This window comes from Vulpes lagopus, chromosome 13 (genome assembly GCF_018345385.1).
Source record: "Vulpes lagopus strain Blue_001 chromosome 13, ASM1834538v1, whole genome shotgun sequence".
NCBI classification, from domain to species: Eukaryota; Metazoa; Chordata; class Mammalia; order Carnivora; family Canidae; genus Vulpes; species Vulpes lagopus.
In genome coordinates this window covers 1,170,983-1,243,071 of record NC_054836.1, presented here as the reverse complement: position 1 = coordinate 1,243,071, position 72,089 = coordinate 1,170,983, and positions in this window count along the sequence as shown.

The window sequence follows — 72,089 nt, the reverse complement described above, 5'->3', positions numbered from 1 at the left end:
AAAAAAGAGACTAGAGAAGTGTTGAACAGAAGCTTTAATAGCATCCCTGGCAGTAACCACTCCTGTTCTCTGTGTATTTTGAATCAGATTTAATTTGAATTAAATAGAAATAAAAACTCTTTACTATTGCACCCTAATGACTGTAATTTTCTCTCAAGCTGTTACTTACAGACACAGTATGCTGCACCTTGGAAAGAACATTCTTATCTCTTTTTAGTAAGTCTGAGATTAATATCTTTAAACACTAACTTATTTTTGAAGGATGAACTTAAATATTGCAAATTATTATGACATATAGACCCTTCTAGATTTTTCACAAAAGCCAACTTAGATGGCTTCAGGTTTTTTTTTTTTACAATAATTCTAGCCAGCCCAATGATACCACTCGGTTTGTCTTTTTTAGGGCTGTAATACTCCTGTCAGGAGCTCTGTGGGGAGCATTTAACTCCCCACATAGCTGTAACCCTGATTGCCAGAGCCAAAATGTCTCCAATATGACTTCAAGTAGCTCAAGTCTCTGGTGCCAGATGGCATGCAGATTTGTCCCTTTCACAGATACAGATGTCACTGTGCCCAGAGTTTGTTAGAGTGTCTACATCTACTCCTGCTGGAATATAATTTGGTAGAAAAACTCTTTGGCCTACTTGCCAATGATATATAGAATATAGATAGACTCATTTCCAGATGACAGCCCTAAAATATGCACCCTTCTATTAATTAGAATAACAAAGAACCAAAATCCAAAACTGGGGATAAACGTATTTTGAAGCTAGATGGAAGGGAAACTTGCAAAAAAAGTAGAATTATTACTAAACAGAAATTTCATTGAATGTGGGATCTAATTTGCCTTCCCCTCATTGTAAAAGCTGCAAAGGAGAAAAACAAACAGTTCATAACAAATGGGCTAGAGGAACCTGTTTGCATCCATGTATCATTTCTTTGATATCCAAAAGTCTGAAATGAATGGAAGGAATATCAATATTAATAAAAGTTAACTGAACTACATAATAGTTATTAGAATGAATAGCTGAATCTAAACCCTATATTCTACAAGTTTTTTATATTCTATCCTATAAGTTTTATATATACATATATATACACACACATATGTATATATGTGTATATATGTATATATGTGTATATATATGACAATTATATCCATTTATATATATATATGACATTTGCATATATCCATTAAGTGTCCATATATGACATTTTATATATATCCATTTTTTATATATATGACATTATATCCATTTTTAAGGACTTCTGCTCCAAATCTACCTCATAGAATAGTGAAGTAGGATTATTTTTCTGTTTCTATGTACTCTTAAATCTTTTCATGAACTGGTTATTCAATTGATTATATTTTCGAAGATTTGAAGACAATTTTAGCCTGAGATGAGTGTACTTAGGAAGAGAAGTCTGCTTTAAAATTAAATTATTTATTCTACAGCTCAAATAAAAGATTTAAATTGTGATTTAAAATTGCTATATGAGTATACACTTTGTTGGAAAGTGTGTAAAATTGGAGAGTATTTTATATACTCAATTTTAGGAGTGAGATGTAAGTTTATGTAGATGCCTAATGAATATTTTCTATGTTTCTTTAATTGCTGTAGATGTGCTGGACTTCAATATGGACAAATAAGACCATATAGTGCTTTGATTTTGCCAGAGTTTTATAATTTGATAGCTTATCAAATTAGTGATATACCACCAAAATATTTTTTTAGAAATCATCCTATAAGGCACCCAACAACCATATCCTATACCTAAGCCAATAGATTGGTTTGTAGGCATCTCTTTGTAGAACTGATGTGCTCGTTTGAATTTGAAGTTAAATATTTAGTGTCTAGGAAAGAGGAAAAAATGACCGTTGCATCCAAACCCTAAATAAAATATCAAAGCAGAATTAATTGAATAAAAGGGAGTAATTCAGTAAAATTTAAAAATTTGTAAGCAAACTGTTCCTATATTTAAGAGTAAAGTACTATACTGCATCAATGATGCAAGTGATCTACAATGAATAAAGTACATTTTTTTAAAACAACAATACTGACATAATACGTCTCAATTAAGCAAGGACTAAAAAGGTTAAAATATTTACCTAAGGTCATTCTGCTGATGAATGAAATGGAAAAACTAAGATTTGAGACTAGTTCCGTGTGACTTAAGGAAAATTATTTGATCTCATAGTAAAGTTGTGGGAACTCTTATAGCCCTAATTTACTATTCTGTAAATTATAGAGAATAACTACCTGGAGGAGTTGATAGACATGAGTATAGTGTCTTTCATATCAAGTACTCAATGATTTTTAGCTATGATGATGTTGTTGATGATGGTCATTAGCATCATAGGTATCTTTTTTTAAAATTATTATTTATTTAGAGAGAACACAGAGAGAGGGGAAGAACCAGACTCCTCGCTGAACAGAGAACCCGATTCTGGGCTCAATCTCAGGATCCTGAGATCATGACCTGAATAGAAGGCAGATGCTTAACACCAGTGCCCCAGTGTCATAGGTATTTAATAACAAATTATCTTGTCTATTTGATTTCAATATACCCTTTTTCCCATTTTGAAATGTCATATTTTAATGGGCTTGTAAAGTATTCACTGACTTTTTTTTCTTCTTCAGCTGTTACATTGTTTTTTTGCTTTCTCTGTTTCATTACTACATGTATTTTGCTGACTTGTGGACAGCTTATGATACTAGATAAATGTCCAGCTACTGCCTCTCTCATTAGGACTTGGACAACTCTGGCTGCAAATACTTATAAATTTATATTGTACCTTTACTCTCTAAGCTTTCTTACTTTTATTTCTTATTTTAGTGTCCTATATTTCAGTACAGTACAGCTTTAATGCATGGTCTCTTTATTGCTCCTTGGTGAAAATTGACTTTTGCTAAGTCCATCCTTCAGTTCTCATCAAGTAATCTTATAACTGTGAGTTATACTCATGAGTTTATGCATATAAAAGAGAAGGTTGTATTAATCTAAAGCAAACAAATTGATCTTGTTATCAACAATTGCATAATAGAGACTTATTATTCTCCAGTTTGCCGGCTGTCTTGCAAGGAGCCATCATTAATATAAAACAAGTTCAGGGCATGATGCCTGCTATCAAGAAGTTGGATTAACTAGTTCAGTTATTCTACCTCACCAGAGTTACAGTGTTCCTTCACTACTGCCATCACCATTAACAAAAACACTAGAATATTTTCTTAAAAAAAAAAAAAAAACAATGTGGAAAAAGTTTTAAAACCATGGGATACCTGGCTCAGCAGCTGGGTGACTGCCTTTGGCCCAGGGCATGATCCTAGAGTCGTGGAATCAAGTCTCGCTTAGGGCTCTTCCTGTGTCTCTGCCTTTCTCTGTATTTCTCATGAATAAATAAATAAAATAGTTTTTAAAAAAGTTTTAAAAGCAAAAACAGGATTCAATTTTTATAAATCCAACTAGTCAATATGCTGTGTTTATTACATAGAGATAACTGATCCCATGTGTCAGTAATCCCATTTGTCATTTGATTATAAGGTCATGATTTGTAGTGAATGCTCTTGTATGTAGGAGCCCCAGCCCCCGTATCCCACCCATCTTCTGCTATCTCAAGAAAAACCACACTTTCACATTCTGACAAAAAATGGAAAAGAGGGCCTCCGTTATTTTTGAACCATCAATTTATAATCAATATAGAAGAGTATCTTTATTTCTCACTCTGTGTCCTCTGTGTCCCTCTTCATCTTCTGTGTAATCTCTACTGTATTCAGATTCAAGGTTTATGGAGATAGTTGTAGTAAATCACTAATGGTCATGTTTTCCTGTGCCTCTTAAAATCTTGTAGTTCTGACTCAGATCTCCATAGCTCATAATAAAGTTCCACACATCTATATTGTCATTTAAACAAATAAGAGTTTATAGACTGTAATGCAGACTGGGAAGAAATGACAACCAGTAATGCCAACCTTGTGGGAAAAATTCTTTTTGAATAGTTATTTCTGGAAAACAGAATTTACACGTTAGCTTTTTCTTTTGCCTTAAAGTAGTAAATGCAAAACATTTGAAAGTAGCGATATTTGTAATTTGACTGTTGCATTGTTGGTTTTAGTTTTGAGGAAAACACTGTATATAAGGGGGCCTTTGTGAGGTTCAGTGACAGTGAAAATCCTTCCCTGCATGTCAGTTTTGTCTTGGCATTTTGTTGTAGATTTTCTCTCAGTGAGATGATACTACATAATCTCAAAAATTTTACAAAATCTGAAGATTATGTGCTTATGGAAGGAAAGGAATGGCAGTAATAGGGAAAGATTAAGGAGAAACATAACCAAATAAATTGATAAAATAAGAGTGACATGTCATAAACTAAGAAATAAAATTTACTTCAGTAAAATTTATTTTAACTTTTACTTTACTGCACCTGAAATTCATGCATAAATTCATATATATATTCAATATGTACCTTGAGGCAGGCAAAGTTGACAAAAACAGGCAGGACTAACAATACTAATGTATAAAACATCATGGCATCATCATGGCATAGGTATCTGATATTCCAAGCCTCCCCCTAAAAAGATATCTAATTGAAATGTAGGCATTTTTGCTTACTCAGTGTGTTTATTAGTAGCTTATATAATTTTTAAAAAATATGTTGCTCAGGGGCACCTGGGTGGCTCAGTGGTTGAGTGTCTGCCTTTGGTTCAGGTCATGATCCTGAGGTCCTGGGATCCTGTCCTGCATCGGGCTCCTCACTGGTAGCCTTCTTCTCCCTCTGCCTGTGTCTCTGCCTCTCTCTCCCTGTGTCTCTCATGAATAAGTAAATAAAATCTTAAAAAAAGGAAAAGAACTCCTGTAGCTCCCTAGCAAAACAAAACAAGCCAAAAAAACTCAATTTAAAAATGGATAAAGAAACTGAATAGACATTTTCCCAAAGAGCTGCATGAGAAAATGCTTGACATCACTTATCATCAGGGAAGTGCAAATCAGAAGCACAGTGAGGTGTCACTTTACACATGTTAGAGTGGCTATCATCAAAAAGACAAGAAATAACCAGTGTTGTGGAGGGTGTGGAGAAAAGGGAATGCCTTACACTGTTGGCGGGAATGTAAATCGGTGTACCTACTATGGAAAACAGTATGGAGGTTCCAAAAAAATTAAAACTAGGACTACCATAAGATTCAGTAATCCCACTTCTGGGTATGTATCCAAAGGAAATGTAAACAGAATCTTGAAGAGATATCTGTGCCACTGTGTTCATTGCAGCTTCGTTCACAATAGCCAAGATATAGAAACAACCGAGGTGTCCATCAGTGACAAATGAATCAAGAACATGTACATATATAATACAGAATATTATGTAGTTATGAGAAAACATGTGTTTTTCAGCAACTTGGATGAACCTTGAGGCATTATGATAAGTGAGCTAAATCAGACAGATAAGTGCTGTATGATTTTATCTCTATGTGGAGTCTAAAAAGCTGAACACAAAGAGACAAAGTAGCAAAGTGGTTATTAGGGGCTGAGTGATGGAGGGAATGGGGAGATATTGGTCAAAGAGTGCTAACTTTCAGTTATAAGATTAACAAGTTCTGGGATTCTAATGTGCAGCATGGTGATTATAGCTAATAACACTGTACTATATATCTGAAAATTGCTAAGAGTGTAGATCTTAATTGTTCTCACCACACACACCCACCCACCCACCCACACACACACACACACACACACAGAAGGTAAATATGTAAGGAGATAGAAATGTTATTTAATGCTATGGTGGCAGTCATTTTATAATATATAAATGTATCAAATTAACACATTGTACATCTTAACCACACAATGTTGTATATCAGTTATATTGCAATGAAGCTGTAAAAGTAATGAGAAATAGATATAAATAAATATTAATGGAAGACTTTAGGAAGTACTTTGCAATCATCAATTTGTTATGCCATCATATTATTTTCTTGAAGATAGGAAAATGACTCAGCAATGTATTGCCTTTTTAAGGGTATAGCTAAAAATATAGTACTACCTTGTTGCTTTATCTCATGGTCCAGTTTGTTATTAGAGAAATGATAACTACAACGCATAATCGAATCTGTGCTTAAACATGAAAAGTCCTATCACATGATGCTGTCAATTGGATATAGACTTTCCTGATGTGTGAGAGGACGCTGTTGGAACATATTCTGTCTGCTTTTGTTACAGTGTTTAGGTTAGATGACTCAATGATGTAGGCAGTTTCATCGAAACCTCATCAAGATGGCTGCTAAAAATCTTGTATTTCCTTTTATATGCTAAATTCAACTCTAGAGAAAATTAGTTTCCTGACTACTGATAGGTGGTAAGACTTAGAAACTAATTTGGGTCAATAAGCATCCAAAATAGAACTACAATTTAAGGGAACATTTTAAGGGAATGACATTTCAGTTTCTAAGGAAAAAAAGTATGAGTGAAAACATGCATGTAGAAATACTTGAAAGTTGTTTTTAGTCTGGAATGGAAGGTCCTGTGTCAGAGCTACCTTTACCTTCTACCCATAACTTGCTGCCAGAACTGGGCACTAATTTTCCCAGATTCATTTTCAGTGTATGGTGTTGGGCTAGAGTTTGTCAATAAGAAGAGTGTAGGTGAAATTTAGAAGCCATTACTCGTGGGAGCCAAGACATGACAGCCAACGCATGCTCCAGAAATCACCCTCTGTGACAGTGGCACAAATGTAGCAGCTTCTGAGCCTTCTCACAAGTTCTACCTTTACCTGCTCCAGTCTGAAGACCAGTCCAGACCTTTTATCCAACATGTCCTTCTACATTTGTTTAAGTTGGCATTCCTCCATGAAACTCTTCCCCGAAAAATTGTAGTGGCTCTATTTCCTTAAGTATATCAAAATTAATAAAATTTTTGGCACCAGAATTCTGTGAAGAAAGACTTAAGGTTGGGAATCTGGAATTGATTCTCTGATCAATTAGATTTAAAGGTATTAATGAACCCATTGCCAGTGGTAATTAGGACACAATGAAAGTCAATATTTTAAAAAATGCTTGAGATAGAAGAAGGTCTTTAGGGTCCAAGGCTTAAGGAGATAGGAATGTGGAGTGGATTTTGTATGCCACCCGTTTTCTTGCCCCCTAACTAGACCACTTGAGAGGATCCAGAGAAGGATCCCTTCAGCACAGCTTTGAAAGTTATATTATGGGCACTATCCCACCCAAGGCTGCCATAGCAAATTACCACAAATATAATGGTTTAAAACAACATAAATTCATTCTTTCACAGTTATGGGATTAAAAATCTAAAATCAAACTATTGACAGGGCCATATTCTCTCTCTGAAAGCACTAGGAAGAACCCTTTCTTACCTCTTCTGGTTTCTGATAATTACCTAGTAGCCACTCAAGGTACCTGTAGCCCATGCGACTTCCTCCAGGACTTGTGAGTAGTAAACTTCTCCATTTCAATTTCTTTTGTGGTACATTATTGACCAATGACTTAACCATCCAGCAACTTGTGCTCCTCTTAACCAATGTTAATTTAAGAATCATAACAAATTGTTAGGAAGATTTTTCAAACCAGTATGTGTTTGTCCCTTCCTTTTTCCCTTGTATCATGCAGCACAGAGTATGTTATAAAAATTTGGCAACATGAATTCCAAAACTTTTATACTGTGAAAATAGTTTGCTATATTCTATACAAAGTTTATCATATCTTCAGTACATATTGTTAAAAAGATTTTTTAAAAAGAAAATCTTTTCATATTTTACTGCACCAATACATAATATATCATAATATATCATAATATATCATAATATATCATGTCCACTAAAGCAATACATAATATATCATGGACAAATCATGTCCACTAAAACAGGTACTAGTAAGGTTTAATGTAAGCTGTCAAATTCAGTCATCTGCCTATTTTTTGTAAATGAAATTTGTAGGAGCACAACCACACCCATTCTTTTATATTTTGCTATGGCTGCTTTTGCATAATTGCAAATTTGAATAGCTGCAACAAAGAATAAGGCCCACAAATCTGAAAAAGTTTATTATTTGGCTCTTTACAGAAAAAATGTCCTACTTTACAGAAAAAAAATATAATTGCATATAATAAAATATCTCATTATACGTGGTCTACATATAACGTATGTGCTAGTATTTCACAACTATTAAAATCAAAACATGGCTGCATTATAGCTTTCTTTTCTCATTTTCAAGAGATTGTAAATTTGCCTTTGAAATTGATTTGTCATTGTCCCACAATCTTCATCTAATTACTATAGTTCAGACAGCAGTTGTAGATAAATGTTTGTTGAATACTTAGTTCATTCATTCAATCAGAAATTTGTCAGCTGTAATGTTGTAGGTAAATGTTTGCTGAATATTTATTCAGTTTGTTCATTTAATCAGAAATTTGTCAACTCTAATATATGGTTGAAATGTTAGTATTAATTATATACTGAAGTGTTAATTATAGTTTTGAAACTGTACCATTAACACTAGCATAAGCGTATTAATTGCGAATATTCTTGATGAATCTGTTGACAAAAATTTGAGGATAGAAGCTATTGAGTCAAGAAGAGTCTTGATGCTAGCAAAATAAAATCAAAGATACTATCTTGCTTACAAACAGGGGTTTGAGGCTGAGATCTATTCAGAAAGTGGAAGAAAGCACATCTTCAGACACTTGGGCTCTTTCCTTGAAACAAATAAAACAAACCATTACATAGAGCAAGATATCCAAGGAACATAAGTAGCAAGAATTCAGGTGACATACTACAAATGAGAAAGGTTTTCAATAGAAATACTGGTGAAATTTAAAACTCTAGATAAATAGGAAAATAGAGGCAAGCATCAGTTCACCCTGACTGAGTCATGTTTCCAGCCTAGACCAAACGGGCTGAAAACATTAGAGTGACATTCCTTATCTGTTTTTTAATGTGTTTGTTTTTAATGCAGATTTACTAATTCTAGATATTTGGAAGTAGAATTTGGGATTTGTAGTTTAAGAGAAAATAGTCATTTTGATAATCATGTGGGTTTAAGAATCACTGAACTAAGGTAGAATGAGTTTAAAAATTCTGTCACAAATATTTGGAGTTTGGTATCAAGCCTCTCTTGTCCTAAGTCTAATATTCTCATAGTGATTTTAATTCTGACAATTCTTCTCTCATGTTTTCCTTGGTTTGAATTCTTGTCTTAGTAATGTGTTTGATGCTTGGTCCATTTGTAAATCCTTGTTTGCTTTTGTCTTTTATCTTTTCTCCTCATAAACTTTCCAATTTCTAGATGCCAGTGTGGCAGTGGGACCATGTTTGGCTGGAGATAAACTCTGACAGAGGCTGCTGGCATGACTTCTGAGTCACTTCTGTCTTTGAGTTTCCCTGTCATTCACCCACTCCTTCTTTCGGCTATTTATTCTTGTTTGCCATGCCCTTTTGGTTGTTTTGTAGAACTAGTTCATTCAACCAAGAATCTCCACAAAGAAAGTCTGAGTTCCTCACAAACTAAATTTATGTAATTTCTTCTGACAACTGCCAAGCCCACCCTTTCCTCCCTTTTTCCTATAACAATTGAACCAAAAGTTCTTAATATTCCACCTGGAATTCTAATTTCAATTGGAAAAATATTGATTATTCAAATGCCACTGATTAATGTCATTTCTAAATGTGTCATATATTTTGATAGAAGCATAAACAAAGTAATGAGAGATTAATTATTTTTGTCTTCCAAGGGAAAAGTTCACAGAGAAGGTGACATTTGACTTGGTTCTTTTTTTTTTTTTTTAAGATTTTATTTATTTATTCATGAGAGACATAGAGAGAGGCAGAGATGTAGGCAGAGAGAGAAGCAGGCTCCATGCAGGGAGCCTGATGAGGAACTCGATCTTGGGACTCCAGGATCATGCCCTGGACCAAAGGCAGGCGCTAAACTGCTGAGCCACGCAGGCGTCCCTGACCTGGTTCTTAAAGGAGATCAACAATAACAATATCACAAGTTTGAGGAAGGATTTTTTAAATAGAGTGATAGAAAGACCAAGATGAAGTAAATGTAGAAGTCACAGAAGTTCATGGCACATTTAAGAATGTCAACAAATGGGGATCCCTGGGTGGCGCAGCGGTTTGGCGCCTGCCTTTGGCCCAGGGCGCGATCCTGGAGACCCGGGATCGAGTCCCACGTCAGGCTCCCGGTGCATGGAGCCTGCTTCTGCCTCTCTCTCTCTCTCTCTGTGACTATCATAAATAAATAAATAAAAATTTAAAAAAATGTCAACAAATAATATATAATGGTAGAAGTAAAAGAGGAAAAGAGTAGATTGCAACCAGGAAAAAAAAATCCATACAAATAAATTTTAAATGTTCAGAGCCAGTAGATAGCTAGCAGCATATATTGATTTGAGAAATGACATTACCATATTTTCATTTTGGAAGGTGACTAGAAAATAAAAGTTAATTTTTAAATTATTGTACTTCCAGTAGTCCTCACCTTTTCATGGCAGCTTATTCTGGTTTTGTTTAGTTAGTATTCATTCCTTCCCCTTCACTCAACCTCGGTAATGACTTAAAGCTCTTTAATTTACTGATCTTACACTGGCATTCCAAAATTTTCTTGTTGATTTCTCATTATGAGAGCATTATGCTCTCATAGTTTTGAGAGCTATATATCTAAAATTTTGTTTCATAGTTATTCTAATATGCACTCTTCATCTGTCTATTGATTGTTCTTTTGCTATCATTACAAGTCTTGACTTGAGGTCACTCAATGAGGGGCAGGCAGATATTTGCTCAAGAATAATCTTGGAAACTGATAAAAGAGTGTGGTAAATGTGAAGAATTTGGCCATTACACAAAATGGTATTCTCTAATGTATTCACCTGCAATTTATTGCTTTATTTCCTCAATTCAGGAAATGTATTTCCCTTCTTTTATTTATTTACTTTAAAAAAAATATTTGTTTATTTCAGAGAGCAAGAGAGAATACAAGTGGGGGCTGCAGACGGAGAGAGAATCCTACGCAAACTCCACGCTGAGTTTGATTGAGCCACTGATACTGACCCAGGGCTCAATCTCATGACCATGAGATCCTGGCCTGACCTGAAACTAAGAGTCAGATGCTCAACTGAACACAACATCCAGGTGCCCCACCCTTCTTTTAGAGTGAACAGGATGTCATAACTCATATTACTGTCCCTTGTCACAAATGTCTGATTTAATGTTACCTCTTTTCAGCTGATTTTGATCAGTGGCAGAGCTTCCTACTCTTCCATACTTCTAAAATTTGTTCTTCCCTAAAGAACAAAAAGAAGAGGAAGGCAGAGACTGGAGTTATGCCATCACAAACTAGGGGATGTCTGGGGACTAGCAGAACCTGGAAGACACCAGGAAGGATCATTCACTAGAGGATTTGCAGGGAGCATGGCCCTACCAACACCTTGCTTTAGGACTTCTAGGTTTAAGAACTATGAAAATGTGTTCCTGATGTTTTAAACCACAAAATCTGTGGTAACTTGTTATGATGGTCTTAGAAAACTAACAGACTCTCTCTTGTTTTTCTCCTGAAAAATTTTATTTATCCTGGATCCAGATGAAATTTCATTTCTTCATTGGAGACTTTTCTGAGTCTACCAATGCATGGATAATGAACTTCTCTAGCCCCTGTACTTTCATTGTCTTTTTGAACACTCTTTGGCCAAACTAATTACTTTGTAATATTTTTAGATATTTGTATGTTGGCCTCTATTCTGAACTTCAATTCTTTTGTGGGTTAGATAATATTAAAAGACCCAGATATTTTTCATCCAACTTTGATTAATATTAGCGTTGATACCTGAGGCCACAAATGTCAAGCTAATATTTGGTGATAAAATTTTAATAATACTATTTAAGAAGCTGTTCACACAAGTGCTTTTGATCATGCAAAGCAGTGGATTGTCCATTATCTTCATTTACAAAGAAAGATAATGAAGTCTATCAAATATTTACATGGCAGTTATCATGAAAATTAAGTGAAATCTATACCTATTCTGTATCTTTCTTCTTCTTAATTTTTTTTCTAAAAAGAGAGAAAGATCTCTTCCATAGTATTAAAAAGATTGAATACTTCTAAGGTAAATTGTAACCTTGAGATTTTGAATGTTTGTTTTAGGAAAGAACAACTTTTAGAATTAGAAAAAGCTGTTAACTCAAAATGACGAGCTTTGTTTGGCAAGAGGTTGATTTTCTCACTACTCCTGTGAAAATAACCTGCTGATTCTGACCTCATTCATCTGGTTCTGATTAACTTAACTATTCCAAAGAAGTATTAGAGTTCTCCTGAAAAACAGAACTAATGGGTTATAGAAAGATATATAGAAAAAGAATTATTATAAGATGTTGAAATACCTAGAAATAATATTTTGTCAGTGATCTGGGCATCCCTTAGCCCAGTCAAGTGAACACATAAAATTGAATTTTACATAAGGACTATTTGTGTTTCATAATGCTTTGTTTTCCAAGCAAAGTAAATATGACTAACAAATTCAGCTTTAAAGTAAAATAGTTAACAGTGATTTTTATTCACCATACTGTAAAGTTTTGTAGAATAGTACACGCTTGAGGCATACTGGATTGTTAGCAAATAAATTCTGAATGAATGTACAAATGGCCATATGGATATAAGAAACATAAAAGACTAGTGAAAAAGAAAGACCATTTTTTGGGGGCAAGCAAAAATAGATTTAAACTGCTAATAATGATTTAACTTTTATTTAGGATTTATAATTCATATTTATATAATTCAGTGATTTTTTTGCTACCAAAATGTTGCCCCAACATTGGAGGCTGAAAATATATTCAAGTCTTTCAGTAATCTAAAAGAAGCTGTTAATATCCAGAATATGAAGGAAAATAAATTCCTCTACTTTGAAGCCTAATTTTCTATGATAAATATTAATCCAGTGTCAGACTATGCAACTGACTTTAGTAGATGCATGAAAGAAAATTCAGTCTAAAAAAAATAAAGTATTCATCAAAATATCCACTCAAGACTAATGTTGAATGTAAATCGCAGAAATCCAACTGGAACACACTTAGAGACTGGAATTTATGGTTTACCTAAGCAGACTTTAGGACTCACAACACATTAGCTATTCTCAGAAATGACTGAGAACAGGGATTTGAAAGGTATGGCTTATTCTCTGCATCTTCATCATGGATTTTTTTTTCTCAACATTGAGACTTATAATAGCTAACTAGCTAATTCTCCTTGGCACTGGTAGCTTGCAGGCTAGTATACTTTTATTTTTGCTATGCCAGGGTCATTACACATCATACTTCAGTCCTCAGATTTAAAATGTCATAGAAGAATATACCAATTAGTCTGATTTTGCTCAAGTGTTCAAAAATACCATTAGAGTTCTTGGATACAATGATATGTAATTCCCTCTACAACAGCATGGTTGGTGTCAAGAGTGGAACAATCTCCCCAAATTAGAGGGTGCTATGCTATTCCAGGGTCAGGAATTGAGCAAATTCATCCATCTGGGAATTTTAACTAGAAACTTGTTATCATTTAACAAAAAGAAAGCTAGTATGTTAGACTTTATAAAATTCCTAATAACATAGAGTGACCAAAAATTTTTTAAAAGTTCTCTGTGTATGTGTGTGTGTGGGTGTGTGTGTGTGAGAGAGAGAGAGAGAAAGAGAGAAAATTTCATGTCTTACTGGTTCTGAAAAGAAGTATTTTTGCTTCTTTTGTGTTTGTTAGTTTTTAGAAAATAGATATTAAAGATCTCCTGTAATAAAAGATTACATAAATATTTTAGAATGCTTAATTCCTTCAAATAGACTTCCAGAAATGTGGGGAAAATCCTAGCATGGGAATGTAAGTATTCATGTTTGCTTCAATGTGGATTGACTCCTAGGAGATCATGTATTTCATGGTGTGTACCAATTTGGGAAATATACAGATTTGTTGAATGGGGAAGAGTTCACCTGCCTAGTTATCTAAGGCAACAGAATTAATGCTGATAATTAATTGTGTGACAGTTCTTGCAGCCAGATGTTCTCACATTTCAATTTTTATATAAGTAAATAGGCCATTGTGAATTATAACACAATATAATTCTTGTGGACAGACCACTAGCCACTGAAATAAAAAGTTTATTCCAGGATGAATGCAATATGCATATAAAATAGAATAGAAATGAAAAATCAGTTAGATTTATAAGGAAATTCTACAAGCAGAGGCACTGAAATATTTCCTTAAAACTCTATCCATTCTACTATATTTACCTTCTTTATTTTAGTAAAAAAAATAAGATTAAATTTACCACTTTAATCATTTTTGAGTGTACAATTCAGTAATGATAAGTATATTTACATTGCTGTGTAACAGATCTCTAGACTATTTAGCTTTTGTGTCTAGTAAGTGTTATAACTCTGGAAAATTAGAATTGTGTTTTTGAAATTTAGAATGAACATAAGAAAATTCAACAGACTTTTGTCCTAGGATATGATCTCAAATGTGAGACTACTCTTGTGAATTTTTGGAGCTCAACTCATTCCTCCTTGCTATGGATATTAGGTGCCCAGAACTGTAAAGGGACACACTCGAAGGAGGTTTAACCCTTAGTTTATAAGGGTAAGTGATAAGTAAAGGGGTAGAAAAGAGGGAGTGTTTCAGTTGATTAGAGAAGTTAATGAAGCAGAGTTCTTGATTTTTTACACTTTGTTATATTCTGTCCCAAAGTAATAGACAATATGTAATGCTAATTCAGATCCTCTATTTTGAAAAGCACACCAGGGTTAATAGTGTAATGGAAAAACTGACATAAATGATTTTTTTATTTTCTTAAATAGCCTTTTCGGTTTGAGGTATCCTCATTGCCAACAGATTTAATTCATATCAGAAGGCCAGCCTTAAATGGCTCCTCTCCAAAAACATAGAAGATGCAGTTGTGTATTATTCCAGTCAAGACATAAGATGTATCTCTCGCTGCAAAAGCAAGCTTGTCACTAGAAGCTACAGACAGATCATGAGTCAACAAATTTCATACCATTTGTATTTCATGGGATCTTCCTTTTATATGGATTTGAAGGAGTCAGGGAGTTTATGTTTTCTTTACCTATATCCATTAACTCAGAAAGAAAAGACAAAAATATACATTTTCTTAAGAAAAAGCAGAGAAGTCAGAAGTTAGACAATTTTTAAAATATAATTTTTATTGAAATAAATTTATACACAATAAAACTTACCAACTTTAATGTACAGTTTTCTGAGTGTTGACAAACATATTTAGACATGTAACCATCACCGCAATCATGACTATTTCCATCACCCCCCAAAAATCTGCCCCTTGTGCCCTTTGGCAGTCCTGCTAGCTACTGTCTTTGGGCAACTACTCACTTGCTTTCTGTCAGTAGTTTTGCCTCTTCTAGAATTTTAAATGAATGGAGTCACTTTACTACATAATCTTTTGCATCAGCTTTTCATTATGCCTTTGAGATTCATCCATATCATGTGTGTATTGGTAGGTTGTCCCATTTTATTTCTGACTATCATTATTTTGTATAGAAACAATCCAATTTGTTGATTCATTTAGCATTCACTGGTCGATGGACATTTGGGTTGTCTCCAGTTTTTTTTTTTTTCCCCAATGAAGAAAGCTTTCATGGAAATCTCAATACAAGCTCTTTATATGAACATACCTTTTTGTTTTTCAACTAATCTGAGAGTCAACTGATGAGTCATATAGTATATGCACATATACCTTTACATGAAAATGCCAAACTGTTTTCAAAAGTGACTGTAACATTTTGCATTCTTAGAAGCAGTGCATGAGAGCTTCAATCGCTGCATAGTCAACAATATTTAGTATAATCAGCAACATTCATTTTAGCTATGGTTATATGTGTGCACTGTAATCCTCATTGTGGTTTTAATTTGCATTTTCCTAATGACTATTTTTATGTGCTTTGTTTCCATCTATATAACTTCTTTGGTAGTGTTCGTTCAAATGTTTTGCCCAATTTTTACTGGAATGTATATCTTATTAAACTTACTGAGTTGTAAAATTTTTTACATATCCTAAATTTTAGTATGCAGGTATTTTGTTTTTTTTTTTAAGATTTTAAAAATTTATTTATTCATAAGAGACACAGAGAGAGGCAGAGACATAGGCAGAGGGAGAAACAGGCTTCCCATGGGGAGCCTAATGCAGGACTTGATCCCAGGCCCCAGGATCATGACCTGAGCCAAAGGCAGACACTCAAGCACTGAGCCACCCAGGTGCCCTGCGTGCATATATTTTGCAAATACTCTGTCCTAGTCAATGACTTGTCTTTTAATTTTTTTAGGAGTCTTTTTTGGCAATTTTTGACACTTTAAAATTTTATTCCTCAGTACTCTATGTTCAGCTTCCTCTAGTTTTAACATTTTACATAACCATGGTACATTTATTAAAACAAGGAAAATAGCAGGGGCTCTTAACTGAGGATTGTTGAACAATCATCTTAAAGTAGTCAAGAAAATATTGAATATTATGTTCCCACTGACCCCAATCCAGAAAAGAGGCAGAAAAATAAATGTCAATCACTTAAGTAGTTTTCTAGAAACATAATATGCTGGTAAGAGTATTAGGTTTCTTTTGTTACAGTGAACAAAAAAAGATAAAAGAAGGTTCTTAGGAAATGTAAGGGATCCAATAAGTATTAGTAACAATAGGATGAGTATTATAGTGGGGACAGGATTTGATAAGAACAGATGAACCAAAGGTGGGTAAAAGTGGATATTGCTCAAGAGAGAATGGAAAAAGTTATATTGCTTAGACAGTTTCTAAGACAGATGATTACATGAAGACTAAATGTACCAAATGTCTTTAATACAGAGACAATAACAACTTTATAAAATCTTTAAGACTATGAAATTATCTTTTTAGCTTCAGGACAGAGACTTCGATATCCTGTGGTGTCAATAACCAACCCAAAGCTGGGGAGCCTGAGGCTTAATGTGGAGTAACAACTGACAGCAATAGAGAGTTCAGTGATAGAAACTATAACCATTCTGGCCTTTTAAGATGATATTAGTGTAATATTACTTAAAAGGAAAGAGAACAACTTCTAGAGTTAACTATTCTCATTTATACACTTCCTTCAGTCCAAACATCCAACTTCTTCCTAAAAGCACACTTACTAGTCAACTCTATTTAGCAGTATAGGGAACTAGGATGTGGAGATATGACCCTGCCCAGAAAGAACTCAGATTGAGGAGGGTGTGTGTCTGCGGGCACATGCACCAGCATACTTTCTGGCAACTGAGCTCTATTATAGGTGAACATCAAAAAGCTAGAGAACAAAATGTTTCAAAACTATGTTTCTCCTTTTATCTAATTCAAAAATAAAGCACAGTTTGCAAAACAAACTAGGAGTTTAACATCGCTGTAACACTATGAACTAAACTACACACTTTAGTCTGATTTCACAGCTTTCCTGCTGTCCTTTTTCTGCTCTAAGACCTAATTCAGAATACCATGTGGCATTTAGTCATCACCCTGGTCTCTTTCAGTTGTGACAATTATCCAGTGTTTCCTTTTTTTTTTTCTTTTTATGACTTTAGCTCTTTCGCAGAGTATTGATCAGGTGTTTTGTGCAGTGTCCCTCACTTGGAGTTTATTTGATGTTTTCTCCTGAATAGATTGAAGTTATGTGTTATTGTAAATATCACTGAGGTGATGTGCTCTTCTCATACCAGGAGTGCATGGTATCAACATGATTTATTACTGGTGATGTTAGCCTTGATCAGTTGATTAAGGTAATGTGTACTAGGACTCTCCACCATTAGGTTAATATTTTTTCTTTTCTGTTCTCTGTTAATCAGAAGTGATTCACTAGACAAACCCAATTCAGGAGGTGAAGTGTTGAATTCCACCTCCTGGTGGGAGGATAATGAAAGAATGTGTGGACATATGCTAAAACCTCCAAAGTAATTAATGACTATTTGGGGGAAGATACATTGAGGTTATGCAAAGTTCATGTTTCTCCTTAGAGTTTTGGTCGCTAATCACGGAACTTATCTATGAATTTTGCCTGCAGCAATTATTACTGAGGTGTCCCAGTGATGAATATCTGTCACCATTTATTCTATTGTTATGACTTGGAATTATTCTGTAAAGAATATTTGTCCCTTCTCCCCTCCTTATTTATTTAGTCAATTGTTCATTTATATCAGTATGAGCTCATAGACATTTATTGCATTTTTATTTATAATCCAATTCTATTATTATTATTATTGTTATAATTATTATTTAAATTGTACCAGACTTGGTCATTGGAAACTCTTTCAGGTAGATACAACATCTTTTTGACCCGATCCTTTTTTTTTTTTTTTTTTTACTTTTTAAAAGCAACAATAATAAAGTATGGTGTACATTACAACAATAGTATAGTATTGGCTCAGCATTTTCTTCCTTTTTATATTTTTCCTTTTTATATTTCTGGACAGAATGCTCCAGTCCAGTCTCATGTTGTATTTTCCCTCCTTTAATGGTAGACTCAGCCATTTCTTCAGGGGTTCCTGAGTTCTCTTACTGAAGAATGAAGGTTAGAATCTAAGATATGGAAGCTGGGTGTACTCATTGCTACTGGAGTGTCACTGTTTCTGGCCTTCTCAGTAAACAGATCTAGGAAACTGCACATACATACATATATGTCTTCCTTCATCTATTCATCATATACCTGTCTTTATCTCTGTTTCTGTGTATCATCTCTATTTCTATCACTATCTCTATATAATAAAGATGGGGCCATACTGCTATATCTGATTTTAATATACTGCCACTGAGTTTAACTGAACTTTCACCCTTGCTAATCTGTAATTTTTTTCTGCCAGGAAGGAATCTGTTTGTCATGATTTATGATTCATTTTTTATGTGTTCAAGCCTAGAATAAATGTAAATTATTTGCTGAATTGCTAACCTGCAACCTATGAAAAAATACAACAAGAGTGTAACTTTTGGATTTTTATGTACAATTTCTTGGGTTTTTAGTCTTATGATATTCAATTAAAACAATGTTTTCCAAAGTCATTAGGCTAGTCACATTCTTCTCCACTCCTTTTAGTGAATTGACTTCTTTCTCATAATTAAATGTTTGTGTTTATATTCTTTGTCACTTGTATATTCTTTGTTCTGAGTTTTGCTTCATCTGATATAGGTACATTATGCATATCTTTTAACAGAGTAATTATATAGAGATACTATATAACAAGAAGTAAATCTGAATAAAATACTAAGAATATACACAATAAGAAAATATGATGGAAAGTATGAAAATACTGAGATTCATGGAGGATGCGATATGGTCCATAAAGTTCTAATTATAGTTATAGAGGGAGACAATAATTTTAATGGGAGAAAAGCAAATAACATGTGAAAGTATTCCAGAGTGGAAAGAATATAAATCCTCAGTATAGAAAACATAATGAAACTAAAATAGGTTAAATGAATATAAGCCCACAATCAGAACAACTGTAATGAAAAAGCAGAACTCAGAAGACAAAGAAAAAAATATTAAAACCAACCAGAGGCAGGAAAATACAGGCTATGTACAAAAGAATATCAGTTAGGCTACAGATGTTTTAGTAAACAGCCAGAACACGGTGGAAAAATATCTCTACAATTTTGAAAACAAATGTGTGTCAGGATAGAATCTTAAACCCAAATGAGCTACAGTGTATGTGTAGTATGTGAAATAGTTTATGTGAGATAATAACAGAAATCACAAAATCTAAAAATAATACAAAAACAAACATGTTACACCTCAAAGTATGTGGATGCAGATCACATGGATTCCTGTGATTAATACCTAAAGGGAATTTTATAAACTAAAATGACCAATTAGCTAATAATGATTAAATGTTAAAATCCTAAGCATTCAAAATTTTAAAATATTATATAAGCAGTATTGAATGTATAGTATAACAACAAACTATTTGAAGATTCTACTTTTTAAATTTTCAAACTACCTTTAGAGGAAGATATTATTAATAATCTCATTTTGCAAATGAGGAATCTGAGGCTCAGAGAGATTACATAACATGAACAAGGACACAGAACTTGGTAAATGCAGAGTGAAGGTTCAAATAAGTAGACTAGCTGCAAAGATCATAATCTTAGTCAATAATGTGTTTTCTATGTTGGTGAAAGAACAGTAAAGTAAGCCTCTGAATGGTAAAACAAAACAGGAAAAATATAGGTAAGGGCAGAAATTAATAAAATATGGAATACAGACTCAGATATAATATAACAATAGTCAAATATTATAATACTCAATTACCATATGCCTTAAATTTTAAATTCTTGATGAAATAAACACCTCTTGGGAAAACATGACTCATTTAAATTGAGTCAAAAAGAAATAGAAAGCCTGAATAGACCTACACAATTTAGTAAGCAAGTAAAATGTAACATGAAACACACACATATGCACATAGACAAAGCACACTATAAGAAATGTATACAATGGAATATTACTCAGCCATTAGAAAGGATGAATACCCAGCATTTGCTTCAATGTGGATGGAACCGGAGGGTATTATGCTAAGTGACGTAAGTCAATTGGAGAAGAGCAATCATTATATGGTTTAACTCATATGAGGAATATAAGAAATAGTGAAAAGGATTATAAGGGAAAGGAGGGAAAATGAGTGGGAAAATTAGAGAGGATGACAAAACATGAGAGACTCCTAACTCTGGGAAATGAACAAAGGGTAGTGGAAGGGGGAGGCAGGCAGGGGTAACTGGGTGACAGGCAATGAGGAGGGCACTTGATGGGATGAGCACTGGGTGTTATATGTTGGCAAATCGAATTTCAATTAAAAAAATAATAAAAATAATAAAAGAAGTACCTGAAATAAAAAAAAAAGAAATTTTAGAAACAATTTTATCAAAAAATTATAGGAATAATATATTACAAAAACCTCCAGGGGAAAAAGCAATGCACTTTATGAGGCTTATAACCTGGATAATGATTGAGAAACATACAAATGAGAAAAGAACATTACAGAGAGTTCTTACAAATGAATAAATGCAAAATTTTTTAAATTTTTAGCTATTTCAATTTAATAATGCAATAAGATACATAAAATGATGAATGGAATAAATTCAAGAATATTTAAATATTAGAAATCTAGTGATGAAATACAGCACATGGATGTTGAATAGCACCTTGACCTTATTCACTAGTTGCCATCACCCCCCTGTTTGTGATAACAAAATAATGTCTAGATATTATTGCCAATATCTCCTGGGGTGTAGAATCACCCGCAGCTTATAATTGCTGGTAATTATGAAAATCTAAGAGAATCTTCAGATATTACTATACATTCTAGTTAATCAAGTTTGATGATGTAAGATTGTTGTTCAATGAATATAAAGTTGCAGTTATACAATGGGTAAGTTCTGCTAGAGATCTGCTGCATAACCTATAGTAACAATACAGTATTGTGCACTTAAAATTTTAAGAGAGTAGATCTTAAATGATCTTACCACAAAAACAAACAAATAAACAAAAACCAAACAAACAAATCCCTGAAGTGATGCAAAGAAAACTTTGGAGGTAAGAGATATATTGATTACCTTGATTATGGTGACAGTGTCAACGCTATATGTATAAGGCCTAACTCATCCAATTGTAAACATTAAATATGTTAAGATTTTTTTTTTTTTGTATATCAGTTATACCTCAGTAAGCCTTAAAAAAAACATACATTTACACAATGTTCATAGCAGCTTTATTTGTAAGAGCCCATCTGGAAATCGCCCAGATTTGGTAAATGGTCAGTGGTAGATGGTTAAACAAACTGTGGTACTGCCGTGCAATGGAATACTGCTCAGCTTTAATTTTTTTTTTATTTTATTTATGATAGTCACAGAGAGAGAGAGAGAGAGAGAGAGAGAGGCAGAGACACAGGCAGAGGGAGAAGCAGGCTCCATGCAACGGGAGCCCGATGTGGGATTCGATCCCGGGTCTCCAGGATCGCGCCCTGGGCCAAAGACAGGTGCCAAACCGCTGCGCCACCCAGGGATCCCAAGAATACTGCTCAGCTTTAAAAAAAAAAAAAAAAGTAAGGAACTATTGATATATAACAATCTGTATGGATCTCTGCGCTATGCTGAGAAAAAAAGCCAAATTCAAAAAGTTACATACCATATAGTTGAATTTATATATTTCTTAAAATGACAGTTAAAAAATGGAGAACAGATCAACTGTGGCTATGCTTCCCTAACAAGCAAGAGGAAGGTATGTCTTTCAAAAGATATCTCAAGAGCATTCCTTTGTAGTGACAGAACAGTTCTGTGTCAGCACCATGATGGTCATTTTATAAATCTTTTTTTTCTTATATCTTGTTTTATTTAAATTCAATTTAGTTAACATTTATTGTCTTACTAGTTTCAGGGGTAGAGTTCAGTGATTCATCGTTGCATATAACACCCAGTGCTCATTACATCCCATGTCCTCCTTAATGCCATCACCCAGTCACCCAACTCCCCACCCACTTCCCCTTCAGCAACACTCATTTTGGTTCCTATGGTTAAGAGTCTCTCATGGTTTGTCTTCTTTTCTGCTTTTGTCTTTTTATTTTCCCCTCCTTTCCTCTATTATCCTCTGTTTTGTTTCTTAAAATTCACATATGAGTGAAACCATATGATAGTTGTCTTAGTTTTATGAATCTAAACAGTGGATAAAAAAGTATGAAGCTATACACAAAGATGTACAAAATTGAATTCATGCAAAAATTTTTACTTTTTAAATTTTTTATGCAAAAACTCTTAGAAGAGATTTTCAGTGATTTACACAATGCTAAGCAAGACACAAATGAGAGATATAAATTGATCAATCATTTAAGTGGAACTCAAATAATCAAAGCTATACAGTGTCCTGTAGTTTTTATTTATGAATATTAAAGTTTGACTGTTTGATTTTATTTTATTTTTTTTTTTAGCAACTCATCTTCTTCTTTTTTTTAATTAATTTTTATTGGTGTTCAATTTACCAACATACAGAAAAACACCCAGTGCTCATCCCGTCAAGTGTCCACCTCAGTGCCCGTCACCCATTCCCCTCCAACACCCGCCCTCCTCCCCTTCCACCACCCCTAGTTCGTTTCCCCGAGTTAGGAGTCTTTATGTTCTGTTGTTCTGTCTCCCTTCCTGATATTTCCCAACATTTCTTTTCCCTTCCTTTATATTCCCTTTCACTATTATTCATATTCCCCAAATGAATGAGAACATACACTGTTTGTCCTTCTCCGATTGACTTATTTCACTCAGCATAATACCCTCCAGTTCCATCCACGTTTGATTTTAAAAACATTATAAAGTCTCCTCCTCATTAAAACTATTCTAATTCTGTCTCTACTTTTAGGGATTTTTATTGTTTTAAATTAATTTCTATTAATATCGACACCAGGTCATTTGGAAGGAAAATACTTATGACAGATTTTCATGATTCAGTTTACTCTTTATTTTTAGAGTGCCCTTCTTTGTCTTGAGGAAGGCTTTTTGTCCCCCTAAGTTCAAACCATTGATACAAGATTATGCTTTTTGTTTTCTTTTCAGTTGCATTTTTCAGATATATCTTTCTTTCAGATACTACTTTGATCATTCTTTTTCTTTCAGACATCTTGCTTTCAGTTATAACTGAAAAGTTATAACTGAAAAGTTACTGAAAAGTTTCAGTTATAACTTATATATGTCTTATATTTAACAAATATCTGGTTTTTTTCCCTTTGAATGGCTGATTACAAATGTGTGTGGAGTATGTGTAGGAATGTGTCTATGTGTATATACCTGTTCTCATATGCTTGGCTTTAATTATATCACCTCATTGTATATTATATTTGCACTATTTAATTCTTCCCTTTAATCTTTCTTTAAAGTATTTGATTTGCATTGTCTTTGTCTTGTTTTCTGTATGTGTGTTTCCCTTCTGAATTTGGAGGGGCCTTATAATCAGGACTTAGTTCTCTTGTGATCATATTATTGCTTTACACATACTATCAGCTTTCTATAATGCTATATTTTAGTTATTTTGTGCGAATGATAAGGACAACATAATAACTAATATTTTCTGTTTTCTCCTCCTTCCTATCCTAATTCTAGTTTTGTTTGGCCTTACTGTTTTTTGTATTTCTTTGCATTAGAATGTTCAAGGGTGGGGTGTGAAAGGAGGGCCTTTTAAAATACAGTGTTTTCTAGATCTCAGCCCCAAAGATTCTGATTGTCTGAGTTGGAGCCTGTGTGTTATTATTTATAAAATTTATGGTAATGCTAATATGTAGCTAATGTTGAAAAACAGTCAGTGGATAATTGTCAGAGCTTTAATTAAAATGCATCTTTGTCAGTCTCTATTCTTGGATATGGCTCTGCTGCTCTTGAAAGCAGGAAATCTCTCTAGTTTACAATGAATCCTGGACAGCAAAAGGTAGTTCATTTGTATATGTGTGTGTGTGTGCATCTGTGTATTTCTATGTAGATTTTTTTTTAGTATGATTTAGCCATTAATACTTGTCAAATGACAATTGGCAAGTCCAGGGCATTTTGCGACTCTGCTTCTTCTTTATCTTGAAACCCCTGAAACTTGCTTTTTGCAGTAGTTTGGGCATTTGCTTATGAAGATACCGCCAACCTAGACCCTGTCTCTCGACACTACTAAAAAAGTTTTAAGGAGGCTATCACAGCAAGTTCATGCAGCCCAGCCTTGGAATTTCAAGCATAAACTCTTTGATTTTGCCTACTTTGGAGGCCTGTTTGGTTTACTTGATCTGAAAGATCTGCTAATTTTGTGTCCTCTGTGGTAGTCTTTTTTACCACTAGTATATGTGGTTGCTCTTTTCATATAGTGTATTAGAGTTATAGATCTGTGCTGCTTCAATAAAGATGTGTATGTGTGTGTGTATGTGCATGCATTGTTTTTGAGAGAGAGAGAGAGAGAGAGAATGGAGGGGAGCAGAAGACGGAGGGGGGAGAGAGAGAATCATAAGCCTAGGTTGATTTCAGGATCCTGAGATCATGACCTGGGCCAAAATCAAGAGTCAGCTGCTTAACTGAGACACCCAGGCACACCTTAAGTGTTTACTATTTTTTTTTTTTTATTTTATTTTATGATAGTCACAGAGAGAGAGAGAGAGAGAGAGGCAGAGACACAGGCGGAGGGAGAAGCAGGCTCCATGCACCGGGAGCCTGATATGGGATTCGATCCCGGGTCTCCAGGATCGCGCCCTAGGCCAAAGGCAGGCGCCAAACCGCTGCGCCACCCAGGGATCCCAAGTGTTTACTATTTTAATAAAAGATACAAATAAATCTTAAAAGTGCTATTCAAACTTATTTCTTCAATAATATTTTTTTACAATTTTTATTTACATTCCAATTAACACACTGCAATATTAGTTTCAGGTGTGTAATTTAGTGATTCATCACTTAGATATAAGACCCGGTGCTCATCACAAGTTTACTCCTTAATTCCCACCCCCTACTTCACCCATTCCCCTAACTGCCTCCTCTCTGGTAATCATCAGTCTGTTCTCTATAGTTGAGTCTGTTTCCTGATTTGCCTTTCTCTCTCCTTTTTTCCCCAATGATCCTTTATTTTGTTCCTTAAATTCCACGTGAGTGAAATCATATGGTATTTGTCCTTTCTGACTGACTTATTTCACTTAGCATAATACTCTCTAAGTTCTACCTTATTGCAAATGGCAAGATTTCATCCTTTTTTATGGCTGAATAATATTCCATTATAGAGAGATATACATATCCATAGATATATATCACATTTTCTTTATCCATTCATCTGTTGATGGAAATTTGGGCTGTTCCCTACTTTGGCTATTGTAGATAATGTTGCTATAAACATCAGGGTGCACATATCCCTTTGCATTAGAATTTTTATATTCTTTGGGTAAATACTTAGTGGTGCAATTGCTAGATCATAAGATAGTTCTCTTTTTAACTTTTTGAGGAAACTCCATACTGTTTTCCACAGTGGCTTCACCAGTTTGCATCCCCACCAACATTGTGAGAGTGTTCCCTTTTTACCAAATCCTCTCTCATACCTGTTGCTTCTTGTGTTGTTAATTTTAGCCATTCTGAAGGATGTGAGGTGGTATCTCATTTTTAGTTTTGGTTTGTATTTCCCTGATGATGGGTGATGTTGATTATCTTTTCATGACATATGTTGGCCATCAGCATATGTCTTCTTTGGAGGAATGTCTACCCATGCCTTCTGCCCATTTTTTCAGTTGGATTATTTGTTTCTTGGAAGTTGAGTTTTATAAGTTCTGTATATATTTGGGATACTAATCCTTTATCAGATATGCTATTTGCAAATATATTTCTCTCATTCTGTAAGTCACCTTTTAGTTTTCTAATTTCCTTTGCTGCAGAGAAGATTTTTATTTTGATGAAACCCCAATAGTTTATTTTTGCTTTTGTTTCCCTTGCCTCTGGAGACATATCTAGAAAGAAGTCACTAAGGTAAATGTCAAAGAAGTTGCTACCCCTGTTCTCCTCTAGGTTTTTAATGATTTCCAGTGTCACATTTAGGTCTTTCATCCATTTTGAATATATTTTTGTCTATGGTGAAAAAAAAGTAATTGTTTGATTTTTTTTGCATGTGGCTATCCAGTTTTCCCAACACCATTTGTTAAAGACACTGTTTTTTCTCTTTGGATATTATTTTCTGCTTTGTCAAAGATTAATTGATCATATAGTTGTAGGTTCATTTCTGCGGTTTCTATCCTATTTTTGTGCCAGTACCATACTGTTTTGATTACTATAGATTTGTAATATAATTTGAAGTTTGGAATTGTGATGCTTCTGGCTTTTCTTTTTCTTTTTCAGGGTTGTTTTGGCTGTTTGGGGTCTTTAGTGGTTCCATACAAATTTTAGATTTGTTCATTCTGGCTCTGTGAAAAATGCTGCTGGTATTTGGATTAAGATAGCATTAAATATGTAGATTGCTTTGAGTGGTATAGGCATTTTAACAACATTTTTTTTCAACAATAATTTGATTATATCCAGGAAAATTGCAAAGTATCTATTTTTTTCCCAATAAATATTCTTAACTTTGTATGGAGATAGATAGATAGATAGATAGATAGATAGATAGATAATTATCATTTTCACTGAAAATTCACTAAAAAGGCACCAAGAAGAATGTTCACTAAGAACTTGAGCCAAGATTTTCTAAAGACAAAGGTATGTTATATTGTTTTCTAGTAGTACCAAGGTAATGTAAAGCAAGTCAGAGAAGACAGAAGATGAGGAAGAAACTATGAGTCTATGGGTATATGATACTGCCCTGGGCTGCAGGTTTTCCTTTGGTTTACCCATGTAATAGACATTATAATGCAGAAACCATCTTCACCTGCATGTGTCACAGGCATCTTGAATCAATAGCTGTAAAACCTATCTCAAAATCCACTAAGTGAGATTAATTAATCTCTCTTAATTCTATATTTAAAAACCACCCTATAGCCTAAGCCAGAAATGTTGGCAGTACCTCTTTTCTTCATGTAAACTATGATTTTACATCCTACATCCTTTACTCTGCTCTCTTCTATTTGTACCCACTGCCACTATCCTATATTGTGGTTATACTATTTAACAGTTGCAAAGAGCCTCATCACTAAAATTCTTGCTTGGAATTTTCAATTGTCTGACATATATACTGTATACTCTTCAGAGTAATTTGAAAATGCAAATCTGATCACCTCTTTCTAGTATCTACTTATAGATTTTGTGATAAACTAAAGCTTAATTTTTTCATTAGGAAGTTCATTATTAGGTGAGCTGTACTTACCCTTCCATCTGTATCTGTATCCCTTTTTTTAAAAAAATATTTTATTTATTTATTCATGAGAGAGAGAGGCAGAGACACAAGCAGAGGGAGAAGCAGGCTCCATGCAGGGAGCCCAACATGGGACTCCATTCTGGGTCTCCAGGATCAGGCACTGGGCTGAAGGCAGTGCTAAACTGCTGAGCCACCAGGGCTGCCCTGTATCCCTTTTTAAAAGTTTTCACGCAGGTGTACTACCTATAGCAATATAGAGGATGTTCAACTTCTCGAAAGTGCAAATATCTCTTTCAACCTTTAACTTATAACTGTAGAGATTAGGCTTAGGACAAAAATAATGTAAATGTTATAAACTATGGATCAAAAATCTAATGTGAAATTAATAATTATAAGCAACATCTGGACCAGTTAGTCAAAAAAAAATGGAATTGATATTATTTGCCAATTATATTTATATTAATTCTACATGTATTACATTATTAATTAAATTTCAAATCTATTATGGCAATAATATTTGTGATTCAAACATATTGAGGAAGGTGGAAGGTTTATTACTTAGATGACAAAAAATATACCAGCATTATACAGGGAAGGTACTGCCTTGGGGCTTTCCACCTCAATAAGAAAGTCTAAATAGAAAGATACCACTAAAACAAGAGTGAATTGGAAAAAAAATATAGAGGAAAGCTTCAGTCATCAGATTTAAAGATAACCAAAAATTCCAGGAAGGCAAAAGGCAAAAGGAATAGAAGAAACTGAATTCCTGGCAATTTTTTGATTTGTAGCTACATATTTTACCTTGTTAGGTGCTAGATTTTTTTCATTTCTAATAATATTCTTGAGTTTTATTCCGGGAAGCAGTTAAATTATTTGGGAACAGTTTGTTAATTTTGTGTCATGCTTTTAAGCTTTGTTGGCATTTAGTGTAGCACTAATTTTGTCTCCCTGCTGACGCACAACGCTCAGGAATCTACAAGTCCCAAGTTTTCACACACTGGCTGATGAGAATAGGAATTATTCTGGTCCTGTGTGTGATCTCTAGTTATTGTTTCATCTATCTTTCCAAGCTTCAGGGAGTATTTATGTGCCTTTTTTTAAAAAAAAATAAGCTTTTAATTTTGAGATAACTGTAGATTCATAAGCAGTTGGAAGATATAATACAAAGAGAGCCCATGTATATCCTTTATCCAGTCTTGCCCAATGCTTTCAATGATGACATTTGGCAAAGCTATAGTACAGTATCTTACAGTAGGATATCCAGGTTGTTGCATGTTCTTTTTTGTTGCACATTTCAATAGTTTAACTTTTTTATCACCGAATAGTATTCCACTGTATGAATGAACAACAGCTTCTTAAAACTATTCCCCTGCTAAAGGACTTCTGGGTTGATTATTCCTCTTTTTGACTATTACAAACAAAACTTCCATGAATAATTATATATGAGGCTTTTGGGTAGACATAGGTTTTCATTTTTCTGGGATATATATGTCCAGGAATGTAATTGGTAGGTCACCTGTGAGTTACAAGCTTAGTTATTTTAAGAAATGGACAGATTGTTTTTCAGAATTGCTGTGCTGTTTTTTATATTCCCACCAGCGCTGTTTGAGTGATTCAGTAGAAACTGGATCACTATAAAGCACATCCTCACCAGCTTTTCATACTGACGGACATTTTTAAATTTTAGCCATTCTCTTAGGTATGTAATGACAGTTCATTGTGGTTTTCATTTTAATTTCCCTAATGGCTGATGATGCTGAATATCTTTTCACGTGCTAACTTGCCATCTGTGTATCTTCTTTGATGAAATGTTTCTTTAAGTCTTTTACATATGTTTATATCTTTATTTTTGTGTTTTGAGAGCTCTTTCTTTGTTCTAGATACTAGTCCTTTGTTAAATATGTCGTTTGTCAATATTTTCTCCTACACTGTGGGCTTATCTGTACATTCCCTTACCAATTCTTTCACAGAGCAAAAGTTTTAGTTTTTGACATCTAATTTATCTGATTTTACCTTTATAGGTCAAACTTTTGCTCTTGAGAACTCTCTGTCTAGACCTAGACGTTGAATTTTTTTTCCTGTTTTTCTTTTCTACAAGTTTTATATTTTATTGTTTCATCCATGATCCATTTTGAGTTAATTTTTGTGTATTGTCTGAGACTTAGGTCAGGGTTCATTTGTTGCCTATATATTTCCAGATTCTCCAACACTGTTGTTGAAAGGCTATCCTTCTTCTTTGAATTGTTTTTGTCATTGAATGGAAAGTTAGAATGATGTTCAAAGAGCTGTAAAGATATATATTTTTAATTACTTCTTTCTTTTATATGAAAAGAAAACCAGGGCTTACCTGATATATGGTGAAAACTTGAGATGTGATCCTCTCATTAGATGCAGAGAAAGTATTTGACAAAATACAGCATCCATTCCTGATCAAAACTCTTCAGAGTGTAGGGATAGAGAGAGCATTCCTCAACATCTTAAAAGCCATCTACGAAAAACCCACAGCAAATATCATTCTCAAGGGGGAAGCACTGGGAGCCTTTCCCCTAAGATCAGGAACAAGACAGGGATGGCCACTCTCACCACTGCTATTCAACATGGTACTGGAAGTCCTAGCCTCAGCAATCAGACAACAAAAAGACATTAAAGGCATTCAAATTGGCAAAGAAGAAGTCAAACTCTCCCTCTTCAACGATGACATGATATTCTACATAGAAAACCCAAAAGCCTCCTCCCCAAGATTGCTAGAACTCATACACCAATTTGGTAGCGTGGCAGGATACAAAATCAATGCCCAGAAATCAATGGCATTTCTATACACTAACAATGAGACTGAAGAAAGAGAAATTAAGGAGTCAATCCCATTTACAATTGCACCCAAAAGCATAAGATACCTAGGAATAAACCTAACCAAAGAGGTAAAGGATCTATACCTAAAAACTATACAACACTTCTGAAAGAAATTGAGGAAGACACAAAGAAATGGAAAAATATTCCATGCTCATGGATTGGCAGAATTAATATTGTGAAAATGTCAGTGTTACCCAGGGCAATTTACACGTTTAATGCAATCCCTATCAAAATACCATGGACTTTCTTCAGAGAGTTAGAACAAATTATTTTAAGATTTGTGTGGAATCAGAAAAGACCCTGAATAGCCAGGGGAATTTTAAAAAAAGAAAACCATATCTGGGGGCATCACAATGCCAGATTTCAGGTTGTACTACAAAGCTGTGGTCATTAGGACAGTGTGGTACTGGCACAAAACAGACACATAGATCAATGGAACAGAACAGAGAACCCAGAAGTGGACCCTGAACTTTATGGTCAACTAATATTCGATAAAGGAGGAAAGACTATCCATTGGAAGAAAGACAATCTCTTCAATAAATGGTGCTGGGAAAATTGGACATCCACATGCAGAAGAATGAAACTAGACCACTCTCTTACACCATACACAAAGATCAACTCAAAATGGATGAAAGATCTAAATGTGAGACAAGATTCCATCAAAATCCTGGAGGAAAACGCCCTTTTTGAACTCGGCCACAGTAACTTCTTGCAAGATACATCCACGAAGGCAAAAGAAACAAAAGTAAAAATGAACTATTGGGACTTCATCAAGATAAGAAGCTTTTGCACAGCAAAGGATACAGTCAACAAAACTAAAAGACAACCTACAGAATGGGAGAAGATATTTGCAAATGACGTATCAGATAAAGGGCTAGTTTCCAAGATCTATAAAGAACTTCTTAAACTCAACACCAAAGAAACAAACAATCCAATCATGAAATGGGCAAAAGACATGAAGAGAAATCTCACAGAGGAAGACATGGACATGGCCAACATGCACATGAGAAAATGCTCTGCATCACTTGCCATCAGGGAAATACAAATCAAAACCACAATGAGATACCACCTCACACCAGTGAGAATGGGGAAATTAACAAGGCAGGAAACCACAAATGTTGGAGAGTATGTGGAGAATAGGGAACCCTCTTGCACTGTTGGTGGGAATGTGAACTGGTGCAGCCACTCTGGAAAACTGTGTGGAGGTTCCTCAAAGAGTTAAAAATAGACTTGCCCTACGACCCAGCAATTGCACTGTTGGGGATTTACCCCAAAGATTCAGATGCAATGAAACGTCGGGACACCTGCACCGTGATGTTTCTAGCAGCAATGTCCACAATAGCCAAACTGTGGAAGGAGCCTTGGTGTCCATCGAAAGATGAATGGATAAAGAAGATGTGGTTTATGTATACAATGGAATATTACTCAGCAATTAGAAACGACAAATACCCACCATTTGCTTCAACGTGGATGGAACTGGAGGGTATTATGCTGAGTGCAGTAAGTCAATCGGAGAAGGACAAACAGTGTATGTTCTCATTCATTTGGGGAATATAAATAATAGTGAAAGGGAATTGAAGGGAAGAGAGAAGAAATGTGTGGGAAGAGTCAGAAAGGGAGACAGAACATAAAGACTCCTAACTCTGGGAAACGAACTAGGGGTGGTGGAAGGGGAGGAGGGCGGGGGGTGGGGGTGAATGGGTGACGGGCACTGAGGGGGGCACTTGACGGATGAGCACTGGGTGTTTTTCTGTATGTTGGTAAATTGAACACCAATAAAAAATTAATTTATTAAGAAAAAGAAACAAAAAAAACTTGAGATGTAAGTTAGAGAGAAAAACAAATAAATAAAACAAAATTGACTATGAAGACACAAAGGAACTAGAAAAGAATAAATCTAAAAGAGGAGAAGGACACAGGGGAGGAGAGGTAGAAAATAAAAAGAAAAATGTCTCAAAATTAGCCTCTCATAGACTTTTGAAAACATAATGTAATCCATGATATAAGAACAAGATGCTATGAAACAGAGAATAAACATTTTTTGAATTTAAAAATAATTGCTATATGTCTTTTAAAAAGGCATCAATAGGATATTTTTGTGAAATGAGAAAAGTAAAATCCAATTTTAACACCACACTATTTAATTATAGTCAGATTTCATTATAATTTCATTATACCTAATGAACACATTGTCAGAAATCACATTCATAGTTATATCACCTGATGATGAAATGTGGCTCAGACTAGCTTCTTTGTAATGAATTAAAGTAAAAAGTGCTTTGATCTCAAGAAGAAAAGCAGTGCTGGAATATAACCTTCATCTTCTAAGCTCCAGAACTATTAGAGGGATCATTGTATTTTGCTGGGCTATTTGTGAATTTATTTATTTTTTTAAGTGCTTTGAGAAATTTTAGAATTTTGAAGTGAGGAGTAAGATCAAAGGGTAATGGCATTTTTATAGGAAGTCAAAGAAGGCAAATCTAGAGTTCAGTTTACATTTGCCCTTTTATTTACCAAAAATCCAAAAAATGTCATATCATATAATCATAAGCCAACAAAGCACTGTTTATGGAGAAAACTGCCACTCCGAGATTGACAGATAAATCTTGTGTTGTACAGGATTTTGCTTTTAGTTAATTTTCTTGTCGCTCAATTAATAAAGTCGTGTTAAAATAGGGGTCCATATGTAAATTTTAATAATGATATTCAAGTGGGAAAGAGTCTACCTGTACTAAAATGTATTTTATTGCATTCAGGGCAACCAACAATTTTCAATGATACAGAGTGTGTTATATGTAAAATACCTGGTCATAATCCCAGTTCTGTCACCAACTGATTATGATCTTGAGAAAGTACTCAACTATTTCTTTTAAAATAAAGGTATTTTTTATATTTGACATTTTAATGGAAGGTTGTTGTAGAGATATCATCTAAAATATGTATATATTACAGTGATGAGTATTGTGATCCCTGTCAGAATTTGTAAACCCTTTAAAGGGTTTACATCCAAAATCCTTGGATGATGGGTTTTCCATAACTATCAGTTACAGTATTAGTAGCTTCGAAGATATCTTTTTTGTCTTAGAACACAATGTGGCTCAAAAATCTATATAATTTCATGATTATTTTCAAATATCATTAAATCTTCATACACAGATCCATATGCTCTGTTTTGTTATCTACACAAGTATTCATTAGTATAGTTCTAACAGAGGAACATAACCTATTGCTTTTAGAGCCAATGAATTCTACAAAGAAAATAAAAGTAGCTGTTCCTTTTCCTAAACATGTAGGCTCTTTTCAGTTTTATTTTCTATAAAATTACAGTGTGAAAAAATATGTATATATATATATATATATATATATATATATATAAAATCCCTCAATAAATTATTTTGTACTGTAAGTGTTCATATATATATTTACCCTAATATTTACCTTTTATGATAGTTTTTATTCTTTTCTGAATTTCCATGTTTTTATTTTTTAAAAAGATTTTTATTTATTTATTTGAGAGAGAAAGAAAGCATGAGCAGACAGGGGGGCAGAGGGAGAAGCAGGCCTCCTGTTGAGCAGGGAACTCAACCTGCGGCTTGATCCCAGGATCCTGAGATCATGATCTGAGCTGAAGGCAGATGCTTAACCGACTGAGCCACCCAGGGGCCCCATCAATTTCCATGTTTTTTCCCTACAATCATTTTCGTTTTGCCTGAAGAATTCATTTTAGGATTTCTTTTAATATCAGGTGGTAGCTAGGAGTTGAGAGAAAGGGAAAGTGGGGAATTGATAAGTGGGCATAAAGTTTCAATTAAGCAAGACAATTTCTAAAAATATGCTGTCCAATATTGTGTGTTACATAGGCTTAAAGCTTTGTTAGCATTCATCTATTGGCAACAAACTATTTTATTTACTTTTTTAATTTGGAAAAAGGATTTTTTTCCTTCACATTTGAAGGAAATTTTAATTAGGTCTAGAACTCTAGGTTGTCAATAGTTTACATTTAGCATTTTAAAGGTGTTACTTTATCAGTTGCTAGTTTAATTTCATACCTTTGAAGAAAGCATATTATTTTCCTCCCCTTGACTGCTTTTAAAATATTTCTTTTGTTATCTTTGGTTTTCAGCAATTTCACTAAGATGTGTTTACGTGTGGCTTTCTTCTTATTTATTTACTTGGGTTTTGTAGAATGTCTTTGTTCTCTGGCTTGATCACTTTTGTCAGTTTTGGAAAGTTCTTCATTCTACTTCTGATCTCCAGTCTGGGACACAAGTTGTGTTATGTTAAACATATCAATGTGTCTTTTATGTTTCTCTCCAAAGATAATTTACACCATCATTTTTCAGGCTCAAAGTTGCAGATTGCCTCAGTCCCATTTAAGACAGAGCTGCTGGGCTTATGTATTTGAGTTTCTTTTTTTCTTCCTTACTCCATCCCTTCCATCCTCTTCCTCATCTTTCTTCCCTTGCTCCTTTCTGTTTCTCTTTCTCTCTCATAATTATATATATATATAATATATATATGCATATGCATATATGTTTTTCATTGTTTCCCTCTTCTTGGATTTACCTTCACTCCTATCTCTTAGCTCTTCATTAGTTGCAAATGTGTGTTCTAGAATTTGTACAGGATCTCTCTAATGATTTCTGGATCTTAATTTTTGTGTTCCCAATACAAGGGACTATTATCCTAATTCTCTTTTCTGCATTTCAGATTATCTCTACTTGGCTTCTTAGTCTCTTATGCTTGACAAATGTCTTTTTGTTTGTTTGTTTGTTTCCTTTTTTCTTTTTTTTAATTTAAATTTAATTATTATCATATAGTGCATTATTAGTTTCAGAGGTAGATTTCAGAGATTTATCAGTCTTATATAATACTCAGTGCTGATTACATCCAAATGAAAGTCCTCCTTAAGGCCTATCACCCAGATACCCTATCCTCCAACAGACCAAATGTGTGTTTCTCTGGGAAGACTTTTTTTTTAAACTTTTCTTAGTTGTAAACTTTTAGTTGGTCTATATTGTAGCTCTCTAAACTTTATAATACTTGCTTCAATTCAAACAATGACGTATAAACCTGTCAACAATATCTGGCATTCACAAAATGAGTAGTTGAGTATTAGTATTTTGTTGTTGTTGTTTATAAACCCCTTAATCCTTCAGAAACCATCACAAATCCAAATCATGTTCTCAATGGTAACTTTGTGCTGGAATCTCATATATAGTAGATAAAAGAGCTTTAAGATTATATGCTACAAGATGCCTCCCTAGAGCACAAGAAACAGCAGGTGTTAAAGAACAAAGCATAAGCTGCCCAGATTTTGCATTGCATTATGTGAAAATGGTCTCTACAGATGTTTCTCTTCAGTATCAGTGTGTTTATTGTCATATCATTTGGTTTTTATTTATTATTGCTCAAGTTGTATAATATCAGGCCTTTCTTATTCTTAGAAGATATTTTTCTAGAATTATATTTTTAAAAATGCATGATGGCAGCATTAGCTAAGTCCTGAATATTCTGTGATCTTCTATAAAGCAAATAACTACACTTGATTTCCATGGGAATTCTTTTTCATGTTCTGTGGCCTATATGAACAAATGGATAATTCTGAATAATGTGCACCATATTAAATTGTGTTTTGTAGTTTTCAACCTTATTATTCAGAAATGTATCATTCAGTAAACACAAGAAGTCTTTTTTTTAATTTTTAAGTTCCAATATAATTAACATACAGTGTTATATTAGTTTCAGGTGTATAATACTGTGATTCAACAATTATATATATTCCTCAGTGCTCTTCGTGACAAGTTCATTCTTGGTTAAGAATGAACTTCACTTATTTCACTCATCCCCCATCCCTCTCCCCTCTGGTAACCACCAGTTTTCTATATTTAATAGTCTGTTTGTCTCTTATTTTTTCATTTGTTTTGTTTCTTAAATTCCACATATGAGTGAAATCTTATGGTATTTGTCTTTCTCTGGCTTATTTCACTTAGCATTGACCCTCTAGATCTATCCATGTTATTGCAAATGGCAAGATTTCATTCTTCTTTATGGCTAAATAATATTCCATTTGTGTGTGTGTGTGTGTGTGTGTGTGTGTGTGTGTGTGGAGAGAGAGAGAGAGAGGGAGGGAGGGAGAGACAGAGAGAGACAGAGAGAGAGAGAGAGAGAGAGAGATACATACCACATCTTTATCCAGTCATCTGCCAATGGACAATTGAGTTGCTTCCACAATTTTGCTATTGTAAATAATACTGCAATAAACATATAGGTGCATATATTTTCTCAAATTACTGGTTTTCATACTCTTTGGATAAATACCCAGTGGTGTAATGACTGGATCATATGGTAACTGTATTTATTTTTTGAGAAACCTCCATGCTGTTTTCCACAGTGGCTGTACCAGTTTGCATTCCCACCAATAATGCACAAGGGTTCCTTTTTCTCCATATCGTCACCAACACTTGCTATTTCTTGTGTTGTTGATTGTAGCCATTCTGACAGGTGTGGGGTAATATCTAGTTATAATTTAATTTGCATTTCCCTGATGATGAGTGATGTTGAGCACCTCCTCATGTGTTTGTTGGCCACTACAGGAATTCTGTGGCATATTTCAACTTCATCTAGAAGAGACACCCTTTATTAACTTCATATAAGGAGTGATATATCCATACTATTAAGTTATCTGGTCCTCAACAATTGATAAAGCTTTGGCCTTTGGGGATACCTGGTGCTTTACATCCTGAGCTTCAGAGTGTTTGCAGAAGACGGAGGATACTCTGAACTTCGGGACAGAATGGAATTTCTTTATTCAATATCTAGTAGGGTATTATAGGTATGAAAAAAATCTTGACATCATTCAGTGATTCACAATAGTCTCTGGGACTACTCTAAATGAGTCCGCCTTTCTATGGGGTGTCTTGGAGACACAGAGCTTTACCTATGTTATAGTGTGCAAAATATCAGAGCTGGCCTCAAGCTATAAACGGCCCACTGGTGCAAGACACATGCTGCAATGCACCCATGGGCCAGTCTTTTGGGTCTCTGTCCTTACAGTGATGCCATGATTTCTGCAATATTGCCACTATTAGTAAAGTGGAGGAGAGTTGAAAATGCAGTGAAAAGGGGGACGTTAATGTCTATCCAACAGAACATTTTAAGTTTCCAAGTATTCTTTCTGATTTACTCAATATTCATTCTGAGTATATTTTACTTATATTACTCTTATTTCCATTTCTCCTTTATCTTCTAAAACTAAACACTGGAAATGTCCAGACTTCCAGGAACCTAGGAGCTGACGCCTTGTAGAAAAGTCAAGGAGTGGATGATAGTGCTTATCAGGCCACACATTTTTTTTTTCACATCTTCGCTGCTCAGGACAGGATTGTGGCAAATTATACCATAGAAATATTCATGCAAGTGTACTCCAAATGAGCAAGATGAATTCTAAGCATATCTGTTAAATCACTTTACTTACTAGTCAGGCTTTAATACTACTTGAAATAATGGTTAGTGGCATGTTCTTTTACTCTTTTTAAATCACTAGTAGTATTTTGGAAAGAGCTCCTAAAAATGCTTTATTAAACATAAATTTAAAAGATGCATTATTTTCAGTATGCGGATTTTCTTCTTTGGTAGGGCACATAATTCTCTTAAAAAAATGTGACTATGTTTTAATAATTTCCTTTTGAGGACAAGTAATAGACATTCCATTATTATTCTATTCAGCTGTAGCTTGTTTCTCCTCCATCTAGTTAAAAAATATTTTTATATTAATTAAACTGGAAAAAAATGACTGTGAACATAAAATGATCATTCCAGAAAACACTACTACTATCATTTTATATTTTTGTCTACATCTCCTAATCATCACACAGTCAACACTCCACTGTAACTTGTTTTAATTCTTGCCTCCCCTTTAGTCTGTGTTTTCTTTGACAATAGGAATTAGCCTTTATGTTGGCTAAAAGAATACCCAATAGATATGAGTGGAACAAAAGGAAAAGATAATAATCAAAAGGAAACTTTTATGATTGAAAGAAGATCAGTTATGTTAGCATTCCAAAAGAAACTTCTCCTTTATGGCTTTATGTCATAAAATTCCCAATTTATTCACTAAATTTAGGAAGTAGACATGTGTGATTGAAAGCAATATCTGAGTTGGGAGACTGGTTTTGGATGTCATTCAAATCTCTGAGTATATTTCCAGTTTTGAAAACAATACTATTATATAATTTCACATTTGGTATTGAGAATAAAAATATTGGATGTTCTACCTAAAATTACAAAGTAATAATGGTTTAAGTTGGCTCACCAAAGTTTTACTGGTACCTGGCAATAATGTCAGTACATTATATATGCTACGTCAGTTAACCCCCAACCCAAATAACCCTCATCTGAAACCTGTGATGTAGGTATCAGTCTTGATGACCTTTTACCATTAAGATACAGGATTTTAAGTAACTTAAGTAAATGATGGAACCAAGATTTGAATCTGAGCAATCAGAATCTAGGATCTACGTATTTAGATTAGATTGCTCTGTTATATAAATAAAAGCTAGGCCTTATATTTAGAACAGTGAAAAATAATAGAAAAAATAGTAAACTATATTTTAGTTCAAAATTTAAGCATTGGATTTTAAATGTATTATTTTATATATTTTTCAGGTATTATCATGTGAAATATCAAGAGTGAACAAAGTGTTTGTATAAAAACTCTCTGCCCCGCCCCCTCTCTCTGTGTATCTCTCATGAATAAATAAATAAAATATTTTTTAAAAAGTATTGTATTATTTAAATATATGCATGAATATGAGAAACATTTGATGAAATAATAACCTTTGATCAAATAAAAATCTGTCAATTCCACAATTAGCTTCCTCTTTCTTCCTTTCTTCTTTTAAAGATTTTATTTATTTATTCATGAGACAGAGAGATTGAGAGAGAGAGAGAGAGAGAGAAGCAGAGACTTAGGGAGAGGGAGAAGCAGGCTCCGCACAGGGAGCCCGATGTGGGACTCAATCCTGGGACTCCGGGATCACGTCCTGGACTGAAGGCAGACACTCAACCGCTGAGCCACCCAGGCATCCCCCAGGTTTTTTTATTTAAAGGATAAATACAAAGTACTTTACTAAATGTTCTCACATCACACATTAGATAACTTTTTATAAGGAATATATAGAAACGAATCATCTCTCTATTGATATGAAAGAGGTTTTTGAAAATATTTTGACTTCTGCATTTTTACTGTGATAATCTAGCTTGTTTTTCAGAATACAGTTAGAAAAACTGGGTATTATTCTCAACACCAAGTGAACAAAAGTCTATTTGAAGGCTTTGAAGAAACAATAAGTCAGGTGAGTTAGTCAGCAATCTCCTGATTTCTAAGCAGTGGAATTGGAGAATGAGAGAAGCCAAGATGAAACTCTTCTGAAAGAGAAGCTATACAGTTTTCTATATGGTGGCCTTTCAAAAATTAGACTTATTCATAGCTATTTGATTCTGTTGATTGAAATTATGATTGATATTTTTTAAATTTTAATGTCAGTAATAGGAAAGAATTAATTTTCATGTATCAACCTGAGCTTTCAGATATCAACCTGTATCTTGTAATTTTGCTGGACTCACTGATTTCAATATGTATCTGTAGGTGTTCTCTTACCTTCCACGTTGTCTGGAAAAAAAGTTTTCTTTCATAGATTGCAACCATTTTACTTTTATTTCTTTCTCTTTCTTTTTTTTTAAGATTTTATTTATTTATTGTGAGAGACACAGAGAGAGAGAGGCAGAGACATAGGCAGAGAGAGAAGCAGACTCCATGCAGGGAGTCCAATGTGGGACTCAATCGCAGGACTCTGGGATCATGCCCTGGGCAGAAGACAGACCTTCAACCCCTGAGCCACCCAGGAGTCCCCATTTCTTTCTCTTTTCTTATTGCTTAAGCTATAGCTTCCAAATCATTTTTTTAATATTAATTTATTTTTTATTGGTGTTCAATTTGCCAATATACAGAATAACACTCAGTGCTCATCCGTCAAGTGCCCCCCTCAGTGCGCGTCACCTATTCACCCCCACCACCCACTCTCCTCCCCTTCCACCACCCCTAGTTCGTTTCCCAGAGTTAGGAGTCTTTATGTTCTGTCTCCCTATCTGATACTTCCCACACATTTCTTCTCCCTTCCCTTCTATTCCCTTTCACTATTATTTATATTCCCCAAATGAATGAGAACATACACTGTTTGTCCTTCTCCGATTGACTTACTGCACTCAGCATAATACCCTCCAGTTCCATCCACGTTGAAGCAAATGGTGGGTATTTGTCGTTTCTAATTGCTGAGTAATATTCCATTGTATACATAAACCACATCTTCTTTACCATTCGTCTTTGGATGGACACCAAGGCTCCTTCCACAGTTTGGCTATTGTGGACATTGCTGCTAGAAACATCGGGGTGCAGGTGTCCCGACGTTTCATTGCATCTGAATCTTTGGGATAAATCCCCAACAGTGCAATTGCTGGGTCGTAGGGCAGGTCTATTTTAAACTCTTTGAGGAACCTCCACACAGTTTTCCAGAGTGGCTGCACCAGTTCACATTCCCACCAACAGTGCAAGAGGTTCCCTATTCTCCACATACTCTCCAACATTTGTGGTTTCCTGCCTTGTTAATTTCCCCATTCTCACTGGTGTGAGGTGGTATCTCATTGTGGTTTTGATTTGTATTTCCCTGATGGCAAGTGATGCAGAGCATTTTCTCATGTGCATGTTGGCCATGTCTATGTCTTCCTCTGTGAGATTTCTCTTCATGTCTTTTGCCCATTTCATGATTGGATTGTTTGTTTCTTTGGTGTTGAGTTTAAGAAGTTCTTTATAGATCTTGGAAACTAGCCCTTTATCTGATACGTCATTTGCAAATATCTTCTCCCATTCTGTAGGTTGTCTTTTAGTTTTGTTGACTGTATCCTTTGCTGTGCAAAAGCTTCTTATCTTGATGAAGTCCCAATAGTTCATTTTTACTTTTGTTTCTTTTGCCTTCGTGGATGTATCTTGCAAAAGTTACAATGGCTGAGTTCAAAAAGGGTGTTGCCTGTGTTCTCCTCTAGGATTTTGATGGAATCTTGTCTCATATTTAGATCTTTCATCCATTTTGAGTTGATCTTTGTGTATGGTGAAAGAGAGTGGTCTAGTTTCATTCTTCTGCATGTGGATGTCCAATTTTCCCAGCACCATTTATTGAAGAGACTGTCTTTCTTCCAATGGATAGTCTTTCCTCCTTTATCGAATATTAGTTGACCATAAAGTTCAGGGTCTACTTCTGGGTTCTCTGTTCTGTTCCATTGATCTATGTGTCTGTTTTGTGCCAGTACCACACTGTCCTAATGACCACAGCTTTGTAGTACAACCTGAAATCTGGCATTGTGATGCTCCCAGATATGGTTTTTTTTTTTAAATTCCCCTAGCTATTCAGGGTCTTTTCTGATTCCAAACAAATCTTAAAATAATTTATTCTAACTCTCTGAAGAAAGTCCATGGTATTTTGATAGGGATTGCATTAAACGTGTAAATTGCCCTGGGTAACACTGACATTTTCACAATATTAATTCTGCCAATCCCTGAGCATGGAATATTTTTCCATCTCTTTGTGTCTTCCTCAATTTCTTTCAGAAGTGTTCTATAGTTTTTAGGGTATAGATCCTTTACCTCTTTGGTTAGGTTTATTCCTAGGTATCTTATGCTTTTGGGTGCAATTGTAAATGGGATTGACTCCTGAATTTCTCTTTCTTCAGTCTCATTGTTAGGGTATAGAAATGCCATTGATTTCTGGGCATTGATTTTGTATCCTGCCACGCTGCCAAATTGCTGTATGAGTTCTAGCAATCTTGGGGAGGAGGCTTTTGGGTTTTCTATGTAGAATATCATGTCATTGGCGAAGAGGGAGAGTTTGACTTCATTGCTGATTTGAATGCTTTTAATGTCTTTTTGTTGTCTGATTGCTGAGGCTAGGACTTCCAGTACTATGTTGAATAGCAGTGGTGACAGTGGACATCCCTGTCTTATTCCTGATCTTAGAGGAAAGGCTCCCAGTGCTTCCCCTTTGAGAATGATATGTGCTGTGGGCTTTTCGTAGATGGCTTTTAAGATGTTGAGGAATGTTCTCTCTATCCCTACACTCTGAAGAGTTTTGATCAGGAATGGATGCTGTATTTTGTCAAATGCTTTCTCTGCATCTAATGAGAGGATCATATGGTTCTTGGATTTTCTCTTGCTGATATGATGAATCACATTGATTGTTTTACAAGTGTTGAACCAGCCTTGTGTCCCGGGGATAAATCCTACTTGGTCATGGTGAATAATATTCTTAATGTACTGTTGGAACCTATTGGCTAGTATCTTGTTGAGAATTTTTGCATCTGTGTTCATCAGGGATATTGGTCTATAATTCTCCTTTTTGGTGGGGTCTTGGCCTGGTTTTGGAATTAAGGTGATGCTGGCCTCATAGAATGAGTTTGGAAGTACTCCATCTCTTTCTATCTTTCCGAACAGCTGTAGTAGAATAGGTATGATTTCTTCTTTAAACGTTTGATAGAATTCCCCTGGGAAGCCATCTGGCCCTGGACTTTTGTGTCCTGGGAGGTTTTTGATGACTGCTTCAATTTCCTCTCTGGTTATTGCCCTGTTCAGGTTTTCTATTTCTTCCTGATCCAGTTTTGGTAGTTTGTGACTTTCCAGGAATGCGTCTATTTCTTCTAAATTGCCTAATTTATTGGCGTATAGCTGTTCATAATATGTTTTTAAAATCGTTGTATTTCCTTGGTGTTTGTAGTGATCTCTCCTTCTCATTCATGATTTTATTAATTTGAGTCTTCTCTCTCTTCTTTTTAATAAAGCTGGCTAATGGTTTATCTATCTTATTAATTCTTTCAATGAACCAACTTCTGGTTCTGTTGATCTGTTCCACAGTTCTTCTGGTCTCGATTTTGTTGAGTTCTGCTCAAATCTTAATTAACTCTTTTCTTCTGCTGGATGTAGGATCTTTTTGCTGTCTTTTTTCTAGCTCCTTTATGTGTAAGGTTAGCTTTTGTATTTGAGTTCTTTCCAGTTTTTGAATGGATGCTTGTATTGCGATGTATTTCCCCTTTAGGACTGCTTTTGCTGCATCCCAGAGATTTTGAACGGTTGTATCTTCATTCTCATTAGTTTCCATGAATCTTTTAAGTTCTTCCTTAATTTCCTGGTTGACCCTTTCATCTTTTAGCAGGATGGTCCTTAACTTCCACATGTTTGAGGTCCTTCCAAACTTCTTGTTGTGATTTAGTTCTAATTTCAAGGCATTATGGTCTGAGAATATGCAGGGGATGATCCCAATCTTTTGGTACTGGTTCAGACCCGATTTGTGACCCAGTATGTGGTCTATTCTGGAAAAAGTTCCATGTGTACTTGAGAAGAATGTGAATTCAGTTGCGTTTGGATGTAAAGTTCTGTAGATATCTGTAAAATCCATCTGGTACAGTGTATCATTTAAAGCTCTCGTTTCTTTGGATATGTTGTGCTTAGAAGACCTATCCAGGGTAGAAAGAGCTAGATTGAAGTCACCAAGTATAAGTGTATTATTATCTAAGTACTTCTTCACTTTGGTTATTATTTGATTTAAATATTTGGGAGCTTGCACATTCGGGGCATATATATTGAGGGTTGTTAAGTCCTCTTGTTGGATAGATCCTTTAAGCATGATATAGTGTCCCTCTTCATCTGTCACTACAGTGTTCGGGGTAAATTTTAGTTTATCTGATATAAGGATGGCTACCCCTGCTTTCTTTTGAGGACCATTTGAATGGTAAATGGTTCTCCAACCTTTTATTTTCAGGCTGTAGGTGTCCTTCTGTCTAAAATGAGTCTCTTGTAGACATCAAATAGATGGGTCCTGCTTTTTTATCCAGTCTGAAACCCTGTGCCTTTTGATGGGGTCATTAAGCCCATTCACGTTCAGAGTTACTTTTGACAGATATGAGTTTAGTGTCATCATGATATCTATCCAGTCCTTGTTTTGTGGATTGTTCCACTGAACTTCTTCTTAAATGGGAATTTTAAGAGTCCCCTTTAAAATTTCTTGCAGAGCTGGTTTGGAGGTCACATATTCTTTCAGTTCCTGCCTGTTTTGGTAGCTCTTTATCTTTCCTTCCATTTTGAATGAGAGCCTTGCTGGATAAAGTATTCTTGGTTGCATGTTCTTTTCATTTAGGACCATGAGTTTATCCTGCCAGCCCTTTCTGGCCTGCCAGGTCTCTGTGGAGAGGTCTTCTGTTACCCTAATTCTCCTCCCCATAAAGGTCAGGGATTTCTTGTCTTTTGCTGCTTTAAGGATCTTCTCTTTATCTTCGGAATTTGCAAACTTAACTATAAATGTCAAGGTGTTGAACGGGTTTATTGATTTTAGGGGGGATCTCTCTATTTCTTGGATCTGAATGCCTGTTTCTCCTCCCAGATTAGGAAAGTTTTCAGCTATTATTTGTTCAAATACATATTCTGGCCCTCTGTCCCTTTCGGCGCCCTCGGGAACCCCAATTAAACATAGGTTTTTCTTCCTCAGGCTATCGTTTATTTCCCTTAATCTATCTTCATGGTCTTTTAGTTGTTTGTCTTTTTTTCCTCAGTTTCCCTCTTTGCTATCAATTTGTCTTCTATGTCACTCACTCATTCTTCCACCTCATTAAGCCTCGTCGTTAGGACTTCTAGTTTGGATTGCATCTCATTCAATTGATTTTTAATTTCTGCCTCCTTGGATCTAAATTCTGCAGTCATGAATTCTCTTGAGTCCTTTATGCTTTTTTCTAGAGCCACCAGTAGCTGTATAATAGTGCTTCTGAATTGGCTTTCTGACATTGAATTGTAATCCAGATTTTGTAACTCTGTGGGAGAGAGAACTGTTTCCGATTCTTTCTTTTGAGGTGAGGTTTTCCTTCTAGTCATTTTGCTCAGGGCTGAGTGGTCAAAAACAAGTTGTATTGGGAAAAGGAGAGAAAGACGGAAAGAAAAGAGAAAAAAAAGAAAAAAGGAAGAAAAAAAGAGAAAGAAAAAGAAAGATAGGAAAAAAGGGGGGTGGGGGAAGCAAACAAATCAAAACGCAAAAAAAAAAAAAAAAAAAAAACACCCAAGGGGGAGTATCTTCTGATTCTGTATACTTTAAGTCCCTTGAGTTCCCCTGGAACTTGTCCGTCTAGCTGGTCTTCTGGTGGAGGCGCCTGTTGTGCTGATTTTCAGGTGTTAGCAGTTGGGGGAGTTGCTCAGCCCCTGCCTCGTGCAGGGCTCAGTGAAAGATGTTTAAGCTGTTTATCTGGTGAGGCCACTGTGAGGCTCATTGGGGGTTGTTTACCCCGTGAGGCCCCAGGAGGAACAACTGCAGTGGCGGCGACCAGCTCTGGAGCCCTGGAGTCAGCTCCCGCAGTAACTACGCAGCTCTCCGTCTGCAGGGCCTGGAGGCTCCGGGGCGGGGCCGCTGATCTGCTCAGCCCCGGGCAGGAGCGTCCTTGCTGTCCTGGGCCCTCCCGGCCTCTGCCTGTCCCGGGGGAGGCCGGATCCTGGGCTGTGTCCCGGCGCCCTGTGCTCCGGGGCCTGCGCTGTTGGATTCGCGCTCCCGCCCCGCAGCCCCCTCCGCGGAGCCGCCGCCCGAGCCCCTGCGAGCTGCTCCGGGTCCCGCCATGCGCGCTGCAGCCCTTAAGGAGCTGGGCGCACTCTCTCGGGGCGCAGGTGCCTGTTCGTGTCCCCGGGAGCCCGAGGGCATCTCCGCCCTCCTGGGGTCCTGCTTCAACTCCCTGCAAGGCCTTTCTGCCCAGGGAAGGTTGGTGCAGCTCCTGCTTCTCCGGGAGGGGGCTCTCCTGTCCTGGGGACACTCGCCCCGGCCTCAGCCCGGCTCCTCGCGGGGCCCCTCCCCCTTGGATGCCTTTTGTGTCTTTATTTCTTTTTCCCCGTCTTCCTACCTTGATAGAAGCGCGAACTCTTCTCACTGTAGCATTCCATCTGTTCTCTCTTTAAATCTCAGGCCGAATTCGTAGATTTTTCAGGATGATTTGAAGGTTATCTAGGTAATTTGGTGGGGACAGGTGACTTGAGGACCCTGTTCTTCTTCCATCTTGCCCCTCCTCCCCAATTTATTTTTCACTGTTCCTTCAGGAAAATGGCTTTTGACATTTCACCATGAAGTGTGAAATACTGTGTGTGTTTTTGTAGATAGCCTTTATAAAATTAAGCCTTTATAAGATAAGGAAGTTTTCCTCTATCTTATCTGTTTTTTACATGTATTTATGAAGAAAAGATGTTGGATTTTATGGAATGCTAATGAGATTCTCCTTTTATCTGTCATTATTGTGAATTACATTAATTTTAAAATGTTAAATTGTAATACATACCTGAAATAAACACAACTTAGTCATGATATATTGTCATATTATACAATCTTGGATTTTAATCAATATTTTGTTTGTGATATTTATATTCTTGTGATATTTATATATTCTTTTTTTCATCCATTGGTTATTTAGAAGTGCATTGATCAATTTCTAAATATTTGGTGAATTATTTAGATACATTTTTATTGTTTACTTGGCCTAATTTCAATCCTTTGAAATTTGATAATACCAGAATTATGACATGGTATATGATTAAATTTGGTAATATCTCACATGGATCTGAGAATAGTATATATTCTTAAGTTATTGAATTGCTCTAAATTTACTTAGTTGATCATATTTCTTAATCATTTTTTCCAGTTTTTCTATAGCTTACAGATATTTCATCTCTTTATATTACCAAGAACCTTGATACTTTGAGAGTTGTACCTTTCCTTTTAGTTCTGGTAATTAACATTAATGTCTGCAAATTTAGAATTGTTATGTATTCCTGGTCAGTGAACACTTTCATTATTTCTAAATGCCCCACTTTATCGCTAATGCTTATTAAAGTTAACTGTTTCTGATGTTAGTAGAGTCAAGCAAACTTTGATTAGTGTTCACGTTATATATTTTTCCAACTTTCAATTTTCAACTTTGTTTTTACACCTGAGGTGTATCTTTTGTAAAAGGGATGAAATAAAGTCTCCAAAACAACAAAGCACCACCAACCTTTTTTTGTTTCTGTGCCTCTCAACTTATGAATATCCTTCAGGGTATGAATTAAAAAAAAGGTAAAATCTCTTTATTTATAGATAGAAGTTGTAAAGTTTAGAACATGTATTTTATCCTTATAAACTCTAAAAATATCATTATTCTCTTGTACATACATATAGTATTAAGCATTAAACTAGTAAATAGTTTTCCTTAGTTTAAATTTAATAAAAAGCTATTTATTTTTAAATAATTATTTTATGCAGTTTTGCGGTGGAGTTCCTGATTATGGTTTTCTCATAACTAAAGTGGATTTCTCTTTCTCTAGCTTTTCCAAATATGATATTGTTATTACTTAATTAAAATGATATCATATCTGTTAATGGTTACATGGTAATGCCCAATTTCTTTAATATGTGAAAAATACAGCTGCTCCCTAGAGTCCCTAATTCTTTTTTAAAATTCCTTAATCCTAAATTGGAATTCTTTGAACTAAGCATGTGTGTCTATGTCCTTTGAACAATCTAATCCTCACACCAGCAGAGCCATTTTCATGCTGCTCTTAGATGGTTCCTGTTTCTTCAACGCAGTGAACCAGTATATTTCTCTGGGGGAGCAATATTTGACTGCACCTCTCTTCCCCATCCTGGTATATGTAAACTCCTGGACATGTAACCACCAAATATCCTGCTCTTGTTTCTATTATTAATATTTATTAAACTGCACTGAAATCCTTTATCTGTTCACTAGAAATAATTTTTAAGGCAAGGATTAAGTTTTTCATCTTTGTAACTTTAATTACTAACACTTATATAACAGTGAACAGTTTTTTGTAAAGTGGATAAATTCTTTTTAAAATGAAAAGTCAGGGCAGCCCTGGTGGCCCAGCGGTTTGGCACCACCTGCAGCCTGGGGTGTGATCCTGGAGACCCGGGATCGAGTCCCACATCGGGCTCCCTGCATGGAGCCTGCTTTTCCCTCTGCCTGTGTCTCTGCCTCTCTCTCTGTGTCTATGAATAAATAAATAAAATCTTAAAAAAAATAAAATGAAAAGTCATATCTTAAAGTACTGTGTGCCACTAGCAGCATCCACTAGCAGCACTGGTTTGGAATATGAGTTGACGATCAAATGCATGATTCACCATAGGCTACTGAGTATTTAAACTACTTTACTTTGAGAACACCACCATTTCTGGAATGCTTTAGCTATATATATAGCTAGTCATAAACCCCCCACTCATATACCTATGACTGCTGCGAGTAGTCTTGTAGTCCATTTATACATGTGACTAGCTATTTGTAGCTATACACTATTACCTTCAGTTGCTCATTACTTGATAACAGGTGAAGGGGCTGGTACAGTCTTCATCTTGTTTTTGGTGTAAGTAAGCTACTAAACAATTACTTGAGTTACCAAGAGTCAAAATCCTCAGGCATATTCAAGGCTAGAAGAAAACTAACAGAGGCACTCTTCATTCTTCTCTCCTATTACAAAGTGATTCCCTTGGGTCAACGAATTAGAGCATTTTGGAGGAAGGAAACTAGAATGTTTTCAAACAAGAAAGGAAAAGCTGTTCCTTCCATGACTGATTCCTCAAGGTAAGATTGTTGAATCATGAAAGTATGTGCTTTGTTTCATAAAATGACCTGGGATGAGCAGGTTTTCAGGATCAAGTTTCAGGGCCAATCCCCAACTCCCAGTTTCCCAATTCATCTCGTTAGTGCTGTAATCAGTGCATAGATGCATTCAGGACAGAAGTGTAGCATCTTATTAATATATTTAATGAGGATTGTTAACGGTTAAGAAGCAGCACCAAAGGTAATATCATCAGAGGGTTATATTGCTACAGTAATTTTTCTATCCTTTCAGAGAATTTTACCTGCTATTCATATTAGTAATGATTATGATACATTCAAAAAAGTTCAGGGGTTCTTGAATGACTTAACAAAATATTTTTGACTTAACAAGGTATGAAAGACTTTTTCCTTAATCAACAAAACAAATTTTCCAGTTACTTTCCATTGCTTTTCTTTGGTATTGCAGGCATAAACATAAATATCCTGGAATTCTCCAATCTCCAAATTTTTAAAATATTTTTCTTTGTCATAAAACAAGATACTTACAACTCTATTAAATATGTTTAATGATTTGCATACCTATGTACAATTTTAGTATTATTCAAAATTTAAGTGACATCTATTTTCATAAGATCATAAAGATCTTTAAGTAGAGCACTTATTTTTATTTTCAAATTGTATACCTCTCTGGACTTTTGAACATTTTCCTTTCTAAAATATACTGAATCATGAGTTTCTATGCATAATGGAGAAGGTGACATATTCAGAAATAAAAACGCTGAACACTATTCCCAAAAGAAGCAGATGAGAATTCCACACTGACAGGTCACTGGGAACAGCAAATAAGACCACGTTGTATTTTGTAGTTTGGCATCATGTAAAACATCATTCACTGCTGTCTTCAGGGCGTTCCCTTTGGGATGGAGCAGCAATGACGTGCTGACAATCCCTTCTTGTAAGATCATGGAAATATTCTAGGTTATTTCCGATTGTTTATAGGCATCATTTAAGGGATCACAGCTGTGGTTTCACTTGCACTTTCCACCTGTCGTACACTAATTGCCTCAGAATTAACACTGTCAAAAAGGAAGCAAAGATTCTTAAGAGATGTATTTGGCCCCAAATTAGCCAGAGATGTACATAATGTGCTCATTTTCCCATTAAGAAGAGAGCCATAGAGGAATGCTCTTCTGCTCTTGGCAGATGGTGATGGAAACTTATCAGTTACTCTCAAGCTGCCTTGCCATAATCCTACGGAAAAAAAAAATATCATTTACTGGTTAGATTTACAGCACTTAAATTATGACACCTTTTAAGTAAAGGCCAGAATTATCATCAGGGGAAGATGGATTAACTGTGTTATCCATTATGTAACCAAATGCCGAAGGTTAAACATTGCATTTAGAATTTCAAGTGAAATAAAGAAGCTGTAAGATTTAGGTTTCATCTCCCAAAATTATCCAATAAGCTCATTAAGCCTTATGAGGAGGGGTAAAGTATAAATAGAAAGGCAGACCGGCAATAATTATAGCTTTATACGTATACTTAATTGGAATGAAACTCTTAAATCATGCATAATAAAGTAGTATGATTTAAAAATTTCATTCCCATTAAATGTGCATTTTAGGTTTTCATCTTAAGTGTGAACATAAAAGTTCAGCTAAATGTTATGATTTAACATGTGAACTAGTAGATAAAAGGAAAAAAATAGGCCAAGATTCTGAGGAGAATGCTCTCCTTGAGTTTCTAAAGCAGATAATTGGAAAAATGACTTTCCTTAGGAAAAATATAAAACATGTATGTGTATTTTTTACTGAAACCTATCAGAACATTTATGATGCAAACAAGTTATTTAGCTACCTCTATAAATATATTAACCCGTATTTCCAATTTTGTAGTGCCTACATTCTACAATTTACAACTAAGATGTACATCGACAATTATCATCCTATACCAGATGCATCCTTTCTTTTGACTTATCATTTCTTTACTTTATCTAATTCTGGCAATTATTTCTCCTTCAAGCACATATCATAAAATTTCCCAAAGCTGAGTAGATTCTGTTTACTCTCTTCTGTGCTCTCCCTTGGAGATTTTATATGATGAGTTCAATTCTCACATTTAGAGGGATGATGTGAATTTTGCCATGACATATTCAACAGGTGTCCAACATCAGTCAAATGCATAATTTTTACAAACAGCCTGCTCTATTTAGCTTTTTTTATTTTCATCAAGTAACAATAGCAATTCTGTTAGATTTGAAAGTTGGAGGAGGCCCAGATCTATCTCCTTTTAAACATAAATCGACTTTAAAAATCAAATATTCTTGATTACTCTTCACTTGCCAATTTGATCTGTTAAATGAAATACAATAGAATCCATCTAAAAATAAGGGAAAAAAAGACTCATAACTCAAGAAGTTAGGCTTAGTAAATCTTACATTTTAAGAGGTTTAAATAAATATCATGAATAGCAGACAATTAATTAGGACTCAGAGAATCAAGTGAGGCTCTTTAAAGAATACTTCATTTGAGCTGGGATTGTGAAAATTATGTAAAATTTCAACAGGCAGAGAAAAATATTTCAGGTAAATGTGATTTCAACAGGCAGAGAAAAATATTTCAGGTAAAGTGTGATTTCATCAAAACCCAGAAGAGTCAAAGCATCAGGCATATATTGGCTAGAGCAAGGGGTCATTGAAAGACATTAACAGAAGATGAGAAGAGAAATTGGGAGTAGAACGGAAGCAGCCTTAATTCTATCCCCGCAAAAAGTGGACTTTATTAAACAGTCACGAAGACCTAAGAAAGAGATGGATATGCTTTGACTTCTTTTGTAATGATACCTTTGTCAGCTGTTATAAAATAGTGTTCCCCCAAAACACTGAGTATCTACAAATGTGAACTTATTTGGAAATAGGGCCTGTGCAGATGATCGAGATAAATGAAATCATTAGGGTATATCCTAATCCAATATGACTGGTGTCCTTACGAGAGGGGGAATTTAGACACATATGACAGGGAAGGTGATGTGAAGTTACAGAGAGAACATGTAGAAGCCAAGAAATGCTTGAGGCTACTAGAAACAGGGCAGCATGGAACAGATTCTCCCTCACAGCCCTCAGAAGATCAGCCCTGCTGGCACCTTGATTTTATACTTCCAGCCTTTAGAATTATTAGACTATATGAACTTCTGTTGTTGGTGGCATCTAATTTGTGATACTTTGTTTTGGCACCTCCAGGAAACTAAATCAGCAGTGTTGCGGATTATGGATGTAAGAGTCTGAAACTGGACAAAGAAAAAAGTTAAATAATTGCAATAGCTTGTAAATAAGTGATGATGTCAAAAGAGTAGAAATGGTAATATTGGTCCATTTAAGAGGAGTGCTTTAATAAAGAAATTAAGATTTTCAGTAAATTAATTGCAGAAAAGTCAAAGGAAGAAAAAAAATAATGACTTACAGGTTTCTAGTTTTGTCCATTTAGTTCATTGTTGAATAAGTGACAAACATGAGACATTCAGAAGTCACCTTGAAATGGAAGAACTGATGTTGTTTTAGAAGTGTTTTAATTTGAACTAACTGAAATTCTGGTTTGTCGTTTTAAAAGAAGACTTGAAGAAAGGTCTTGGTTGGACATAGAGATTTGAGTTGTATTACCATTTGAAGTAATGAATTTACTATGTAAAGTGAAGTGGAGCTAAAAATAAATGAGGGTAAAACTCTAAGAAACAGCAATACTTAAATACCAACTGATAAAGAAGGAATATGTTACAGAAACTCAGAAGTAGTACGGCAAAGAGAGGACATCCACAAGAGAGGAATGACAGAGAAGCTAAAGAAGAAAACAAGTTTCAGGACAGATGGAATGGGAAATATTTAAAATGCTAATTGAAGATGAAAACAGAAATATCCATGAAATTAGGCAAGTGGATCATCCTGTATAACCTGATGATCATTGTTGGAAAAGAATACACACACACTTCTGATATATTAGCATATTCTTTCAAGAAATAAGAAAGGCATCCCTCTCAGAATAGCAAAGACTGTGAGGTATTCATTTTCTTGTTTTCTTCCTCAACTTAATTTCAAACTTCCAGATATCTTTATTGTCACTTTCTGGTTGGTGGACAGCTCATTAAACTTTTTATCTGGGTATAACTCTTCTGATGACACATTAATTAACAGGGTGCCAAAATCACTAGGTAGTGATTCCCATCTTGGATCTTGTCTCCCCTCCTTTTTAAAGGCTTTATTTTTTTTTCTAGAGATTTTAGGTTGAAGGTAAAATTTAGAAAAAGATAAAGAGATTTTCCACATACCCACTGCCCCTACACACGTATAGCCTGCCTCATTATCACCATCGTCCACCAGAGTGGCCCATTTGTTACAATTGATGAATCCACAATTGACACATCAGAATTACCCAAAGTTCATAGTTTACATTATGCTTCATTCTATGAAGTGGTGTTGTAATTCTATGGGTTTTGACAAATTTATAATGATGTACACCTATCATTATAGTATTGTGCACAGCATTTTGACTCTCCTAAAAATTCTCTGTGTTCAGCCTGTCCATCCGTCTCCCTCCCTCAATCCCTGGCAACCACAGATCTTTTTACTATGTCCATAGTTTTTACTTTCCTAGAATGTCATAAATTTGGAATTATATGGTATGTGTAGCCTTTTCAGACAGGCTTCTTTCACTTAATAATATGCATTTAAGTTTCCTTCATGTCTTTTCATGGCTTGATAGCTCATTTCCTTTAGTACTGAATAAATTCCATTGCCAAATGCCCAAAGAGAACATTTCAACTATAATTGATAGTTAAAACAACTAAGGACAAAGATATCTGAAAACACTTGGACTTTTTCCTGTTCCAGGGACACAGCTTGTCTTTGAAGACTATGCCCATATTAAGATAGATTACTTTATTTGGCTTTTCCTGTGGTCTTCAAGGACAGCTGGAATTAAGGGCATTAAAAAAAAAAAAACTCAACTATTGCGAAGTTTAAAAAAAAAGTGAAGAATAGGGATGTCAAGTTACCTATTACTGAAAAATTGTAATTAAGTAGGCAGTGAATGTTCATTTGAGAAAATATTTGTACTTCCTCTTCTCAGGTCAGTAAAAGTCATGGGTATTTCTGCTTCTGTTTTGTTTTTTCATATTTTAAGAGAATGTACATTAACTATATAAATTGAGAAGATCCTGGATGCTTTTATTCTCCCCTCCCCACTCTTAAGTTGCTGGAGTAGATCCCTGGGAGGAGGGTACATGCAACAGCATTCCACATGGAAATTTACAAAATATATATCAGTACTTGGACCCTATTTCAGACCTACTGAATCATAATTGTCAGAGGTATTTAAAGCAAGCAGCAAAAAAAAAAAAAAAGTCCTCAGCTTTTTTTCCTTATGAATAATTCAGGATAAGAACCACTATTGTTACTGACAACTTGATAGACCTTCAATAAGACTAATTTCAAATTTTTCAATCAGAAAATCATGAAGAATGTAAAAAAGACAATAAATGATTTTGGAGAACTTTGAGGAAAAAAATTAAGCCACTTGTGTGTATTTGTAACTAGAGGACAGACAGTCATCTATTTTGAAAACAAATATAAAGCAGGTTTTTGAGTATAACTTCCAAATATTCTATCATTCAGGAGATAGAGAAACCAATTTATCTCTCATTATTTTTCCCCTTTAACTGAACAAAGTTCTAATTCTCTTCCATCCCACCACACTTCAGCATCAAATTCTGGCAATCCTCTCTTCTCCACATGCATTACAAACTTACTCATTTTATTAAGAAAACCTGACCAATGCTTGGCATATAAAACGTGATCAACAGATATTGTTTGTATCAGTTAATGTGTATCTAGATTAGTCTCAAATAGGAAATGAGCCAGGATAAAGGGTATGGTGAGAACAATAATGTATTCTAGAATATTTAGAGAGAGAGCTTTAAATTGAATTGATAGAAATGTGTGCTGGATCTATAAGTCAATTAACTCAATAAATCCTAGTTAATTATTTAAATTAACATGATCAGCTGTGTTAAAGGAAAAATTGTGGTCTGCATCTATAGTATCTCTATACAGGGCAGAAAGAAATGAAATAATGTGACTAAAACCAGTTTAGATCAATGGGAAACTTCTGAGTCAGAATCTAGATTAGAACACATATGGTAACCCTCTCCTTCCAAAGGATATATTTACATGAGCTCTCAGGAGTCAGTTGGTAAGATCTTATCTGTTTCTATATGTGTGATTTAGGCATATGCTACTATGGCTGGTGGAATGGTGGGGATAGCAGGAGGAAGGTGACACATGCCAGGGTGGAAGAGAAGTTTCAGGTATATCTGGAGGGAAATTTTTATAAGGTAGGAGGTTTCATATAAAATAATCTGGATTTACTAATTGAGACCAAACATCCCTCTTCTCAGAATGGAGTGGAGAATTCTATTTGAATCCCTCCCAACACAGTCTCCTGAGAAGAGAAGACTGTGTCTCCTGAGAAGAAAGACTAAACTAAAAAAGTTGTTTTGCTAATCTCCTTAAGACTAATGATTCCAGAAATGATGTTGTTAAAACTGATCAAAATTGGAGTGTAAAGCATTTGGGATAGAGCCAGGCTTCCCACTTTGAAAAAGCTTGCTGTACCCTTGGAGCACAGAAATAATAAATGTTCTCTTGGGTTGGGGTGCAGGAATCTGTATTTTGCAGAAGGAGGAAGGCATTGGCAGAAAGGCAGCTTGTGGAAAATGGGACCAATGGGTGAGAAAAGCTTTTACTTTATTCTGAAAAAGCTTCCAAAAATATTGTGGAAAATGTTGCAGAAAGAAGGGCCTTTGTGTGAGCTGACGAATGCATAGAAATAGAAGAGTTCAAATTTAGTAAATACATTGGTCTACTTTGTGCCTACAACCTAGGAAACTTCAGAACATATAAATAAAATGCATTTTAAATAACAATTTTGACACATGTTAGTCCACCTTATTTTAGTCATTAATCTCCTGATCTCATGGCACCTACTTTAAAAGTATAAGCAGAATCTGAAGCCATACCTTTTTTCTGACTTATGGCAGCAAGCAAAGATCAACTTACTCCTCATCTAATCCACTGCTCTCAAGGATAATAACTAAAATATTTTATATCCCCCCCCCAAATATTTTTGGAGGGGTTGGGGAGAAAGAATCTTAAACAGGCTCCATGCTCAACAGAGAGCCTGACATGGGGCTCTATCTTACAACCCTAGCTCACAACTTGAGTTCAAATCAAGAGTCAGATGCTTAATTGAGCCACCCAGGTACCCCAATTCCAGAGTCTCTTTAGCTACTATTTCTCATGTGGGCTAGAATCTTGACTCAGATTTGGAATCAGTGGTAAGCCATTGAGAGAGCAGCCACATGCACAAAGACTGGATCTTCAGTCCCATATGGTGGCAGGTACATCTGATTTTTATATGACAACTGTGTTGAAGTTTCTTGACATTTAGTTCATAAAGTTGTGTAGACATTAAGATCTAACTGGTATTAGCTGTGGTATTTCTGATGACAGTTTCTGTTCAATGTCTTAAAATATAAAATTGTTCCCAAAATAAAGTCTACAAATTAAAAATAAATTCTTTCTTTCTTTTTTTAAGATTTTATTCATTTATTCATGAAAGACACAGAGAGAGAGAGAGAGAGAGAGAGGCGCAGAGACACAGGCAGAGGGAGAAGCAGGCTCCATGCAGGAAGCCTAATGTGGGATCAATCCCAGGTCTCCAGGATCAGACCCCGGGCTGAAGGCAGGATCAAACCTCTGAGCTACCCAGGGATCCCCAAAGAAATACTTTCAAAACAAAAGCATAATCCATTCAATTCTTATTGCCTCCATGCTGTTTCCTTAGTCCTGGATCACCATCATTTTTCACATTGTTTGGTTCTGTTCCTCTACAGGGTGTTCTCAGTGTAAATGCCAAAATGACCCACTTAAAGTATACCTCTTCTTTTTGCAAAATCTTTGTATGGGCTTTAACTCAGTTGCATAGCCTAAAGTCATCACAACAACCTACTTGGCTATCATATCTGATTTCACACCACCTGATTCTACATCCCTTTAACTTTTGACATCTTCAGCTCATACTTTCACCTGCCTCACTCTGCTCTAGCTTCACTGACTTTATTGAACACATCGACCATCCTCTAACTTTGGAGGTTTTTGCACTGCTTCCTCTTCGTGGAATGAATGATCTTTTGCTATATAGCCTGATAAGGCTTATTCCTTGTCTGCTTCAGGTCATCTCAATTGTCACCTTTGACTTAGTTATGACTTCCTCTACTACTCCGTATAAAATAGCAAGCTTTCCTTCCCAGCATTGTCAATCCTCTTTCCTTTCTATATTTTTTCTTCATAGCACTGATTACTGTAAGATATGCTGCCTATTTCACTGTCCCAACTTTTTACACTAGAATGCGCAGGGAGAGATGGAGCAATTGTGGGAGTGAGAGAGAGAAGGAAGGAGAAAAGAGAAGAAAGAAAATAAAGATGAGAAAACCAAATGTTAGAGGAAACTTAACTTTTTGAAGTTATCACACCAGATAGGTGCAGAACCAAGACTTAGTCCTAATCCAGTAAAATATGAGTAATTCAAGATTCATGTATGACAACTTAGATATGATTTTGATATTCATATTTATTATTCCTACCTAATTTATCATAACAACATCTCAGAACATATTTATTTAGTTACATTTGCATTATTCTATGAAAGGAACCATGAATTTGAAAGAAATACATTCTTTAAGGGCATAATATAATATTTAAGTGGGAGAAGAATGTTTCCTAAGCAGAGGAAAACTTTGGTCAATGCTGATTTTTTTTAAAGATGTTATTTATTTATTCATGAGAGACACAGAGAGAGACAGAGACACAGGCGGAGGGAGAAGCAGGCCCCTCGTAGGGCAGGGTGGGACTGGATCCTGGGACTCCAGGATTACACCTGAGTCAAAGGCAGATGCTCAACCGCTGAGCCACCCAGGGTCAACGCTAATTCTTAACCAGAGTTGGTTCACATGCAAAGACAGCACTTTGCTTTATCGTGATTGACCCAACAAGAATCTTTGTATTTATTTACCAGGGTTATTCTTAAATGAATCTGTCTGAAAAGCACATTTCAACAATAGATTGATCCCCATGGCATTTTAAATCTTTGGGTGAACAGCTTCAGGTTAGAAATTAAAACATTCTATTGTATATCTACCAAATGGAGTTCAGTGCTTCAGGCATTTGAGCTTGTCTGAAAGTCCTGCAAAGAGTATCTGTTTTGTAAATGTCTTTTATAGTGAAGTATGAAGGGGTGAGTTTAAATGTTAAGACAAAAGAAAGAAAGGCATATGGAGAATAATACAGCCATAAATTTAAGACCACAATTGACACTGTTCTTAACAAAGCAACAAAGCTAAGTTTTGGAAGTTCAAAAAAAGTTGTAATTTAATTTAGGAATATGTTATTTTGTTCATTTCTTGTTTAGAGCTAAAACCTTAATATGCAATTTAAGAAGGTTAGTTTTCTTCATACCATCATACTACAATGTGATGTTTTTTGTTTTTGCAATGTTTAATTTATTTTTTTGGATGGACAAATTATCCCTGTGTCCCCTGCAGCCAACTGTAATGATTTCCACTGACTGTAATAATGAGGGCAGAGCTGATTAACTTTAGGCCCTTTCCCACTAAAATCAGGAAACAAGTTACACACACACACACACACACACACACACACACACACACACACACGGATCTTGTTAAACAAACAAGAATATTCTTATCTTCCCTTCCAGCAAAAAGAAAAAAAGAAATCAGTGAATTCACCAACATGGCCAGTTGGCCAGAGGATCAGGTCACTTGTATGTCCTCCCTCAGCACACAGAGAGCATTTGCATACTTGGCTGCATTATTGATTTGAAGGACATCTGTGCCAGTGATTCTGAGCTCCCTGGGATGCAGAGGCACTGTCTCGAACAACTTTAACCCATTTAAACAAAGAGTTACACTAGATTATGCAACTCTCCAAGGAAAATATTAATTCAGATGTGTAAAAGCAAAATAGACCTTAATTTACCCTTACACCTAAAATACGTACCTTTTTACTTTGTCTTTTTTGGATATTTATTTTATAGATGGAGGACTTGTATATGACTGTGCTTATTGTATTGTGATGATTATCACTTGAAAAAGAGGCCATTCTTCTCCAGATGTTTATTTGGGTCTTTGCAAAAAAAAAAATCTTTTACAAGGAAATTTTTACTCAGAATTTACCTTTATGACTTTACTGGAAATTGCATGTTGGTTAACTATACGAATCTGAACTTCTAAACTTCCTTTAGTTTTATGGACTATCATCATATTCATGGTACTTTCCTTGGTACTCTGGGGGCAACAAAGAAGTAAAAAAACATGTCCTACTCTAACGAAGTTTCCAATCTAGTTGTTGAGTAAAAGATACCTAGAATTATATACATTTACTATGTTGAGTTCTTTTACATATACTCCTTTTAGAACATTTATTACACTTCACGTTCATTATTTACATAATTATCTTTCAAGTTCATGAGTAGGGGCTCTATCTCATGCATATTTTTAATCCTTAATCAATCGCTCAAAATCTAATTTAGAGTAGATATTTAATAACAGATTTTTATGTAGAAGATGTATGAATTCTATCAGGAGAGGTTTCATTTCTTTCATTCTAGGTACATATTTTTATGTAATATTAATATCCCCTTCTTTTATCTAAACATTTGAGCCCATTTCAGTTAAAAGCCAACCAAAGAACTAAAGAGTCATCCTTTATTCCTTTCTTTATTTCACTCATATACCAAATCAATTATTAGTTCTTACAGATCTAGCAAAATGTGTATCAAAACTGCACTGCTGCTAGAGTCCACTGTTGTTCCTCACATCACTACTATTAACTAGATTTTCTGCTATTTTTTGTTAATGGATCATGCTGTTCTCGCTTTTGTCTTTCCAGCCTCCACACATAGGAATCAGTGTGATTTTTTTTAAGTGTTAATCTAGGTAATGTCATTCCTAGGTTCAAACACTTTGATGGCTCCCATACCTTTAGGACAAAGTCAGATACATTATCTGACTAACAAAGCCCCACACAAATTGATCCTGCTACATCTCTGACCTCTTTGTTTCCTTTCATCCATTCCATCTAGCCTTAAACACATTCTGTCCTTTCACAGAAGGCTCCTTCCAGCCATGTGTTCCTTGGACTTGGCTGTTTTCTCTATCAGAAATATACTTCTCTCTGACTTTGGTATAGCTTTTTTCTTCTTTATCATTTCTGCCTCAACTGGAATGTTACTTTTGTATCTGTTAGAATGTTTATGCTACAATAAATGAAAGATGAACCTAAGAGTAATTTTATAGTGGATTTCGTCATTTCACTTACAAAGATGCTGGGAGGAAGATGATTAAAATGCAGGTTGGTGCAGTCCAGGGATACGAATACACTCATGCAGTTTCTCTGCTCATTTTCTTTACTTTCTTTTCAAGATTATGGTGCCCTCTGAACAGTATATCCAAGAATGAATAGATGAAGACAGTCAATACTCTTTCAGGAAAGAAGTGTCAGGGGAATGACCATTAGATTAGTGACTAAGGACATTTGCCAAATTTCCTTAGAAAGATAATCTCTGACAGTTCAGTCTATAGTTGTCACTCAGTTACTTGTTAGCACATCACCCATTTTTATTTTCTGCATAGCATATATAATCATCTGGTACTTTTTTTATTTTTCTATTTGTTCTCTTATTTACTATCCATTTCCTTTCATTAAAGTATAAGCTGTGGATTGTCTATTTTGCTTATAGTTATCTTTTCAGGATTTAGGACAATTCCTGGCACATAGTAGCTTCTCAATAAATAAATATGTGGATAGGAATAACTAGAATAATAAGAAGGGAATGGTCCTGATAAATATGAGTAAAAAGACTTCAAATATCATATAGCTAGCATAATTTCATACTACTGATACTTGAAAACATCTTTTAAGATGGAAAAATTTTGATTTAATCTTTCAAAAATTATAACAAAAAACAAGAGGCACCTGGAGGCTCAGTTGGTTAAGTCTCTGACTCTTGATTTCAGTTCAGGTCATGATCTCAGGATGGTGAGAGTGAGCCCCTTGTTGCATTCTGTGCTCAACACAGAGTCTGCCTGAGTTTCTTTCTCTGTTTCCCTCTGCTCCTCCTCCTGCTCTCTATCTTTCTAAAATAAATAAAATCTTTTTAAAAATTATAACAAAAAGAAAAGTAAGCAACAACTGAAAGAACAAATAAGATCAACCCTGTAGCAGATTTGTTAATCAAAAAAGTATCTTATAAGTATTATTACATAATAGTCAATCTGATTTTCTTACTAAATCAGATGTTAAATACATCCAGAAACCTGAGATCTACAGTGTCAGTTTCAAAGTTTCTTTCAATAATTTGCATGAAATATGAATGCTTTGATTTTCAGCTAAGGTTTGTTACTAGCAACAATTGCATGTGTTTAGGGAGAAAGTCACAAGTGTTCTTTCCTACTAGATGCTTTCTGTAAGTTTATGTGCATATTTCTAATAGTTATTTCTTCATAAATAATTTTGTAGGGTGTTCACATAACAACATACATTTCTGTAGCCTAGCTACAAAGTTATTGCTTATGTAGACAATACTAACAATTTCCCACAAGTCATTTAGCTTATAGAGAGAAGGACAAAACTTAAACATGTATGCATTAAAAATTATCTTTGGCATTAAAAATAGTTCAAGTGCAACAATTATTACAACCATATTAAATCATGACATGGACTGTGGATTTGATTTAAAAATCAGTTGAGGTACATGACCTAGTGAGGTGCCACACTTACTGCAGTCAGAGAATGGAGTTTGTTATACCTGGACTCTGGAAATCTTTCTCTTTAAGGCTCTTTTTTAATAAGTTTTTAAAAGTAGGGTTTATAGTCCGTTGGACTTTTCATCTAAAGCTTATTTCCCTCACAGGAAAAGTATAACATATCCAGCAAAAAGAAACTAACAATATAAAACAAACTTTATAACATTGTTCTTACTCAAATTTGGCTTGAATGTCTCCTTAAAGAAATTGTTATATTGCAATTTATTGTAAATTTATATTTGGTTTGTTTTTTGTCCTGTTTCTGGCACACAGCTCCTAAAATCCTTGCAATTTCCCAAATGAGGAGAGAGATAGAAATGTTTTTTGTTATGTTAAGGTGACTTTTGGACCTCACTTAAAGAAGGGAGACAGTTGCCAGGACACCCAACCCTGTGATTGGAGGGCTGGAAATTTCAATCCCACCCCTCTATCCCAGAGAAGGGGAGGGGTGGAGGTTGAATCAATCACCAATGCCTTTTTTTTTTTTTTTTAAGATTTTATTTATTTATTCATGAGAGACAGAGAGAGCGAGACAGAGACAGAGAGCGAGAGAGAGAGAGGCAGAGACACAGGCAGGGGGAGAAGCAGGCTCCATGCATGGAGCCCGACGTGGGACTCAATCCCGGGTCTCCAGGATCACGTCCTGGGCTGAAGGTGGGGCCAAACCACTGAGCCACCCGGGCTGCCCTATCAATCTTAACTATAAAAACACAAAAGTATAGTTTCCGGGTTGGTGAACTGTGGGAGGTGCTGGGAGAGTGACATACCTGGGAAGGGTGTGGAAGCTCCTCCTCCTTTCCTCATACCTTGCCCTGTGTGTCTCTTCTGTCTGACTCTTCCTGAGTTATATATTTAGAATAAACAGATAGTCGGGGCTCCTGGGTGGCTCAGTGGTTGAGCACCTGCCTTTGGCTCTGCTCGTGATCCCGGTGTCCTGGGATCCAGTCCCGCAGAGAGCCTGCTTCTCCCTCTGCCTGTCTCTGCCTCTCTCTGTGTGTCACTCATGAATAAATAAATAAAATCTTTTTAAAAAATAAACTGGTAGTCTAATAAGTAAAATGTTCCTCTGAATTCTATAAGTCACTCTAGCAAATTAATTGAACCCAAAGACAAAGTTATAGGAACCTCTGATTTATAGCAGGTGGTTAGAAATACAGGTAATAACCTGGACTTGTGATGGGCATCCTGAGTTAGAGGGGGTTCTTGTCTCCAATTCATAGCCAGTTAGTCAGAAGCACAGGTAATGATTTGGTCTTGTTGACTGATGTCTGAAGCTTTGGAGGGAGGAGGAGCAGTCTGGTAGAATTGAACCTTAACCTATGGGATCTGACACTGTCTCTGGGTAGAGAATGTCAGAATTGAATCAAGCTGTAGGACACGCAGCTGGTTCCCAAAGAATTGCTTCCATAGGTTGGGGGGAATCCCCTCTATGAATTAGAATTAAGATCTGGATTCCTTTAGGAATGAATGACAAAAATGAAAGAAATTCTTTCTCATTAAAAACTCAGGTAATGTATGGTAGATCACAAATGAAGAAATTAAAAGAATCAAAACAACAGATGCTGGCAAGAATGAGGAGAAAAGGGAACCCTCTTACACTGCTGGTGGGAATGCAAACAGGTGCAGCCACTCTGAAAAATAGTATGGAGGTTCCTCAAAAAGTTAAAAATGGAACTATGTACAACTCAGAAATTAAACCACTAGGCATTTACCCAAATGATACAAAAATACTGATTCAAAGGGGCACATGCACCTTGGTGTCTATAGCAGCATTATCAGCAATAACTAAATTTTGGAAAGAGCCCAAAAGCCCATTGACTGGCAAATGGATAAAGAAGAAGTGATGCGTATGGTGGAATATATAGACAGACATATTTGTGTGTGTGTGTGTGTGTGTGTATAATGTATGTGTGTATATATATGGTGGAATATAACTCAGCCATAAAAAAGAATGAAATCTTGCCATTTGCAATGAAGGGGTTGGAGCTAGAGTATATAATGCTAAAGGAAATGTCAGTCAGAGAAAGACAAATACCATATGACTTTACTCATATGTGGAATTTAATAAAACAGAGGAACATAGGGGAAAAGAAAAGAGAGACAGACAAACCATAAAAGAGGCTCTTAACTATAGAGAACCAACTGAGGGTTGCTGGAGGGGAGGTGTGCAGGGGGGATGGATTAAATGGTGATGGGCACAAGGAGGGCACTTGTGATGAGTACCAGGTGTTATATGTAAGTGATGCATCACTAAATTCTACTCCTAAAACTAAGATTACACTATATGTTAACTAACTAGAATTTAAATAAAAACTTGGAACATTAGAGAAAAGACAATAATCAAGTATTTACTTGATAGGAATAAGAAAAGTTAATTATTATTGAATAACAAAAAGATTGTTGGGACGCCTGGGTGGCTCAGCGGTTGAGCGCCTGACTTCGGCCCAGGGCGTGATCTGGAGACCCGGGATCGAGTCCTGCATCGGGCTCCCTGCATGGAGCCTGCTTCTCCCTCTGCCTGTGTCTCTGACTCTCTCTCTCTGTGTCTCTCATTAATAAATAAGTAAAAATTTTTTTTAAGATTGTTGATTTTTTTTAAAGCGTTAAGAAAGCAAATACAATAAAGCAGTATGGGATAGATGTCAATAATCAGCATTAAAATAACTTCCTGGCTGTGTGACTTAAGACACATAAAATCTGTTAAACAGTCTTGAGTCAAATAATCCTTTCTCAAAGGTATTTTAAAGATTTACTGTACAGATACATGCAAATGCTTAAAAGAGTTTAGGCATGTGGTAAGTACTTAGTAAATGTTACCTATTCATATTTCTCAAAATGCCTTGAGTGCTTAATTTTAAAGGGGTAGAAATGTTTATCAAAAAGAAATTAGGTTATATTTTCTGAGAATGAAACAGTCCTCACTCAAATGGATACTTAGGAAATGAGAAAACCTATGCTTCAGGAATAGTGTGAAACAGCAAATGCTGAGAACATGGCCATGTGTGGGATGTGGGGTCCCTTTATAATGATGTAGGAGTTAGTGAGTCCATGGTGTTCAGATGTTGTGGACAGTAGAGGTATTGAGCTCTGAGTTAAAGACAGGAAATTCAGAGCCTTGTGATAATGATAGTATATTGCAGGGTCTTGCCTTTTTTAGGCATTGACCAAGGAAAACTGGCATGTTGACCAGCATGGACAATTTCCTCTCCAATATTCTTTTGGTAAATAGTGGCCATTTGAACTTTATAGAATGTGTCTAAGGCCTGGAAAAAAAATGTGCTTTGGTTACACAAATGTGCTTTGGTTTGATCATTTCCTTTGATCCGTAGGTGTTTGTCTCAGAAATGGACCTTGTCTTTGGCAATGGGAGGCAGATCAGCTCAAATTAATTCAGAGCCCCTGATTAGAAAGAAAATTTAAAAAAAAAAAAAAGAAGAAGAAAGAAAGAAAGAAAGAAAATTTCCTGTCCTACGAATATTTTCTATTTCTCTCCCCTATAGAATTTAGAGGGAGAATTAAGTAAAAACTGAATTAAGTAAAAGTTATATTATTCTAAGGAGCCTCACTGATATTTTGAGTTTTAACCAAATTAAGTCGTATTCAGTGTCAGGTCAGCACTCTGCTTACTGGCCTTGAAACTGCCTAAGTCCCAGGGTCTCTATTTGGAGACGGGTTTAGCGACAGCATCCTCTTCATAGCATGTTGGTATGATTAAAGGAGTTAAAGTATGTACAGCACTTAAAATAATGCTGGGATATTGTAAGCTGTCAATAAATAAAGCATGTTCTAATTCCCTTTTCTTTTTTAAAAATAAGATCAATATAAAATAGATCAAATGTTCTAATCAGATACCAGCAGAGAATTACAGCCTCATAAAATATAAACTTTTCAGAAGAATTGGAAGAATATTTAACCAAAAAGAACACTGTGCTTCCTTCTAATGCTTCCCTCTTAACCCTGCCTCCGCTTCTGGATTAGAGTCTAATCTTGAGCTGGTAACTTGAACTCTTCCAGCTTTGGTCTTCTCATCTGTGAAATGTCAGTTATTATATATAACTTTCTACATCCTAAAATATTGTCAGGGTAAAGGGGACTTCTAAACTATAAAGTTGTATTTACTAAATATATTCATAATTGGGCAAATGCAGTATCATTATTATAATTTATCATTAAATAGAAATATTTTTCTTATCTCCCTCTGAGTAGTGGAAATGGTAGGCAAATTGTTAGATTAATAAATAATAACCAATTGAGATGGATAATTGAGTAAAAATTACTAAAGGATGCTATAAGAAAATTTTCTCTTTCTTATGCATTGTATTTATATATGATGTATATATTTACATATTATATATTTATAAATTACATTTACATGGTGCCTTATAATTTTATTTCTACTGAAATTTCATTGATTGTTTTGAATGTGTCTTCAGATGTTTAGGGTTTCCATTGCTATTGACAGAAGGCGCACAAAGAACAAACTATTTAAAGGGAAAATATGCACAATAAATAATGGTCTTTTCTACTTATAATCCTATTTGTAGTTTTTTGTAAAGGTTTCATAGATAATGTCTTATACTATCTGTGAAATGTGGTGCTTAGGATAGTATAATTTTTATTTTAAAGATTTTATTTATTTATTCATGAGAGACATACAGAGAAAGGCAGAGACACCGGCAGAGGAAGAAGCAGGCTTCATGCAGGGAGCCAGATGCGAGACTCATTCCCCAGATCCCAGGATCACGCCCTGAGCCAAAGGCAGATGCTCAACTACTGAACCACCCAGGTATCCTAGGATACTACCATTTTTACTTAATTCAGTTTTTCCTGAATTCTCCCTCAACATTCTATAAGGTAGGGGAATAGAAAATATTCAGATAATTCTAGGATAAAGGAAATTTTCTTTGTGCCTCTGAATTGGGTATCTGCTTTTTTTTCATAGGAAATGCCAGGCTTCTCAGCCAGAAAAGTATGTTAATATGTTAATTTGAAGGAAATTATTTGGAATATTTTTAAAGCTGACTTTGGTTTATGAGTCCTAACTTTAGATCTCAATTCTTATAAAAGGAAGAAAGACCAAAAATGAAAAGAAGTAGACTCAGCTAATCACACAAGTATTTGGATATAGGCACTGTAACATTGACAGCTTCACACACAGATGAACTTCACATACTTTTTGCTTCCTCTACATTGTAGAGGAAGCAAAAAAATATCATTACAGAGATAAATTACAAAAAGATGGATAAAGAGGGAAAACTATGAGAAATAAGAGTAGGGTTAGCACTAATTTAAGAAAATATATCCAAAAGACAAAATTACTTCTATGGCTGATTGGTCTGCCTGACAGGTTCTCACCCTGCTCAGGAGTACAGAAACTTCTATTTGTCCAAATCTCTTCTGCCTCTGTCTTAAATGGTTTCATTTTACTTTCCAAATTCAATCTACTCTAAAGCAGATCACAGAGTTGTTTTACATGAGCTTCTCAATGACTTCTTCATTTTAAGTAAAATCTCAGATAGGATCAAGATGTATCAGTAAAATCTTCATTTTAAGTAAAATCTCAGATAGGATCAAGATGTATGAAGAATGAGTCTTCCTGGTTTCCTGTGGGGAGAGGGAGGAGTGCCTTGAACCAAATGATGTCACTGTGCTGTTCACAGGCCTCTGTAGTAATGGTGTATCTTGTCTGCCTAATCATTGCTTGTCCTACTGGCAAATGCTGCTGAAACTTGCAGCTGGTGACTTTATGGCATCTTTTCCCTTTTGCCTGTATTTTAGCTCTTTGAACATTGTCAGCTTAATTATTTAATTATTTCTGGGAAATCTAATATTTGAGTTCCCTATGAGTAGGGTAGTCACATAAAATACAGAATGCCTAGTGGAATTTGGATTTCAGATAAGTATAGTATAAGTATGGCCCAAATATTATATGGGATATTTAATGTTTATCTGAAACTCAAATTTAACAGTTATCCTCTATTATATTTCCTGTATATGACAACCTCACCCATGAGTTTTTATTTATATATTGATTTTCTTGGTTTGTATTGTGTTCCATTGTCTTCTCTCCTCGGGTATGTAGCCTTTTTTTTTCCTTTTTAAACATTGTATGCTACACTTGTATCAGCAAACTTGTTTATAGAAATAGTAAGGTCTTAAATAAAATTATTCTCTCTCAAAATAATACCTAGTTGTTCCTGGAAGGCACTTTGAGATATTACAATCCAGGATCCACTTAATCAAATTTCAAGGATTGTGTAGATTTAAATCTAAGCCTCAGTACTTGTGAGTTTTGTCTACTTATTGATCATACTCATCTCAAATTAAGATGGGTTCCCCAGGTTACCACGTCTGAACTTCAGTTTCTGTCCTCTGGCACAGCAGGACTGTTAAAAGTGTTTTCTAGCATCTCTGCTTTTCTGCTGCTTCCTCTTGAGTCAGAAACTACTCAGAAAAAGCCCTAAATTCACCACTCTAGGCTTTCATCCTCCCATGGATCTTGGCTGGTTATTCTTTGCAATTTATTATCTCTTTTATGCCTCCAAGTATGTGTTTGAGTCTAGAGTTTCTAATTGTTCCCAGCAGGAGATTTAGTGTAAATCACACTCTCCTTTTACTGAAACAAAGTCAGAATGTCATTAATAAATACTTCTTAAGGATGAGAGGCAAAATTGTAGGAAATATAGAGGGGAATATAAACAAAAGTGATGTTCCTTTATTGACCATACTAAAATATATCATGTAAGAGATGGTGTGTGATTCAATGCTACATGTTCCCCTCTTACTCAGTCTCTTTAAGGGCAGTGGAAGATAGTGAACAAATACTGTTCATTTTTTTAATAATAAATTTATTTTTTATTGGTGTTCAATTTGCCAACATACAGAACAACACCCAGTGCTCATCCCGTCAAGTGCCCCCCACAGTGCCCATCACCCATTCACCCCCACCCCCCACCCTCCTCCCCTTCCACCACCCCTAGTTCGTTTCCCAGAGTTAGGAGTCTTCCATGTTCTGTCTCCCTTTCTGATATTTCCTATCCATTTCTTCTCCCTTCCCCTCTATTCCCTTTCACTATTATTTATATTCCCCAAATGAATGAGACCATATAAGGTTTGTCCTTCTCCGATTGACTTATTTCACTCAGCATAATACCCTCCAGGTCCATCCACGTTGAAGCAAATGGTGGGTATTTGTCGTTTCTAATGGCTGAGTAATATTCCATTGTATACATAAACCACATCTTCTTTATCCATCATCTTTCGATGGACACCGAGGGTCCTTCCGCAGTTTGGCTATTGCGGACATTGCTGCTAGAAACATCGGGGTGCAGGTGTCCAGGCGTTTCATTGCATCTGTATCTTTGGGGTAAATCCCCAGCAGTGCAAATCCTGTTCATATGTAGGCTTCAGACCTCAGAAGCACCCAGACTTCAAGTTTTCAAAAGATTTTGTTTTTAAAAATCCCCTCATAATTCCTAAACCATCAACTTGGGATATTTAAAATATCTCCACACAGGCAGTGAATTTGTTAATTTTTCAGTGGGCTTGTTAATGAAGAGGCAGTGTTTATAAGGATTGTGTTTAATTCTCTTAAACCTGATTGAGTGAATATTCTTTGTTATAGGAGTAATTGATTGCATCTACTCTGGAAAAGGTTGTTTTATATCTCTTACAAATAGACAAATTTACTTTGATTAATATCCTGTGAGCATAAGTTTTTGTTTTATATGCAATGCTATTTTTTAGCATTTTGTAAAGTTTTATATATATATATATATATATATATATATATATATATATAACCACTCATACTCTGAAATTTTACCACTGGAGGGAATAAAGCAACTTTTAAATTCATATCTTCCTCAAAGTTAGTGATAGTGGATGTGTCGGAACAATCTAATCATGGTTATAATCATCTTAAATATAGACCTAAAATTTAGAAATTATTTTATTCTTAAAACTAATTTATCCATTAATCAAAATAAAGCTATGTGTTCATGTGTCAAAATGAAGCTATGAAAAACAAATAAAGCTATACCCCATTAATTAATCTGACAAAAGCATTGTCAAGTATTTTTCAACAAAATGTAAAATATTTTCTCTCAAATCAATATTTTAATTGAAATGTTTACCCTATAAAACTCAAATCACCATTTTCAAAAAGAACAAAGTGTTAATATTTGAGTTCTTCCAATAAGAATGTGAACAGATTATATTATCATTTGAAAGTAGTATTATATTTGCATGCAAAGGAAAAGCACAGAAATTTGAATGCAAAATCCATATTGTAGCTTCCAGCTAATGACAAGGATAGTAACTTCAAAGAAGCAGAAAATTCCAGAAATAAACACAATAAAAAATAATAACAATCAAAATGCCTATCATACCCTACGGCATTGGGATAAGAAATAATACTATTTGTCTGTCTGGCAGAAGGTATATTTCTGGTAATAAGTTTTAGATGCTGAAAGCAAGGTGATTATTTATCAAAAAAGAGATTTGTTTTTCAAGCTCCATTGGTAAAAATGACTAAACTTTTAGCTGGGAAGGTATAAGAAATTATATATTGTCAATTAAATAATCTTCAAATAAGCTCAAGTAAATAAGAGGAGTCCAATCGAAACCCAGATATCCCAGATCTTATAAGCCTTATCTCCACAGTAAATTTCCATTTCCTTTAATATCAGTATTAGGGTAGTGGTTTTAAAAATAAAGGTTTAAAATCAGATCTCTTGAGTTCTGATGGTGATTCTACCTGTTACTGTGTATGCTTCAGCACGTTACTTGCTATCTCAAGACCCCAATTATCCCATCTATTAAATGGAGTAATCTTGAGGATTGAAAGGCACACTAAATGCAAAAGATTAAAAGGACTGTTTGGCACATAATTAGCCGTAACTGCTAGGATTACTTATAATAATAATAATTATTATTAAATTTCTATAAAACTCCACCAATTAAGTTGGTATGGAATTTGGTCTTCTACCAAAGTTCCATTCCAAATATAATTCTGAGTGTCTCCAGGGTTACTTATTTCTATTATTGAACCAGTCTTTCCCATGTTCACCTACGATTATCTGCCAAGAGGTCAGATGTCCTGATCGGGCAAGACTCTGAAAACAGTGACTGGCTGGTTTCATTTTCCTTCATCTTTCTGGTCTCCTTCTCAGGACAGATCAAGACAAATCATTACCTGAGCAAGCCCAGGGGTTCCTTCATTATGGTCATTTCTGTGTGCTCATTTATGCAGATCAAGATGGCTCCTTTTGCCATGAGGAACCATCCTCTTTTTAGTATAATGCTCAGTGAGGGTAGCAGACACGTCCCTTGTGATTTAACTTTTTATAATTAACCTACCTCAAATCCTCATTGTGGCACTAATACTTGGATGGGGATTTTTATTCTTGTTTGTTGGTACGGATGGCTATTTCTGCCTTAGTTGCATGCTGTGCAGAGAATCAACACTTGATTTCTATAGCCTAGGCTCTAAAGTTGAATTTGATTACCTAAGGAGACCTATTTTCCATATGGTAAGTTTCCCCTTGGGAACTACTATTTTTTTTTTTGGGAACTACTATTATCCTTTGTTCCTTTTCATTTCAGACTGAGACTTTATCAGATAAGTTTAAATAAGTAAGTGTTGAATATCAATTTATTTTGTACCATATTTAGTTCTCTACAGGGGGAGAAAAAATATTCAACCATATATCCTCCAATTCCCTAATCAGGTGGTTATATGTGGGGAGAAAGGTCACCTGACAGAGGCAACTAACTCCTCCTGCTTTAAGTACCAGGCTTTTGACAA